General features: G+C 38.9%; 2 protein-coding genes and 1 pseudogene across 2 annotated transcripts; 2 read left to right on the top strand and 1 right to left on the bottom strand.

Moving 5' to 3' along the window:
* The first annotated feature begins 8,178 nt into the window (after positions 1 to 8,178).
* LOC110544029 (vomeronasal type-2 receptor 116) lies at positions 8,179 to 39,005 on the top strand. Its single transcript, XM_060366271.1, has 6 exons — positions 8,179 to 8,363; positions 28,628 to 28,907; positions 29,273 to 30,073; positions 31,748 to 31,975; positions 32,233 to 32,356; positions 38,086 to 39,005. Exons 1-6 carry the CDS (start codon positions 8,179 to 8,181, stop codon positions 39,003 to 39,005), a joined length of 2,538 nt encoding a protein of 845 aa, XP_060222254.1.
* A 9,089-nt stretch (positions 39,006 to 48,094) lies between these two features.
* LOC132646989 (large ribosomal subunit protein eL29-like) lies at positions 48,095 to 48,530 on the top strand (annotated as a pseudogene).
* A 9,732-nt stretch (positions 48,531 to 58,262) lies between these two features.
* LOC110544523 (olfactory receptor 5V1-like) lies at positions 58,263 to 59,210 on the bottom strand. Its single transcript, XM_021630468.2, has one exon. The coding sequence runs from the start codon at positions 59,208 to 59,210 to the stop codon at positions 58,263 to 58,265; it is 948 nt and encodes a 315-aa protein (XP_021486143.2).
* Positions 59,211 to 68,907: the final 9,697 nt, after the last annotated feature.

Genomic DNA, 68,907 nt, shown 5'->3' with positions numbered 1-68,907 from the left:
ACATTTACAGAACCTTACACCCAAACACAAAAGAATTTATATTCTTCTCAGCACCTCATGGAACCTTCTCCAAAATAGAACATATAGTTGGTCACAAAGTGAGCCTCAACATATACAAGAAAATTGAAATAAACCCTTGTATCCTGTCTGATCACCATGGAATAAAGCTGGATCTCAACAACAACAGAAATAGCAAAAAGCCTATGCACACATGAAAACTGAACAACTTGCTATTAAGTTACAGCTGGGTTAGGAAAGAAATAAAGAAAGAAATTAAAGTCTTCCTAGAACTCAATGAAAACAAAGACACAACATACCAAAACTTGTGGGACACAATGAAAGCAGTGCTAAGAGGAAAGTTCATAGTACTAAGTGCCTTAAAGAAGAAATTCGAGACAGCTCATTCAAGCAACTTAATGGCCCACTTAAAAACCCTAGAAAAAGAAGAAGCAGACACACCAAAAAGGAGTAGACGGCTGGAAATAATCAAACTCAGGGCTGAAATCAATCAATTAGAAACAAATAAAACAATTCAAAGAATCAATGAAACCAAGAGCTGGTTCTTTGAGAAAATCAACAAGATTGACAAACCCTTAGCCAAGCTAACTATAAAAGGCAGAGAGACACCACCCAAATCAACAAAATCAGAAATGAAAAGGGGAACATAAGTACAGACACTGAGGGAATCCAAACAATCATTAGGACTTACTTCAAAAGTCGATATGCCACAAAATTTGAAAATCTAAATGAAATGGACAATTTTCTTGATCGATTTGACTTACCAAAGCTGAACCAGGACCAGGTAAATCAATTAAATAGTCCTATATCCCCCAAGGAAATAGAAGCGGTCATCAAAAGTCTCCCATCCAAAAAAAGCCCAGGACCAGATGGTTTCAGCGCAGAATTCTACCAGACTTTCAAAGAAGAGCTAACACCAATTCTCTTCAAACTATTCCACAGAATAGAAACAAAAGAAACATTACCAAACTCATTCTATGAAGCCACAGTCACCTTGGTACCTAAACTTCACAAAGACCCAACCAAAAAAAATAATTTCAGGCCAATCTCCCCTATGAACATTGATGCAAAAATACTCAACAAAATACTCACAAACCGAATACAAGAACACATCAAAGATATCATCCACTATGACCAAGTAGGCTTCATCCCAGGTATGCAGGGGTGGTTCAATATACGAAATCCATCAATGTGATCCACCATATTAACAAACTGAAAGAAAAAAGAAAACACATGATAATTTCCCTAGATGCTGAAAAAGTATTTAACAAAATCCAGCATCCATTCATGTTTAAAGTATTAGAGAGATCAGGGATACAAGGCACATATCAAAACATAGTAAAGGCTAGGTACAGCAAGCCTATAGTCAACATCAAACTAAATGGAGAGAAACTTAAAGCAATCCCACTGAAATCAGAGACAAGACAAGGCTGCCCACTCTCTCCATATCTCTTCAACATAGTGCTGGAAGTCCTTCCTAGAGCAATAAGACAGTTGAAGGAGATCAAGGGGATACAGATGGGAAAGGAAGAAGTCAAATTATCACTATTTGCAGATGATATGATAGTGTGAGTGACCCCAAAAACTCCACCAGGGAAATCCTACAGCTGATAAACACCTTCGGCAAAGTGGCCGGATACAAAATTAATTCAAAAAAAATCAGTAGCCCTCCTGTATACAAAAGACAAAATGGCTGAGAGAGAAATTAGGGAAACAAGACCCTTCACAATAGCCACAAATGACATAAAGTACCTTGGTGTAACCCTAACCAAGCAAGTCAAAGACTTGTATGAAAAAAAAATTTCAAGTCTCTGAAGAAAGAATTAGAAAAAGATATCAGAAGATGGAAAGATCTCCCCTGCTCATGGCTTGACAGGATTAACAGAGTAAAAATGGCCATTTTACCAAAAGCAATATACAGATTCAACAAAATTCCCATCAAATTACCAACACAATTCTTTACAGACCTGGAAAGAAAAATTCTCAACTTCATATGGAATAACAAGAAACCCAGAATTGCTAAAACAATCCTCTACAATAAAAGATCTTCTGGAGGTATCTCCATCCCTTATCTTAAGTTGTGCTATAGAGCAACAGCTTTAAAAACTGCATGGTACTGGCATAGAAACAGAATGGTGGATCAATGGAACCGAACAGAGGACCCAGAAATAAACCCACACACTTATGGACACCTGATCTTTGACAAAGAGGCCAAAACCATACAATGGGAAAAAAGATAGCATCTTCAACAAATGGTGCTGGTCCAACTGGATGTGTACATGTAGAAAAATGAAAATAGATCCATACTTATCACCCTGCACAAAACTGAAGTCCAAGTGGATCAAAGACCTCAACATAAAACCAGATACATTAAATAGGGTAAAAAAAAAGTGGGGAAACCCTCGAACTCATTGGTACAGGAGACAACTTCCTGAACAGTACACCAACAGCACAGGCTCTAAGAGCAACAATCAATAAATGGGACATCACGAAGCTGAAAAGCTTCTGTAAAGCAAAGGACACTGTCATTGAAACAAAATGACTGCCTACAGATTGGGAAAGAATCTTCACCAACCCTTTATCTGATAGAGGACTCATATCCAGTATATATAAAGAACTAAAGAAGCTGAAAAGCAGCAAACCAAGTAATCCACTTAAAAAAATGGGGAACAGAGCTAAACAGCGAATTCTCTGTAGAGGAATATAGAATGGCAGAAAAGCACTTAAAGAAATACTCACTGGCATTAGGTATTAGAGAAATGCAAACCAAAACTACCCTGAGATTTTACCTTACACCCATCAGAATGGCCAAGATGAAAAACTCAAGTGACAACACATGCTGGAGAGGTTGTGGAGAAAGAGGAACCCTCCTCCACTGCTGGTGGGAATGTAAACTGGTACAACCACTCTGGAAAGCAATCTGGCACTTTCTCAGGCAACTAGGAATAGTGCTTCCTCAAGATCCAGCCATACCACACCTAGGCATATATCCAAAAGAGGCTCAAGGACACAATAAGGACATTTGCTCAACCATGTTGGTAACAACTTTATTTGTAATAGCCAGAAGCTGGAAACAGCCCAAATGCCCCTCATTTGAAGAATAGATGCAGAAATTGTGGTACATCTATACAATGGAGTATTACTCAGCAATGAAAAATAATAAAATCATGAAATTTGCAGCTAAATGGTGGGACATGGAAAGGATCATCCTGAGTGAGTTGTCCTAGAACCAAAAAGACACACACGATATATACTCACTCATATAGACATACAACATAGGATAAAACCACTAAAATCCGTACATCTAAAGAAACTAAGCAAGAGAGACTAAAAAGCTCAATCCCCATCCCGAAAGGCAAAGAGGATGGACATCAGAAGAAGAAAACAGGAAACAACCTAGGAACCTGCCAAAGAGGGCCTCTGAAAGGCTCTGTCCTGCAGACTATCAAAGCAGATGCTGAGACTTATGGCCAACTGTTGGGCAGAGTGAATGGAATCTTATGTAAGAAGTGGGAAATAGTAAGAGCTGGAGAGGACAGGGTCTCCACAAAGAAAGCAACAGAACAAGAAAATTTGAACACAGGGAACTTCCCAGAGACTCATACTCCAACCAAGGACTATTCATGGAGATAACCTAGAACCCCTGCACAGATGTAGCCCATGGCAGTTCAGTGTCCAAGTGGGTTACATAGTAATGGGAAAAGGGACTGCCTCTGACATAATCTGATTGGCCTGCTCTTTGATCACCTCCCCCTGAGAGGGGAGCAGCCTTACCAGGCCACAGAAGATGACAATGCAGCCACTTCTGATGAGAACTGATAGACTAAGATCAGAAAGAAGGAGAAGAGAATCTCCCTTATCAGTGGATTTAGGGAGTGGCATGCATGAAGAAGAGGGAGGAAGGGTGAGATCAGGAGGGGATGAGAGAGGGCTTATGGGGGGATACGAAGTGAATAAACTGTAATTAATAAAAGTTAAATAAAAATTAAAAAGAATCCTCACTCTTAGAGGAGGGAAGGAGGGTGGAATTGGGACAGAATGAGGAATGGGGCTACAGCTGTGATACAAAGTGAATAAACTGCAATTAATATAAAAATAAATTTTAATTAAAGAAAAGAATCCTCACTCTTTAATAAACAGCCCTAAACACATGCAGTTTGGCATCACTAACTGAGCATACTGAGTTACCAACACCCAAAGCCAAGAAGTTAAAAAAAAAAAAGTGTACTGAGATATGGGTAAAGTTGTATGGGAAAACAAGGAACAGATATGATTATGTCACACTGTTTAACATATGAAATAATCAAAATAATTTAAAATGGAGTCTATGCTATTATTCATCTGTCATCTATATACTGAAGCTAACTATTCCCAGGGACCATGGGCTTTTTGTAAAGATTGTTGAAGTATTGTAGGATAAACAAGAAAGAGGACGCAGGGTAAGATGATCAATCCTCACTTAGAAAGACAAATGGGATGGACATTGGAAGGAGGAGGAAACAAGTTATAGGACAGGAGCCTACTATGGAGGGTCTCTGAAAGACTCTACCTAGCAGTGGATCAAAGCATATGCTTAGACTCATAACCAAACCTTCGGTAGAGTACAGGGAATCATATGATAAAAGGGAGAGTTAGTATGACCGGGAGAGGACAGGAGCTCCACAAGGACAAAATATATCAGGGCAGCCAGTCCTGAAGATACCTGATAAGCTAGGGACGGATGAAAGGGGAAGAGGACCTCCCCTAGCTGTGGACTTGGAAAGGGGCAGGAGGCGATGAAGGAGGGAGAGTAGCATTGGGAGGGAATGAAGGAGGGGGCTATGGCTGGGATACAAAGTAAATAAGCTGTGATTAATATTTAAAAAATAAAAATTACAAAAAGAGAACAGTGTAACAGTACAGCAGCCATCTTTATTGGCCTTGGAATTCCCATGTCGTCAGCTTTTACATTCTTAGGTAATACTTAGCTGGAGTCTTAAATTATGTACTTTTGCATGCCCCTAATTCATAGTAATGCATTTACATATGTGTACTATGGTATTCATTTGCTGGAAACAAATACTTGGCTAGAAGTGGTCTTATAAGACAAGTGTCCACCATAAATGCTAGAAGTAGTATTTTGATATTGGTTGATAATGCACAGGTTTGTTATCTTGGTCAGTTTAAGGCAAGAGCTGGAGAGGACAGGAACTCCACAAGGAGAGCAACAGAACAAGAAAATTTGAACAAAGGGAACTTCCCAGAGACTCATACTCCAAGGACTATTCATGGAGATAACCTAGAACCCCTGCACAGATGTAGCACCCCTGCACAGATGTAGCCCATGGCAGTTCAGTGTCCAAGTGGGTTACATAGCAATGGGAAGAGGGACTGCCTCTGACATAATCTGATTGGCCTGCTCTTTGATCACCTCCCCCTGAGGGAGGAGCAGCCTTACCAGGCCACAGAAGATGACAATGCAGCCACTTCTGATGAGGACTGATAGTCTAAGATCAAAAAGAAGGAGAGGAGGACCTCCCCTATCAGTGGACTTGGGGAGGGGCATGCATGCAGAAAGGGGAGGAAGGGTGGGATTGGGAGGGGAGGAGGGAGGGCTTATGGGAGGATACAAAATGAATAAAGTGTAATTAATAATAATAATAATAAAAGGAAAAAAGACAATGGCTTAATCCCTTGGAAAATTCTGTTAAAAGGTTTGTGTGAAGTATCCCTCTTCATTCTCCATGTAATGTTTTCTGTGCTATTCAGTATATGCAGACCAAAGTCCTTTGTTAGAGACTGTCAGATACAAATACAAACAGAGGGACATATTCATAAACCAACTTTGAGACAAACACAGGTATGCCTATGTAATAGACAAGAATAACAACAGACACAGAGAATGAAGCAGAGAATTAAAATTTTGCTTAAATTACACCACTGGAAATTATTTGATTCGTTTCTTTAATGTGACATCAACACATCATTGATGATTCTGTGTTTTTCATTAATGTGCTCAAACCTATGCAGAAGACCTCTGTGTGTCATTGTAAATTCTGGGATATACTACATTTCCACAAAATGATTGCTTTGAATTAATGTAGTTTTTCTAGTAAGTCTCATTTCAATGGTAGAAGCAGGCAGATTTAAAACAAATCTGCACACTTTCCTCTTGGCAAAAACATATTTAGGAATGTAATTATAACACATAGTTCCTTACCAGACAAGTGGAATACTCAGAAGACATTCATAAATTAATTGTAGCGTCACATATCAGCTAGTACACTATTCAAACATATGTGTAAACGTGGAGGAAACTGATGCTACAGATATAGAAACGCCTGATCATATAATCTGTCAATGGAACAAAAGCCTAAGTCCTGTTTTACAACTAGCACACAGTTTAGTTTCTGCTTTGATATTGACATACTGGTAAGTATTTCTAAGTGGGGATAATCATTGGTTCTTCATGTAACATTTGCAACTCTAGGGGATTCTGCACAGTGGCAGCCACTCAGATGTGTGTGAGTCACACAGGTAAATGCTCTCTGGTTCTCCAGACACTGAATATTTGAGGAGGCTAGTCCCTGTCATGGACACTTCTAGACATGATTCCTGTATGTCCGTAATGAACAACGTCTATGATGAACTGACTCTACAACTTCAGCTTCAAAACTCAATTTGCAAGTATCCCTTTTGTGTACTTGAACAAACTTTGGGTATATACCTAGCAGTAGTATAGCTGGGTCTTGAGGAAGCACTATTCCTAATTGTCTTAGAAAGGGGATACTTGATCAACCATGTTTATAGCAGCTTTATTTGTAATATCCAGAACCTGGAAACAACCCAGATGTCCATCAACGGAGGAATGGGTACAGAAATTGTGGTATTTTTACACAATGGAATACTACTCACCAATCAAAAAGGAGGAAATCATGAAATTTACAGGCAAATGGTGGGAGCTAGAAAAGATCATTCTGAGTGAAATATCCCAGAAGGAGAAAGACAAACATGGGATATACTTACTTATAAAGACCTATAAGATATGATAAACATGATGAAATCTATACACCTAAAAAAGATAATCAATTGAGCGGACATGGGGTAAGATGATCAATCCTTGTTTAGAAAGACAGATGGGATGTGCATTGAACCTATGACAGGAGTCTACCGAGCACATCTGAAGGACTCTAACTAGCAGTGTTTTCAAAGCAAAGACTCATGACCAAACCTTTGGCAGAGTACAGGGAACCATATGAAAGGAGGGGAGTTAGTCTGATGGGGAAAGGATAGGAGCTCCACAAGGACCAAATATATCTGGGCACAGGGTCTTTTCTGAGACTGACATTCAACCAAGGACCATGTATGGATATAACCTAGAACCTCTGCTCAGATGTAGCCTGTGGTAGCTCAGTAACCAATTGGTTTCCCAAAGTGAGGGGAACAGGGACTATTTCTAACAGGAACTCAATGACTGGCTCTTTGGCCTCCCCACCCCCGAAGGGAGGATCAGTCCTGTTAGGCCACAGAGGAGGGCTTTGCAGCCAGTCCTGAAGATACCTGATAAAACAGGATCAGATGAATGGGGGGGAGGTCCCCCCCTATCAGTGGACTTGGAAGGGGGCACGGTGGAGATGAGGGATGGAGGGAGGGATTGGGAGGGAATGAGGGATCTGGACACGGCTGGGATACAGAGTTAATAAAATGTAACTGATAAAAAAATAAAAAAGAAAAAACAAACAAAAAAAACCTCAATTTGCAATGTCTGATGCAATCCACTTCAATTCTTCTCAAACGGTGATCATAAAAACAGTTTGGTGAACTAAGCACATTAGCAAATTATCTTAAGAGGATTCATGCCTGGGGCCTTCATGTCCACTCACATGGATGGAATCATCAAAGGTGGAGAGGTGAGGGACTATCATTAAACAAAATTATCAACCCTGTTTGTCACCTGGGCAAAGATAGTCAGATGGAGAGCCCCAGGCCAGAAGGTGCTCACGAATCCTCCAGAGGAGAAGAACAGGCAGGATAGAAAAGTACTGAGGGTCATAAATGCTTTTTCATAGTAACTATAATAATAAAGAGACACACAAGTGTACTGCAGGTGTCCTTAGGTTTCTGCTTAAGGATTCATATTGCCCTTTGTTCAAGCTCAAGGTATAGGTGATGTGATAAAAAATGTTATCTTTGGTGTTTTTCTCTCTGATCCTGGAGTTTTTCTTGCTTTTAAGCATGACACATCCCAAGTGCTTTTGGAGAAATGAAAAGAAGGATGGAGTTGTGGAGGATGATTGTTTTTTTTACATTTATACAAGACAGGGTCCACTGGTGCATGATCATTTCAGTGAAAATATAGATGTTCAGTAAGTACCTCTTTCATTCATTTATGTTTATCATAGTTAATAATGTGTACTCGGGCCATAGACCAGTTAACCATAATTCTTTGTGCCTACTTTCCGTATTTCCAACCCCCAAGGTGAAACAAAATTTTGTTTTGTATTTTGGTGCTGATTATTTCTCTGTTTCTAAATTAGGGATTTTCTGTTGTTGATGAGTAAGCATCCCTTTAGAATAACAGTTGCCAGGCTGAATGACATAATCTTTCTACCTCCTAGAGTGATGCATCTAATAGTGACACTTCTTTCTTGATATGGTCATATAACATCCCCCAGAAACACAGTGCAAAGCTGGCCTTGAGTTCATTTCTTAAGCGCTGCAGTAAAATGTTTTTTCTTTTTTTTTAATTTTATTTTATTCTTATCAGTTGCATTTTATTAACTCTGTATCCCAGCTGTGTCCCGCTCCCTCATTCCTTCCCAGTCCCTCCCTCGCTCCCTCATCTCCACCGTGCCGCTTTCTAAGTCCACTGATGGGGGGGACCTCCCCCCCATTCATCTGATCCTGTTTTATCAGGTATCTTCAGGACTGGCTGCAAAGCCCTCCTCTGTGGCCTAACAGGACTGCTCCTCCCTTCGGGGGTGGGGAGGCCAAAGAGCCAGTCATTGAGTTCCTGTTAGGAATAGTCCTTGTTCCCCTCGCTTTGGGAAACCAATTGGTTACTGAGCTACCACAGGCTAAATCTGAGTGGAGGTTCTAGGTTATATCCATACATGGTCCTTGGTTGAATGTCAGTCTCAGAAAAGACCCTGTGCCCAGATATATTTGGTCCTTGTGGAGCTCCTATCCTTTCCCCATCAGAGTAACTCCCCTTCTTTCTTATGATTCCCTGTACCTTGCCAAAGCTTTGGTCATGAGTAAAGTGGTTTTTTCAATGGCTAGTAATGTTCCTTCCATTAGTACAAACAGCCCAATTCCTGTGCAGAAATGATCTTGATATTTCTGATCTGATCTTCTTCATGGGGACATTTCTTATAGAGATATTTATCTTTTCTTTGAATAATCTATATTTCTTCATTTCTATCTGCATTACTATGACTTGTAGGTACAACCAAGAATAGAAAAAAAATTGTCACTATGACAATTTTATTCTTTCCTTTGAATTCTGTTTCATTTGATCATCTGCAAGGCCACAGGTTTGTTGTATTTAAAATGTCATATCTTTATTATAGTTCTATGTTAGAAATATATTTAGAATCTCTTTAGGTTGTTTGAGTAGAATATTTCTTCACCTGTTAGAACAGGAGATGCCACTTCAAGTATTAACTTGCTATTTCCTTTGTCATGTTCTAGAATGGAAGTTACTTAGTGTAGTACCTGCCAACGTCTGTGAGAGGAATATTAAGGTTACAAATTTGGTCAAGTTTAGTACTATTGAAGATGGTTTATCAACTTTATACTCTCCAATTATGATTTTGCCCACTATTTTAAAATTTATTACATTGATCATACATTAGCATCACTATTTCCTCTTTCTCTAGTGATAGAAAATATTTGATTATTATGAGAAAATATACATGGCATACTTGTTGATTTTTATGGTAGCCTATCATTTTATTCAGTAACATGATGCGTAGAATCTGGAATTTGTGTTGGGAAAATCATGGCAAATATCTCCTAGTGTGGCTAAGGAAATTGTTACAATTAAAGCAAAAGTTTGGTAATACTCTTTAATGTGGGACAATGTTGTATCTGTGAGGTCCAACGCAGTGGGGTTTTACAGTTTGGGACAAAGGTTTATTCAGTTACCAATAGCATATGAATGAATTAAATCCAAAGTAGAGGAGAATGTTTGGGACTGTGGATCAGGTGAGAGAATTTTCTAAGAAATGGAAGAAGGGGGAAGTTTAGTGAAGCTGGATTAATACAGTGTGTGATAATCACTGGCCTAGATATCAAATATATTTTTATGGGAGATGAATGGTGAGAAACATTCCGAGAGTGAGCACATAATAAAGCTATATTTGCAATAAAATGGTACAGGGGAAAGATGATCCTGAGGTCCAATAGACAAGACAGATTTGAGAAAGATCTGAGGGAAAGGTCAGTGGTGTTTGAAAGAGAAAATAAAAAGTGTGACTCAACTGTGCTTATGCACCCTTTAAGCCTCTGGCCCTCAGAATTTTGGAGGGAAATTTTGTCTTGTTGGACTTCAAATGAGAGCATTTGGGCTTCCTCTTATCACTCACACTCCAATCTCATCATCTGATGAGCCAATGTCCCTAAGTAATATGATCTCCCTTAATTTTCTTGCTGGAAATGCTATGTCTGTAAAACAAATAATTGAAATCAAAGGTCCTTTTACTAACCATGCATACATACTTACATGGTATAAGATGAAAGAGGTCTAAAAAATACTTTAAATTTTTCTAAGTTATGAGATATTTTAAAAAGCATGACAAAGACATAAAATTTCCTATCTAAATTTCTGACTTTGTCTTTTTACATATAAGAAATCTAAGTTCACTATTTGTTAATAAGAGAAATGGCTCATGTAGACATATATGCCTCAGGTATCCAAATATTTTTATGTGTCGTTGTTCTTCAGTCCTACTTCCTTTGCCATTCCAGGAAGCAAACTAGTACGTACATGATAGTCTTGGTAATGAATTTGTCTTCATATGCTATGGAGAAGCTTTGAGAATTTATTCTGTGATAAAAATATTTAAACTTAAATAAAACATGGTTTGGCTATAGAGCGGCGTTGACTATAGAAAACAACTACTCAATAACTCATTGAAATCATAGTTTTAATAAAATTCATGGTCTTAACTAATATTTAATGACTATTTACCATACATGAATCATATCTAGGAGTGTTAGCTATACTATCTTAGTTCTGAAAGACCTAGAAAAGAAGATACTACTAAGGCCTCCTTTTCTCTAAGTGGTTTTTTTTTTTTTTTTAATCTTCATTTTTTCATTTCTTCCTTGGCCCACTGGTCATTGACCAGAGAGTTGTTCAGTTTTTATGAGTTTTGTAGTTTCTTTGTTGCTGCTGTAGTGGTACAGCTATCATTCATGGTGGAATGACAAGATACAGAAAATTATTTTAATTTTCTTGTATCCATTGAAATTTCTTTTTTAATTAAATTTTTATTTCTTTAAATAGAATTTCTTTGTGGCCAAATATATGGTCAGTTTTGGAGAAGGTTCTAAGAGGTGCTGAGAAGAAAGAATATATTTTGGGTTTGGGTGAAATGTTCTATAAATATCTGTTAGATCCATATGATTCATACCATCTGTTAGTTTCATTATTTCTTTGTTTAGTTTCTGTCTAGATGACCAGTCCATTAGTGGGAGTTGGGTATTAAACTCTCCCACTACTAACATGTGTGGTTTGGTGTGTGATTTAAGCTTGGGTACTGTTACTTTTACAAATGTGGCTACCCAACATTTGAGGCATAGATGTTCAAAATTGAGATGTCATTTTGGTGGATTTTTTATTTCATGAGTATGAAGTGTTGTTCTCCATCTCTTTGGATTAATTTTCTTTGAAGGTCTATTTTATTAGATATTCAAATGGCTACTGCAGCTTGCTTCTTGGTTCTGTATGCATGGAAAACCTTTTTTTAAGCCTTATATTCTGAGGTAATGTCTATTGTTGATGTCAAGGCATGTTTCTTGTATGCAGCGGAATCATGGATCATGTTTTCACTTTCATTCTATTAGCCTCTGTCTTCTTATTGGGGAATTGAGTACATTGATGTTAAGAGATATGAGATATAAATGACAAATGGCTGATAATTCTTCTATTTTGATGTTGGTGGTGGTGGTGGTAGTGTGTGTGTGTGTGTGTGTGTGTGTATGTGTGTGTGTGTGTGTGTTGTGTCTTCTTTTTGTTTTCCTGGTATGAAATTATTTATTTCCTGTTTGGGGGTATAGTTAACCTCATCGTGTTAGAGTTTTCCTTTTATTATCATCTAAGGGTTGAATTTGTGGAAAGATGTTCTTTAAAAATGGTTTTGTCATGAAATACCTTGTGTTCTCCGCCTATGGTGATTGAAATCCTTGCTGGGTATAGTAGTCTGGGCTGGCATCTTTGGTCTCTCAGAGACTAAAACACATCTGCCCAAGTCCTTCTGGCTTTTTAAAGTCTCTGTTGACAAGTCTCATGTAATTCTAATAGGTCTGCCCTTATACATTTTTGGCCTTTACTCCCTTGTGGCTTTTAATGTTCTTTCCTTATTTTGTAGTTAGTGTTTTGATTATTATGTGATGGAAGGATTTTCTTTTTTTTGTCTAATCTATTTGCTGTACTGTACACTTCTTGTATGTTTACAAGGAATCCCTGACTTTAGGTTAGAGATATTTTCTTCTGTGATTTTGTTGTAAATATTTTCAGGGCATTGGAGCTAATGATTTCCTCCTTCATTTATTCCTATTATTCTTAGGTTTGGTCTTTTTATAGTGTCCAAATTTTCTTGAATTGTTTGTGTCAGAAACTTTTTGTAATTAACTTTTTCTTTTTCAGTATATCAATTTCTCCTATCCTCTGTCTGAGTTTCTCAATTTCATTTCTTCTATTTTGTTGATAATGCTCATATTTGTAGTTTTCAGGCCAATCATCCTTATGAACATTGCTGCAAAAATACCCAACAAAATACTTGCAAACCGAATACAAGAACACATCAAAGATATCATCCACTATGACCAAGTAGGCTTTATCCCAGGCATGCAGGGGTGGTTCAACATATGGAAATTCATCAATGTGATCCACCATATTAACAAACTGAAACAAAAAAACATTTTTAAAAACTATGAGTACAAAAACATAAATAAAAATAAAAAATATTTCATGATATATTTTTAATTGCTGAGTAGTATTCCATTGTGTAAATGTACAATTTCTATATCCATTCCTCAACTAAGGGACATCTGTGTTGTTTCCAGGTTCTGGCTATTATGAATAAAGCTGCTATGAACATGGTTGAGCAAATGTCCTTTTTGTATACTTGAGCATTTTTGGATATATGCGTAGGAGTGGTATAGCTGGATCTTGAGGTAGCACTATTCCTAATTGTCTGAGAAATTTCCAGATTGATTTCCAAAGTGGTTATACAAGTTTACATTCCCACCAGCATTGGAAGAGGGTTCCCCTTTCTGATGGATATAAGGTGAATTCCCAGGGTCCTTTTGATTTGCACATCCCTGATGACTAAGGATGTTGAGCACTTCTTTAAGTGTTTCTCTGCCATTCAATGTTCCTTTATTGAGAATTCTGTTTAGCTCTGTACCCCTTTTTTTTCTTTTCAATAATTTTTATTTTTTATATTAATCACAGGTTATTTACTTTGTACCCCAGCCATAGCACCCTCCTTCATTTCCTCCAAACCCCACCCTACTTCCTTCATCTCCTCCCTACTCTTTCCAAGTCCACTGGTAGGGGAGGTCCTCCTCCCCGTCCATCTGACCCTAGCTTATCAGGTATCTTCAGGACTGGCTGCAATGTCCTCCTCTGTGGTCTAGCAAGGCTGCTCTTCCCTCAGGGAGAAGAAGGTCAGAGAGCCAGCCATTGAGTTCATGTGAGAAATAGTCCCTGTTCCCCTTACGAGGGTACCCACTTGAATACTGAGCTACCATGGGCTACATCTGAGCAGGAGTTCTAGGTTATATCCATACATGGTCCTCGGTTGTTGAAACAGTCTCATAGAGCACCCCAGTGCGCTGATATATTTGTCCTTGTGGAGCTCCTGTCCTCTCCAAGTCGTACTAACTCCCCCTTCTTTCATATGATGCCCTGCACTCTGGCCAAAATTTGGTTATGAGTCTCAGCATCTGCTTCAATCCACTGCTAGGTAGAGTCTTTCAGAGGCCCTCTATGGTAGGTTTCTCTCCTGTTAACTTGTTTTCTCCTATATCCAATGTCCACTCCATTTGTCTTTCTAAGTGAGGATTGATCATCTTACCTGGGTCCTCTTTCTTGTTTAGCTTCTATAGGTGTACAGATTTTAGTATGTTTACCCTATCTTATAGGTATAGTACCCACTTATAAGTGAGTATATACTGTGTGTGTCTTACTGCTTCTGGGATACCTCACTCAGGATAATCTTTTCTAGATCCCACCATTTCCTTGCAAATTTCATGATTTCCTTGTTTTAAATTGCTGAGTAGTATTCCATTGTGTAGATGTACCACAATTTCTGTAGTCATTCCTCCGTTGATGGATATCTGGATTGTTTCCAGGTTCTGGATATTACGAATAAAGCTGCTATGAACATGGTTGAGCAAATGTCCTTGTTGTGTATTTGAGCATATTTTGGATATATGCCCAGGAGTGGTATAGCTGAATCTTGAGGAAGTGCTACTCCTAATTGTCTGAGAAAGCACCTGACTGATTTCCAAACTGGTTGTATAAGTTTACATTCCTACCAGTGTGGAGGAGGGTTCCCCTTTCTCCACAACCTCTCCAGCATGTATTGTCACTTGAGTTATTCATCTTAGCCATTCTGATAGGTGTAAGGTAAAATCTCAGTGTTGTTTTGATTTGCATTTCCCTGATGAGTAAGGACGTTGAACATTTCTTTAAGTGTTTCTCTGCCATTTGATACTCCTTTATTGAGAATTCTCTGTTTAGCTCTGTACCCCATTTTTTAATTGGATTACTTGAATTCTTGCTGTTTAATGTCTTGGGTTCTTTATATATACTGGATATTAGCCCTCTTCTAGATATAGGGTTGGTGAAGATTCTTTCCCAATCTGTAGGCAGTCATTTTGTCTTGACAACAATATCCTTTGCTTTACAGAAGCTTTTCAGTTTCATGAGGTCCCATTTATTGATTGTTGCTCTTAGAGCCTGTGTTGTTGGTGTTCTGTTCAGGAAGTTGTCTCCTGTGCCAATGAGTTCAAGGCTCTTTCCCACTTATAGAAATGATCATCCTGAGTGAGGTATCCCAGAAGCAGAAAGACACACATGGTGTATACTCACTTATAAGTGAACATTAGAAATATAATATATGACAATCATACTAAAGTCTGTACACCTAAGAAGGCTAATCAAGAAGGAGGACCCTGGTAAGATGCTCCATCTTCATTCAGAAAGCAAATTAGATGGACATCAGAAGACGAAGGAAACAGGAAACAGAGGGCCTCTGAAAGACTACCCAGCAGGGTATCAAAATATATGCTGAGATTCATATAGCCAAACTTTTTTATACTTTTATTATTATATTAATTACATATTATTTACCTTGTATCCAGCTGTACCCCTCTCTCTCATTTCTTCTTAATACCACCCTCCCTCCCTCATCTCCTCCCATGCCCCTCTCTAAGTCCACTGATAGGGGATGGCGCTCCCATCCTCTCCAGGTCTTACTAACTCCCCCTTCTTTTATATGATTCCCTGAACTCTGCCTAAAATTTGGTTATGAGTCTCAGCATCTGCTTTGATACACTGCTAGGCAGAGTCTTTCAGAGGCTCTCTGTGGTAGGCTTCTGTCATGTTTCTTGTTTTCACCTACTTCCAATGACCATCCCATTTATCTTTCTAAGTGAAGATTGAACATCTTACTCCAGAACCTCTTCTTGTTTTGCTAGCCAAACAAAACAAGAGTGCAGGGAATCTTATGAAAGAAGGGGAAGATAGAAAGACCCGGAGGGAACAGGAGCTCCACAAGGAGTGCAACAGAACCAAAAAATCTGGCACAGGGGTCTTTTCTGAGACTGATACTCCAATCAAGGACCATGCATGGAGATAACCTAGAACCCCTACACAGATGTAGCCCATGGCAGCTCAGTGTCCAAAAGGATTCCCCAGTAATAGGAACAGGGACCATCTCTGACATGAAATCATTGGCTGGCTCTTTGCTCATCTCTACCTGATGGGAGGAGCAGCCTTACCAGTTCACAGAGGAAGACAAAGAAGCCAGTCCTGATGAGACCTGATAGACAAGGGTCAGATGGAAGGGAAAGAGGCCCTCCTCTACCATTGGACTGGGGGAAGGGCATAGGAGAAGAAGAGGGAAGAAAGGTGGGATTGGAAGAGGATGGTGATGGACACAAAGTGAATAAACTGTAGTTAATAAAAATAAAATAAAAAATTAAAAAAATAAAATAGAAACAGTAGGAGCCCTCCAAAGCTCCTTCTATGAAGCCAGTATCATGCTAATAATAAAATATAATATAAAAAGAAAACTTCAAGCCAATATTCCAGATGAACATAGTGTCAAAATTGCTCAAAAAAAATCTTTAAAAACATATTACAAACATATACCAAACAAATGATCTACCATGACCAGTTGGCTTTAGCTCTGAAATGTGAGGGTGGTTCAACATGCACAAGTCACTAAACAAAACCCACATAAATTGACTTGCAGACAAAATCATATGATCATTGCAATCAATGCAGAAAAGGCCTTTGACAAAATCCAACATGACTTCATGATAAAAGTCCTAAAGAATGCAGGGCAAGAGGAATATAGCAAAATAAAAGCTACATATGAGAGGCCCACAGCCATCTTCATCCTAAATAAAGAAAACCTTAAACAATCCCACTTAAATTCAGAAACAAGATAGGGATATCCAGTTCCCTACTCCTTTACAATACTGTGCTCAAAGTAATAGCTGGTGCAATAAAGCAAAAAGAGGGAATTAAAGGGATAACGTAAGGAAAGAAAGAGTCAAACTATCCCTGTGTGGAGTAGCATTATATGCTATACATTAGAGATCCCAAAAATTTTGCCAGAAAACTTCTAAAAATAGTAACAATTTCAGCAATGTGTCAGGGCACAGAATCAAATTGAATAATTCAGTAACTTTTCTGTACACCAACAAATATACAAATAAGGATATCATGGGCACTTCCCTTTACAGTAGCCTCAAATAAAATAAATATCTAAGAATAAACCGAACTGAGGAAGTGAAGAGATTCTACAAAGAAAATTTTAAACGTCTCAAGAAAGAGATGAGAAAGAAAAAATGAAAAGGCATCCCAGGATTGATATAATTAATCTTATAATAAATGACCATCTTACCAAAAGCTATTTATATATTCAATGCCATCCCAAACAAAATCTTCATCTCATTCTTCACAAAAATAGAAAAAAAATCCTAAAATTCATATGGAACTACAAAAAAATCAGAAAAATATAAAAGTCTTGAACAAATGCTAGAGGAATTACCATTCTAGATCTCATGATATATTACAGATCCTCAGTCATAAAAACAATATGATACTGGACAAAATAGATATTTAGAGAAAACAAAATCAAAGTCTAAAATATAAAGTACACAAAATTTTAGCCACTTAATTTTGACAAAGCTACCAAAAAAATAAATAGGATAAAAAGCATCTTCAACAAATAATATAGGGCAAATTAGATATTCACATGAAAAGATTATAACAATATTTATCACTTTGTACAAAAACTAACTCCAAATGGATTAAAGACCTAAATGTGAAACCTGATACTATTAGAAAAAAAAAAAAAACATTGGTAGTACCATATAGGATACAGCTATGGAAATAGATATCCCTGTTCCCCTTACTAGGGTACCCACTTGTATACTGAGCTGTCCTGGGCTACATCTGAGCAGGAATTCTAGGTTATATCCATACATGATCCTTGGTTGAAGTATCAGTCTCAGAAAAGACCCCTGTGCCCAGATATTTTGGTTCTGATGCTCTTCTTGTGGAGCTCCTGTCCCCTCCAGTCTTAATAACTCCCCTTCTTTCATATGATGCCCTGCACTCTGCCCAAAATTTGGATATGAGTCTCAGCATCTGCTTTGATACACTGCTAGGTAGAGTCTTTTAGAGGCCCTCCGTGGTAGGCTTCTGTCCTGTTTCCTGCTTTTTCCTAATTCCAATGTCTATCCCATTTGTCTTTCTAAGTAAGGATTGATCATCTTACCCAGGATTCTCCTTCTTGATTAGTTTCCTTTGGTGTACAGATTTTAGTATGTTTACCCTATCTTATAGGTCTAGCATCCACTTATAAGTGACTATATACCCTGTGTGTCTCTCTGCTTCTGGGATACCTCACTCAGGATAATCTTTTCTAGATCCCATCATTTGCCTGCAAACTTCATGATTTCCTTGTTTTTAATTGCTGAGTAGTATTCCATTGTGTAAAAGTACCACAATTTCTGTATCCATTCCTCCACTGAGGGACACCTGAGTTGTTTCCAGGTTCTGGCTATTATGAATAAAGCTGCTACGAACATAGTTGAACAAATATCCTTGTTGTGTACTTGAGCATATTTTGGATATATGCCTAGGAGTGGTATAGCTGGATCTTGAGGAAGCACTATTCCTAATTGTCTGAGAAAGATTGATTTCCAAAGTGTTGTACAAGTTTGCATTCCCACCAGCAATGAAGGAGGGTTCCCTTTTCTCCACATCCTCTCCAGCATATAACTGTCACTTGAGTTTTTGATCTCAGCCATTCTGATAGGTGTAAAGTGAAATCTCAGGGTCTATTTGATTTGCATCTCCCTGATGGCTAAGAAAGTTGAGTATTTCTTTAAGTGTTTCTCTGCCATTCTATATTCCTCTACAGAAAAATCTGTTTAGCTCCATACCCCATTTTTTAATTAGATTACTAGATTTGTTGCTTTTTAACTTCTTGAGTTCTTTATATATACTGGATATTAGCCCTCTGTCAGTTATAGGGTTGGTGCAGATCCTTTTCCAGGCTGTAGGCTGTCATTTTGAGACAATTTCCTGAACTGAACACCAACAGCACAAGCTCTAAGATCAACAATCAATAAATAGGACCTCTTGAAAATGAAAAGCTTCTGTAAAGCAAAATTAAGTGTATTCTTTACCATTCATCAAAAAACTTCTCTTTGAAATGGATGAAGCCATTGCATAGGACCACAACCAATCAACATGCAGAGTAGTAGAGCCCAGTCCTAGTAGACACATCTACAAAACAATCACTGTACCCAAACCCCTGGGAACAGTGCAGAAGAGGCGGCAGAAACATATAAAGAGACAGAAGACCAGAGAGTTTACTGTGATACTATGTCTCCTAGTAGTGTCAGAAGCTACACACATAAGGTCTGACCAACATGTTTGTGTTAAATAAGCTAAACAAGGATGACAGCAATAGATATGCCAAAGTATAATGAGGAAAGCTCACCAGGCCTCAGTCCTACACACAGAACTACAGATCACTGATGAATGCTGAGAATGAGAAAAAGTCTTCTATAATGAAGAACACACCCATTGGTTATCCAATTCCTAATTGTTAGCCCTGAAAATATGCATTCAAATTATATAATTTGTACATGTACAAATTATGTAGAATGAGCAGGTTATGTTTAGGAGAATATACTTATATTCTTATAAATAAATGTCTGTTATCTTGAAAGAACAACATTCAACTTCATATGTAAAACAAAAACTCCAGGATGGTTAAAACAATCTTGTACAATAAAAGAACTCTGAAAGCATCACCATCCCTGATTTCAAGCTCTTTTACAGAGCTATAGTAATGAAAAGTATCTGGTATTGGCATAAAAGCAAAAAGGTTGATAAGTGGAATCAAATCAAAGTCCCAAACATAAGTGAACACACGTATGAACACCTGATTTTTTTTTTATGAACAAGCCAGAAATATACAATGGGTGGAAGCATCTTCAATAAATTGTGCTGGTCTACATGCTGGATGTCAGCATGTAGAAGAATGCAAATAGATCCATATCTATCACCTGCACAGAACCCAAGTCCAATTGGATCAGAGACAATACCAGAAATCCAGATATACCAAACCTAATTAAAGAGAAAGTGGGGAATAACCTTGAACACATTGGCACAGGAGACAACTTCCTAAACAGAATATCAATAGCACAGGTGCTACGGTTAACAATTAATAAATAAGACCTCTTGAAACTGAAAAGCTTCTGTAAAGCAAAGAACACTGTCAATAGGACAAAATGACAACTGAGAAAATGGAAACAGATTTTCACCAACTCCACATCTGACAGAGGGCTAACTGTCAAAATACATAAAGAACTAAAGAACCTAAACCAAATAATCCAATTTAAAAAATGGGACTGTGTTAAAAGTTGTGCAGAAATTGTGGTAGTGGCCAGTCAATGACTGTTCCAGATTGAGACCCATACCTGGAGAGAAAGCCAACCGTAACACTGACTGATGGGACAGAACCCAAAGGCTGGAGAGCCCAGAGACTTAGCATAGAAGCAAACAAGATTGCAAAGAAAGTATGTAACAATTAATGAGTAAAAGAGGCTATGGATTTTATAGAAAGCAAGATGTGGGATAATGATGGTTTTTGATGGAGAAAAAAGAAGGGAAATATGATTTAGTTATATTGCAATCTCAAAAATAAGAGTGAAAATTTATTAATTTAATGTGTTCATGAAAATTAAGTGTATTTTTTAATTCAATTGCTATTTATTCATACAAAATGCTAATACTATAAAATGTGTATTTAAAATACATGTTCTGCCTAGATTTTAGGATCACTAGAAAATATTTATTACATGTCCCTAGTGCAACAAAATCTGCTTGAGGAGAAAATACCAACAGCTTATGACCTCTAAAAAGAAGTGTAGCACCAGTACAAGTATTCTTTAATCTCCAAGGGTATTCAGCTCCTTGATATAACCAGTATACTAGAATTCAAGAAAGAACCATCTCACAAAACTTAGAAATTGCAAGTACTTTTACTCCATTTCACTATACTGGCTTAACAAGTGGGATTGGATTGAACTGAGATAAATTGTAAAATAAGAACAACTTTTCTTTATAGTCCCCATATGACTTCATTTACTCCCCTAAAGTTTCTTTTTTTTTTTCAATGCAGTTTATTCAGGAACCTTGAACAAGCATTTGACCCTGGGGAAAGCCAGCCCACAGCTTAAATAGCCTCTGGGTAGCCAACCCCAGCGTGCCATGTGGGCAATGCAGATAGGTCCACATAAATGGAAGCAAGCCAGATCCTCAGCCTTAGCCAAATGTGGAGTTGTTCGTGACAGAGAGCACTCACCACCATTGGGAAGGTGGAAGGCGGAAACCAGCTCCATCTTTAAGGCGCAACATTACGCAGCTCTCTGCAGTTCCCCCTTTTTGTTTTAGATGCATCAGGCAAGAGTAGAGGTCTGATCTGATATTAGAAATAAATTGGGACTTTGTACCTATGTTCATTTAGGTGTCATACACCCAAAGAGCATCAGACCCAACCGATACCTTTTTCTCAGAGGCGGGACCTGGGGCATCAACCTGCATGCAATCAGACATGCTCTTCTCTGGGTCCAAAGTGGCTGACCCTGAGTGCAGTGCTTAGCCTCGCATCCTGAGCGTATCATTTTAGCTTTTGATGGTAGCCAACCATGCTTGGGGAGAATGTCCTGCTTCAATGGCTGTAAAGGCTTGAATGGTCATGGCTGCATTACGCTGTTGTGAGACTCTAATCTTGCATATATACCACAGGCAAACCAAGGAGACCAACACCAGAAGGCCTGCTAATGCTCCCATGTCCGCCCATTCCTTCAGATGATTCATGGCTGCAGCAATCCATGATGATAATCCTGTGGCTAGTCCTGCGTCCACTCTGGTAGTATTTACTGTGACAATGGCCACTCTCAGCTGCTCCATCGTAGTATCGAATTCTCCAGTCCAATTACCTAAAATATAGCTAGACAATTGTTTAGACAGATTTGCAGCACAGGAAAAATTCTCATGTTGTATGCTAGTGACACAAAGTCCAGCATACTTTCATTGACAGCCAAGTTGAGTGATTTGCCATAGGGTATCAATTTGCTCCTGCACGAGGTCAATCCTCTGATTGAACACCATCAAGCCTCCTTTTAGTTGACCATTAATTCCTTTTTGTACATCTAAGGCATGAGCTACATTGGCTAAAAGATTATTCAGGGTCTGAGCAGTCTGCACAGTATGACTCATCAAAAAATAAGATGAACAGATTAATTCCAAGATAATTTTATTTGGAAAACAATTCTATGATTTTCAGATATTAAAAACTCATGTAAGTGTAATAGAAATGGTTTATTTAGCAAACTCAACAATGGAGAATAAAACAGATCCATCTCATAATGCTAAGGAACTATAAAACAAGGCAGAATCTAGGTCTTTATGAATGGAAGAGAATTTTTAAGAACTAAATTAATAAAACACTCTAGAAATAAGTTATTTAAGCATGGAAAACAAAGAATTAAAAAGTACATAAATTGTTCATCTAATATAATAGCAGATATATAGCAACAATATAGTACATATTTTAATATGTAGTTGTTAAACACTACAAAATACAGACTATATAAAATATAAGCACTCATAAGTAAAAATACTGAAATTATTCAAATTATTGTTTTTTAAAAATTGTCAAACTTGACAAGCATATGTACCCTTGCCTTTAATCCTAACACTAGGGGTAGAAAAGCAGATGGATTTCTCTAATTTTTGAGACTAGCTTGGTCTCCAGATACACACAAAAGAAATTGGCTAGCCAGAACTACTATTGAGAGACCATGGAAAAAGAGGAAATATCAATATATCCTGTTAAAATATATTAAATATAAAGGGTAAAAAGAAAAAACAAATCTTTTTTTTTTTTTTCAATGCAGTTTATTCAGGAACCTTGAACAATCCTCGGACCTCGGATTGTTTTAGCAATTCTGGGTTTCTTGTTATTCCAGATGAAGTTGAGAATTTTTCTTTCCAGGTCTGTAAAGAATTGTGTTGGTAATTTCATGGGCATTGCATTGAATCTGTAGATTGCTTTTGGTAAGATGGCCATTTTTACTATGTTAATCCTACCAAGCCATGAGCATGGGAGATCTTTCCATCTTCTCATATCTTCTTCTAATTCTTTCTTCAGAGATTTGAAATTTTTTTCATACAAGTCTTTGACTTCCTTGGTTAGGGTTACTCCGAGGTACCTTATGTCATTTGTGGCTATTGTGAAGGGTGTTGTTTCACTAATTTCTTTCTCAGCCCTTTTGTCTTTTGTATACAGGAGGGCTACTGATTTTTTTGAGTTAATTTTGTATCTGGCCACTTTGCTGAAGGTGTTTATCAGCTGTAGGAGTTCCCTGGTAGAGTTTTTGGGGTCACTCACATATACTATCATATCATCTGCAAACAGCGACAATTTGACTTCTTCCTTTCCAATTTGTATCCCCTTGATCTCCTTCAACTGTCTTATTGCTCTAGCAAGGACTTCCAGCACTATGTTGAAGAGATATGGAGAGAGTGGGCAGCCTTGTCTTGTCCCTGATTTCAGTGGGATTGCTTTAAGTTTCTCTCCATTCAGTTTGATGTTGGCTATAGGCTTGCTGTATATCGCCTTTACTATGTTTAGATATGTGCCTTGTATCCCTGATCTCTCCAATACTTTGAACATGAATGGATGTTGGATTTTGTCAAAGGCTTTTTCAGCATCTAGGGAGATTATCATGTGGTTTTTTTTCTTTCAGTTTGTTAATATGGTGGATCACATTGATGGATTTCCGTATATTGAACCACCCCTGCATACCTGGGATGAAGCCTACTTGGTCATAGTGGATAATATCTTTGATGTGTTCTTGGATTCGGTTTGCAAGTATTTTATTAAGTATTTTTGCATCAATGTTCATAAGGGAGATTGGCCGGAAATTCTCTTTCTTTGTTGAGTCTTTGTGAGGTTTAGGTACCAAGGTGACTGTGGCTTCATAGAATGAATTTGGTAATATTCCTTCTGTTTCTATTTTGTGGAATAGTTTGAAGAGAATTGGTGTTAGCTCTTCTTTGAAGGTCTGGTAGAATTCTGCGCTGAAGCCATCTGGTCCTGGGCTTTTTTTGGATGGGAGACTTTTGATGACCGCTTCTATTTCTTTGGGGGATATAGGTCTATTTAGTTGATTTACCTGGTCCTGGTTCAGCTTTGGTAAGTCAAATCGATCAAGAAAATTGTCCATTTCATTTAGATTTTCAAATTTTGTGGCATATCGACTTTTGAAGTAAGTCCTAATGATTGTTTGGATTTCCTCAGTGTCTGTAGTTATATCCCCCTTTTCATTTCTGATTTTGTTGATTTGGGTGGTGTCTCTCTGCCTTTTAGTTAGCCTGGCTAAGGGTTTGTCAATCTTGTTGATTTTCTCAAAGAACCAGCTCTTGGTTTCATTGATTCTTTGAATTGTTTTATTTGTTTCCAATTGATTGATTTCAGCCCTGAGTTTGATTATTTCCAGCCGTCTACTCCTTCTTGGTGTGTCTGCTTCTTCTTTTTCTAGGGTTTTTAAGTGAGCCATTAGGGTGCTTGAATGAGCTGTCTCGAATTTCTTCTTGAAGGCACTTAGTGCTATGAACTTTCCTCTTAGCACTGCTTTCATTGTGTCCCACAAGTTCGGGTATGTTGTGTCTTCATTTTCATTGATTTCTAGAAAGACTTTAATTTCTTTCTTTATTTCTTCCCTGACCCAGCTGTCATTTAGTAACAAGTTGTTCAGTTTCCATGTGTGTGTAGGCTTTTTGTTATTTCTGTTATTGTTGAGGTCCAGCTTTATTCCATGGTGATCAGACAAGATACATGGGATTATTTCAATCTTCTTGTATCTGTTGAGGCTCGCTTTGTGACCCACTATGTGGTCTATTTTGGAGAAGGTTCCATGAGGTGCTGAGAAGAAGGTAAATTCTTTTGTGTTTGGGTGTAAAGTTCTGTAAATGTCTGTTAGGTCCATTTGATTCATGACCTCTGTCAGAGACATTGTTTCTTTGTTTAATTTCTGTTTGGTTGACCTGTCCTTTGTTGAGAGTGGGGTGTTGAAGTCTCCCACTATTAATGTGTGTGGATCTATATGTGCTTTAAATTTTATCAATGTTTCTTTCACAAATGTGGGTGCCCTTGTATTTGGGGCATAGATGTTCAGGATTGTGATGTCTTCCTGGTGGAATTTTCCCTTGATGAGTATGAAGTGTCCTTCCCCATCTCTTTTGATTAATTTTGGTTGAAAGTCTATTTTATCAGATATTAGAATGGCTACTCCTGTTTGCTTCTTGGGTCCGTTTGCTTGGAAAGTCGTCTTCCAACCCTTTACCCTCAGGTAATGTCTATCTTTGTGTCTTAGGTGTGTTTCTTGTATGCAACAGATTGCTGGGTTTTGTTTATGTATCCATTCTGTTAATCTGTGTCTTTTTATTGGAGAGTTGAGTCCATTGATGTTGAGAGAGATTAATGACCAGTGGCTGTTAGATCTCTTGATTTTGATGTTGGCTGTGGTCATCAGGTTGTGTGCTTGGTTGCTTTTTGTTTTACTGAAGTGAGGTTATTTATTTCCTGTGTTTTCTTGAATGTAGCTAGCTTTCTTGGGTTGTATTTTCCCTTCCAGTGTCTTCTGTAATGCTGGATTTGTTTGTAGGTAGTGTTGAAATTTGTTTTTGTCATTGAATATCTTGTTTTCTCCATCTATGAGGACTGAGAGTTTTGCTGGGTATAGTAGCCTGGGCTGACATCTGTGTTCTCTTAGGGTCTGCATGATATCTGTCCAGGCCCTTCTGGCTTTCATAGTCTCTGTTGAAAAGTCAGGTGTGATTCTAATGGGTTTGCCATTATATGTTACTTGGCCTTTTTCCCTTGCAGCTTTTAGTATTTTTTCTTTGTTCTGTATACTTACTGTTTTGATTATTATGTGGCGGGAGGATTTTCTTTTCTGGTCAAATTTGCTGGGTGTTCTGTAGGCCTCATGTATTCTAATTGGCCTCTCCTTTAGCTTGGGGAAATTTTCTTCAATGATTTTGTTGAAAATATTTTCTGGGCCTTGGAGAAGGGAGTCTTCTTTTTCCTCTATACCTATTATTCTTAGGTTTTGTCTTTTCATATTGTCTTGCATTTCTTGGACGGTCTGTGTCAGGAATTTTTCAGATTTAACATTTTCTTTGACAGATACATCGATTTCTTCCATTGTATCTTCTACACCTGAGATTCTTTCTTCCATCTCTCATAGTCTGTTGGTTATGCTTACCTCTGTAGTTCCTGTTTTCTTCCCTAGATTCTTCCTTTCCATTATTTCTTCCATTTGTGTTTTCTTTAATTTTTCCAATTCTATCTTCAGGTCTTGAGTTGTTTTGTTTACTTCCTTCACCTGTCTGATTGTACTTTCCTGTTTTTCTTTTAGTTCCTTCAACTCTGTTTCTTTCATTTCATTCAGTGTTTTAAGCATTTCCTTTCTAAAGGCCATAAACTGTTTGGCTGCAGCTTCCTCTATTTCTTTACGGATGGCAATATTCTGTTTGAGTTTATCTTCCTCTATGTCTTTACGAATCTTATTTGTTTCCTCTGTTATCATCTTCATGAGCATACTTGTTAGGTCATCTTCTTGGATTTCAGTTATGGTGGGATGTCCAGGGCTACTTGCCCCTGGGTAACTGGGTTCTGGAGTTGCCATATTGCTCTGTCTTTTGTTGCTTGAGCTTTTACGCTGGCCTCTACCCATTGTGTTATCTTAGGAGTTTGGGGTTATTTTCTGGTGGTTCCTGGGGATCCTGTGGTGGAGAGAATCCCCTTTGCAGAAAGCTGGTTTTTCCTGAAGGATGTCTTCTCAGCTTTTTGGGTATAGTCCCCTGATGGCTGGTGTTTTTTCAGGAGTTGCTCACCTCAGGGATATAGACCTGAGTGGTAACTGTGGTCTTTGTTAGTCGAGAGGGTTCTCCTCTCACCCAGGGAAGTCCTGAGGGCAGCTGCCCTGTTTCTGGGTTTCTTGTTGCAAATTTAATGATCAGCTGCTGTGACCCAGTTGGACATCAGGCGCGCCTCAACTGTTTGTGCTTGTGTCTAGAGCACAGCTGAGTGCTGGCGCCTCGGCCCCACTAGACTGCTAGACTTTTTCTAGGGAAGGATTGGGTGATTTAGATCAGTACAGTTTTTTTCCTTCCCCGTGGATTCTCTGGAGACACGGACTCCTAGTGTCTTTTTTTGCCCTGGTGCACACTGCTCAATGTCCGCCAGCTGGCTGGCCACAGAAATTTGCCTGTGACTGGAGCACAGCTGTGTGATGGCGGCTCAGTCTCTGCCAGCTGTCTGGTGCGCAGAAACTGCCTGTGTCTGCCTTTGCGGCTTTTGGGAGCCTGAGTGCCTCCCTCAGATGGGCAATTTTCCGGGGACCTTTTCAGGTTGGGGGTGAGCTGAGTGCTCTGAGATCAGACCCGCCGTTTCTATCTCCAGCGGCGAATCAGGCGCGCAGGCAGGCAGGGCTCTGTGCCGGAACCTGGGTCCCCGGCTCTGGCTCCGGGCTGGCTCCTGGGGTGCCCGTGGAACCCGCCCGAGTCTTTTCCAGGGGATGTCTGGGTGACCTAAGGCCGGTCCCAATCGTTTCCTGTACCCTGGGGTTATCTCTCGACTGAAAATTCCAGTCTCTGATAGTGTGGTGCCCAAGGTTCAGTCTGGGACCGTGACCAGAGACACTGGCTTGTGGCTCTGGGCTGGGGCTGGGGCTGGTGGCCGGCAGCCAAGCCTCTGGCAGAACCAGGATCTCTTCCGCGGTTTAGCTGGGTGAGTTAAAAGCTGATTAAATCCCCCACCGTGGGGTATCCTCTCACCTGGGAAACACAATGACTGTGTTTTATGGCCGAGAGTTCTGATTGCTGGTCACTGTGCTGATCCTGCTGTGCTGCTGCTCAGAATGAGAGTCCTCCCGGCGCCGCCATCTTGCCCCTCCCGCCAGTTATTATAATAACTGTTATAAGTTATTGCTATAATAAGCAGTTATGTTATCCTCAGCCTTCTATCACTCAAAACTGCACAGCCTCAAAAATTAAAAGGAGAGGGAAGAATAAGAAATGTTATTTACATTGTCTATGAATCCCAAACCTCCTAAGAACAGTTTAATCCGGTAAGATTTGACTAACCATTTCTTGTTTACTACGTTATGGTCTTAGATATTGATGGCTTATTAATTTTTTACATACCATAAGTATTTAAATTCCAAGATAAAGCAATGAGCAGACTTAGTGCTGGCTAATGCCTACTTTCTGGTACATGGACAGCACACAGGCTCTGAATCATGTCCACAGACAGAGGTGAACTACATGAATTTTCAAAAATAAAAAAGTCCCATTTGAGTGAAATCTATCCCCCCAAAAATACTTTCAAATATTTTTATATTCTTCCACAGCTTTCATATTCTCACATACCATAGAAATGGGACCTGTGTTGACACTGAAATGGATCAGGAGAAGGCATTCAGTACATAATCAATACAGTGAATATGATCTAAATCTATCATGTTTGGAACCTAAATTCTAGTGATCATTATGTTCTGTTTTCAGATTGACAACCAAGAACATCCACTTGATTTTGTCTCTATATTTTGCAATAAAACAAATAAACAGGGACATTCATGTTTTACCCAATACTTCTCTGATAGTTACGGTCGCGTGTGCTAAAAAGAAAGATCTGAAAATAACTAGCATATTCTCAAACAGAGATGTAATTCTTCCTAACTACAACTGTAGACGAGAAAGAAGATTGTTAAGTGTACTTACAGGACCAAGGTGGTTTTCATCTGTTATACTTGGGCCACTCATGTACATCTTTGCAGTACCACAGGTGAGGTTGGGTTGGGTTTATAATGAAACCCTGTCTCCTTTCCTGCCAACATTCTGGGTACCAAAACAGATTGAAAGCCATAAACTTGTTTTATATCTATTCTAATACAGAGTTTGAAGCATAAATATTCATTTTCTAGCATGTACATGACACCTTTATTGTAAATAGATATGAAAGAGTAGAGATGTGAAGCGGTTTAATGTAAGATACAGTCTTATCAGTGGTTTTTGAGAAAAATCACAAAAAAGGTAGAATTGTAATTATAATTCATACTTTCCAGTGATCCTAGATTTAACTTATCATGCTTAGAAATAGAGATTTATGCATTTATCTTTTTCATATTGTTTAAATTCTTTGTTCTTTAGCTTCACTATGGGCCATTTCATCCTCTCCTGAGTGACCAGGAACACTGTCCTTATCTGTACCAGATGTCTCCAAAGGACACTTTTCTGACTGTGGCCATGACGGCCTTGGTGGTTTATTTTAGCTGGAATTGGGTAGGACTAGTTGTTTCAGATGATGACCCAGGCATTCAATTTCTCTCTGAATTGAGAGGAGAGATGCACAGACACAGAGTCTGTTTAGCCTTTGTGAATATGATCACAGAAAATATACAGTTATACCAGAAAAGAACTGCAAAGTATAATAACCAGATCATGATGTCATCAGCAAAAGTTATTATCATTTATGGGGACACAGACACTCTAACGATACACTTTAGACTATGGCAACATTTAGGCATTCAGAGACTCTGGATCACCACCTCACAGTGGGACATGACTACAAATAGAGGAGACTCCCCATTCAACTCCTTCCACGGGATTTTCATTTTTTCACATCGTCATTCTGAGATTTCTGGTTTTAAAAAATTCATCCAGACAGAGCACCCTTCCAACTACAATAAAGATACTTCCCTTGCCAGGTTATGGTGGATGTATTTTAACTGTTCATTGTCAGCTCATTGTAAGACACTGAAAAATTGTTCAACCAAACTCCTACTAGAATGGTTATCTAGGCACCAGTTTGAAGTGTCCATGAGAGAGACAAGTTACAACTTATACAATGCTGTTTATGCTGTGGCTGGTGCACTTCATGAAGTACTTGTTCAACAAATAGAACATTGGCCAAGGAATACTGGGAAAGGACTTGAAATTTACTCCTGGCAGGTAATAGTATATCCACTGAATAATATAAGTGTCAAAAATAGGACTTAAGTTTACCATAGATTCTAAATACAAGTGTTCTGCAATACTTTTTCCCAAAAGGGTTTATTTAGGTACCCTTTTGCTAAATATGACATAAACCTAATTACTGGTATAAGTTAACTTCAACAGACAACAACATACTGTAAGCATTATAATCGTTGTTATTGGTTATTCTCCACAATATGACGTAAGACCCAGTTGCTGAAGACACCACATACATAGTGATGACACAGACTATGGAGATATTGAGCTGGTGCTCAACTGGAAGTCCCACTCCTACTAACTAGTATCCATAGTGCTGGAAGGTGCTGTTCTGACTGCTGGAAGAAAACAGAAATCATCAATTTCTCCAAGTTGTAAGCCCTAAAATCTATACTAATGGCATGCTTACATGATGGTGGCACAAATATTAGGTGGTTAACTAACCTAAGTACAACTTGCTCATTAGATTTAAGATCCATTCCATGAAAGAGTACCCATATCTAACACTGTTAATGAAGCCAAAATCTCAGAATGGATAGGCCATGGGCCCAAGGAAAAACTGTTCTGCTAAATGAGCATGCAATAAGACAACTCTTAATGACATAGATCAGGGCACCATTTAACCCTTATCAAAGAAGTTTCTTCCCGAAGTAGATGGCAACTAATACAGGGACCCATAACTGGACAATGTGCAGAGATTCTCTGAAGAACTTGTCCCCAAAGGTGATAAATGTCTTTATCACAGCATTCCCCTCAGGGATCAGGTATCTATTTCAAAGAGTAGATAGAAAAATTATAAGAACCGTGTTTGATGGTTTTTTCTTTTTTATTATCATTTTTTAATATTATTTATTGTATCCCGGTTGTAGTCCCTCATCTCCTCCTGGTTCTACCCTCCCTCCCTCTTCCCTGGTCCCTGGTTGGTGCATCAGTCTTTGCAGGACTCCCTGGGCCTAGATTTGTTGGCTTTGTTGGTCTTCTTGTGGAGCTCCTGTCCCCTTGGGTCTTCTATCCTCCCACTCTTCCATAAGATTCCCAGTGCTCTGTCCAAAGTTTGGCTGTGAGTCTTGGCATCTGCTTTGATCCCCTGCTGGGTGGAGACTTTCAGAGGACATCTATGATGGGTTCCAGTCCTGTTCCCTCCCTTCAGCTGTTTCTGGTGTCTTTTCTATTTGTCCTTCTGAATGAGAATTAAGCATCCACTCGAGGGTCTTCCTTGTTATGTAGTTCCTTTAGGTCTATGGATTTATTGTGGATGTCCTATATTATATGGCTAATATCCTATTAAAAGTGAGTATATATATATATATATATGTCTTTCTGCTTCTGGTATACCTCCTTCAGGATGATCTTTTCTGGTTCCCACCATTTGCCTACAAATTTCATGATTTCCTCGTTTTAAATAGCTGAGTAGTATTTCATTGTGTAAACGCACCACGACATGTTGTAGGCCATTAACTCCACTAAGAAACTGATGTTCCAATGCATAATGATATTTAATTCTAGATATCTTCTTATCTTCTGCTATGTTGAGGACGTCTAATAATATCACATTTTTAGGACAGATAAATGAGATTAGAAGCATTCAGATTTTCAGATTATATGCCCTAATGTGCAGGCATAGTTTAAACTAAAATAATACATGTATTTCAGATGGCCCCTTTTCTAAAGAATAACGAACTTACAAATCCTTCTGGATATCAGTTCAACAAGAATCATAAAGGAAAACTGAATACAGAATATGACATTCTCTACGGTATGAATTTTCTACCAGGTCTTGGACTTAAGGTGAAAATAGGAAAATTTTCCAAACATTTCCTGCATGGTCAGCAATTATATATGACTGAAGACATGATAGAGTGGGCCCTGGACGTTAGACAGGTAAGTTGGACTCACCTATAATTCTTTATTATAAATGAATAAGTAATGTTTATAAACATCAACTACTTATATACAATTTGTATAACAAAACATGTATCAAAGTATGTCTATAATACTATTTTAAAACACAATAATGTGTCACTCTTTAATTTGTTGTACCTGTACGTAAATAAAATTTTTCAGTGAGCGTGTAAATCACAGTCCTTATTGTGGAGTAGGTCAATTTTTTTTACTAGTATATATCTGACTTTTATTAGATACCACATTCAGTATGCAGTATGCCCTGCGGTGTAGGATTCCAAAAATCCCTTCAGAAAGGAAAGGCTGTCTGCTGTTTTGATTGTACCCCATGTCCAGATAATGAAATTTCCAACATGACAGGTAATTATGCCTTACGAATTGGTAGTGGATCTTCTCTGTGCACAGGTGAGTTGGCAGCCAACATGTAGATGTGTGTAATAAAGAAGCTGTCATGATGCTGCAATACATGATTTTACAGAGATGCTAGGGTTTTCATAAGTACATAGGGTTAACTGACACATTGAAGGAATTATTGTAGGAGGGAGTAGAAATAGATAAACAATAAAACTAAATTGTAATGTCAAGATCAGTGTGAAAATAGTTAAATATAATTTTAACATGAGCAAAGTGGAAAGGGATGTAGGATTTAGACCAAAAAATCGTATTAGAATGCTCAGCATTAAATTGGGGAATGATGGTGCATATCTTTAAGACCAACACTTACACTCTAGGAGGAAGACAGACAAGCCACTATGAGTTAAAGAGCAGCCTGTTTTCTATAATGAGTTCAAGGACAGTCAGAGCTACACACAAAAACCCTGTCTTGAAAAGGGGAGGAGGAGATGAGGGAGGGAGAGTGGGATTAGGAGTGAATGAGAAAGGGGGTTACAGCTGGGATACAAAGTTAATAAACTGTAACTAATATTAAAAAATAAAAATTTAATTAAAAAAAAGAAAAAACAAACAACAGGAAATTTTATGAAAGAAAAAGGAGATAAAAAGACATGGAGGGATGTGGAAAGAATAGGAGCTACACAAGGACCAATTATATCTAGGCACAGGGGTCTTTTCTGAGACTGATACTCCACCAAGGACCATGTATGGATATAACCTAGAACCTCTGCTCAGATGTAGCCCCTGGTAGCTCAGTAACCTATTGGTTTCCCATAGTATGGATATAACCTAGAACCTCTGCTCAGATGTAGCCCCTGGTAGCTCAGTAACCTATTGGTTTCCCATAGTAAGGGGAACAGGGACTATTTCTGACAGGAACACAATGGCAGGCTCTTTGACCTCCCCACTCCCCAAGGGAAGAGCAGTCCTGATAGGCCAAAGAGGAGAACTTTGCAGCCAGTCCTAAAGATATCTGATAAAATAGGGTCAGATGAAAGAGGAGGAGGTCCTCCCCAATCAGTGGACTTGGAAAGGGGCAGGAAGGAGATGAGGGAGGGAGAGAGGGCTTGAGAGGGAATGAGGGAGCGGGATACAGCTGGGATACAGAGTTAATAAAATGTAACTAATAATAAAAATTTAAAAAAAGAAAAAACTGGGTGTTGGGCTAAATGTTGTTTATGATTCTTAGCCCTATAATCATTGTGGCAGTATTATTTAACCCACTATCACAATCAAATAAAACACAGACACCTATTAAAAAAAAACAAGACTTGGAGGGGACAGGGGCTTCAGAAGGAGATCAACAAAACCAAAAAAAAAAAAGAAAATCTGTGCTCAGGAAGGCCTTCAGAGACAGCTAACTCCAAGAAAGGACCATGCAAGAGAGGACCTAGATGCCCTGTTTAAAGGAAGCCCATAGGCAGGTCAACCTCAAACTGGGATTCCTAGTAAGGAAAGCAGAGACTGTCTCTGACATGAACTCATTGGCTGGCTCTCTGATCACCTTCCCCTGGGGGGATGCAGCCTTGTCAGGCCACAGAGGAAGAAATGCAGCCAGTCCTGATGAGACCTGATAGGCTAGGGTCAGATAGTAGGAGAGGAGGTCCTCCCCTATCAATGGACTATAGAAGGGGCATAGTGGAAAAAGAGAGAGGCAGGGTGGGACTGGGAGATGAGGGAGAGGACTACAGCCGGAATACAAAGTGAATAAACTGTAATAAATAATAAATAATGTTTTTAGACAGCAGATAGTAACTTTAATCTCCTTATCAGTGTCACAACGTTTCTACTTACAATATTTATATTTTTTTAATTTTTTATTAATTACACTTTATTCATTTTGTATCCCCCCACAGGCCCGTCCCTCCTCCCCTCCCGATCCCACCCTCCCTCCTCTTTCTGCATGCATGCCCCTCCCCAAGTCCACTGATAGGGGAGGTTCTCCTCTCCTTTCTGATCCTAGTCTATCAGCTCACATCAAAAGTGGCTGCATTGTCCTCTACTGTGGCCTGGTAAGGCTGCTCCCCCCCTCCCCGGGGGAAGTGATCAAAGAGCAGGCCAATCAGATTATGTCAGAGACAGTCCCTCTTCCCATTACTATGTAACCCACTTGGACTCTGAACTGCCATGGGCTACATCTGTGCAGGGGTTCTAGGTTATCTCCATGAATAGTCCTTGGTTGGAGTATGAGTCTCTGGGAAGTTCCCTGTGTTCAAATTTCTTGTTCTGTTGCTCTCTTTGTGGAGACCCTGTCCTCTCCAGCTCTTACTATTTCCCACTTCTTACATAAAATTCCATTTACTCTGCCCAACAGTTGCCCATCAGGCTCAGCATCTGAAAAAAAGAAAAAATAAACAACAAAAGTATTCCACATTTTGGGCTACAGAACATAGTAATAGGAGGGAAAAAAAAGGTTGAAATGGAACCTGCTACAGAGGGCTCTGAAAGCCAGAAGAAGAAAACAGGAAACAACCCAGGAACCTGCCACAGAGGGCTCTGAAAGCCAAAAGAAGAAAACAGGAAACAACCCAGGAACCTGCCACCGAGGGCTCTGAAAGCCAGAAGAAGAAAACAGGAAACAACCCAGGAACCTGCCACAGAGGGCTCTGAAAGCCAGAAGAAGAAAACAGGAAACAACCCAGGAACCTGCCACAGAGGGCCTCTGAAAGCCTCTGCCCTGCAGACTATCAAAGCAGATGCTGAGCCTGATGGCCAACTGTCGGGCAGAGTGAATGGAATTTTATGCAAGAAGTGGGAAATAGCAAGAGCTGGAGAAGACAGGAACTCCACAAGGAGAGCAACAGAACAAGAAAATTTGAACACAGGGAACTTCCCGGAGACTCATACTCCAACCAAGGACTATTCTTGGAGATAACCTAGAACCCCTGCACAGATGTAGCCCATGGCAGTTCAGTGTCCAATGGGTTACATAACAATGGGAAGAGGGACTGCCTCTGACATAACCTGATTGGCCTGCTCTTTGATCATCCCCCCCCCGAGGGGGGAGCAGCCTTACCAGGCCACAGAAGATGACAATGCAGCCACTTCTGATGAGAACTGATAGTCTAAGATCAGAAAGAAGGAGAGGACGACCTCCCTTATCAGTGGACTTGGGGAGGGGCATGCATGCAGAAAGGGGAGGAAGGGTGGGATCGGGAGGGGAGGAGGGAGGGGCTTATGGGGGGATACAAAATGAATAAAGTGTAATTAATAATAATAATAATAAAAGGTTGAAATGAATAAAGTATTTAAATATTGCAGTAAAAATTATGGTTATTCAAATGACAACATGGCATAAGTATGAAATAAAAATTAATGTGTTAAATGCATTAACTTTATCAGTTGAACACAGAATAATACTATTGCAATTCTTTTCATTTAACTTGCTAGTTAAATGTATTTAGAAAACTGAAAAAGCATACCATTTTTATTTAGTAATGATGAAAATGGTTACAAAATTTAAAAATAAAAATAAAAATAAACCACTGGTTTTCAACCTTCCTAACACAGAGACACTTTAATACAGTTACTCATGTTGTGATGACACTAACCATAAAATTATTTTTATTACTATTTTATAATTGTGATTTTGCTACTATTATGAGTCACAATGTAAATAAGTGTCTGCTTTCCAAGCGTCTTAGGTGACCCTTGTGAAAGAGTCATTCAGCCCCCATAGGGGTTCTGACACACAGGTTGAGAACCACTAGAGTAAATGCTGTTACCCACATGCTTAGATATCACTTTAGAAAAATAAGATGAAGCTTAAAATGACTAAATAAAAAAGTAGGCTCTTGATGGAAAGCCTTGTATTAGAAAGATTGGATGCAATTAGATGTGATTTTCCGATTCAATTGAAATTTTAAAATTGAATTACTGTAGTGTAAATACCAAGATAAGTTTGGATGAAGGTTCTTGCATCCATCTAGTTTTAGGCGTCATTGCTTATCATTAGGAGATGGAAAACAGGGGCTGTCTCTGACATGAACTCAGGGGCTGGCTCTTTGGTCACCTCCGCCTGAGGGGGGAGCAGCCTTGCCAGGTCACAGAGGAGGACGATGCAGCCACTCCTGATGAGACCTGATAAACCAGGGTCAGATGGAAGTGGAAGAGGACCCCCCATCAGTGGACTTGGAGAAGGGAATGGGAGGAGGATTGGGAGGGAATGAGGGAGGGGACTACGGCTGAGATACAAAGTTAATAAACTGTAATTAATATAAAAATAAAAATTTAATAAAAAAAGAAAAAAGAGATGGGAAATTCTTTTTTCATCTTTTTTGTAGTTTTTTATTTTTATTTTTGTTAACTAGTTTATTCACTTTGTATCCCCCCGTAGCTCCCTCCCTCCTCCTCTTCCAGTCACACCTTCCCTCCCCCTTCTCCACCCCTGCCCCTCCCCAAGTCCACTGATAGGAGAGGTCTTTCTCTCCTTTCTTCTGATCCTGGTCTATCAGATCACATCAGGAGTGGCTGCATTGTCTTCCTCTGCGGCCTGGTAAAGCTGCTCCCCCTTCAGGGAAAAGTGATCAAAGAGCAGGCCAATCAGTTCATGTCAGAGACTGTCCCTGTTCCCATTACAATGGAACCCACTTGGACACTGAACTGCCATGGGCTACATCTGTGCAGGGGTTCTAGGTTATCTCCATGAATGATCCTTGATTGGAATATCAGTCTCAGAAAAGAGCCCTGTGCCCAGATAGGATAAACATACAAAAATCTCTACACCTAAAGAAACTATTCAAGAAGGAGGACTCTGGCTAAGATGCTCAATCCCGATTCCAAAAGGCAAAGAGGATGGACATCAGAAGAGGGAGAAAACAGGGAACAGGACAGGAACCTACCACAGAGGGCCTCTGAAAGGCTCTACCCTGCAGGGTACCAAAGCAGATGCTGAGACTTATAGCCAAACTTTGGGCAGAGTGCAGGGAATCTTATGAAAGAAGGGGGAGATAGTAAGACCTGGAGAGGACAGGAGCTCCACAAGGAGAGCAACAGAACCGGAAAACATTCTTTCAATGGTGTTTTCTCGGTGAGTACTTGTCCTTTGAGTATATTAACACCCAAACCTAATAAAAAACAGTGAAAATATGAAGTACTCTAGCCTGCTAACTCACATTGAAACATAAACCAAAAAAAAAAAAAAAAATTAAGATGTAGTGACACTAGGTGCTAATTACTTCATAGTTTCTGCATTTCTAAAGAGTAGTAGTTATGGCCTTTAAAACAAATTTGGAGGAATGTGTATGTTCGAGAAACTATTCAAGAACATTGACATTTGGAACTTACTTTGATGTTACATGGGCAGTTTATAACATACATAGCAGCAGCTAGTTCTATGTTCCTGTATTGCTACAGAACATTGAATAGTAAATATATGCTTTTATGAATTATTTAAAGTTGTTTTTATTTTACAATCATGAATATTCTATCTGAGCATATATTTGTTATCATGCAAAATACTAAAAAGCTATAAATATGTATTATGAATAATAATAATTTTGTTTAGCATGCATAAATTCGATAAATATTGGGTTTTAAAGAGACAGAAATAATTCGTATAAATGAACATATTTGAATTTCTATCTACAGTAATAAATAATGCCAACTTGGCTAAACCTTTCCAATGCATTAATTTAATATTTTTTGTGAATAATGGAGAAAAATTAAGACTGATGACACCTCCTTCTCTATACCAGGCATGGATCAATGTGTGAAGTGTCCAAATGATCAGTATGCCAACACAGAACAAACTGACTGTCTAAAAAAAGTCATGGATTTTTTGGCTTATGAAGACCCCTTGGGAATGACTTTGGCCTGTTTGGCCCTGTGCTTCTCTGCTCTTACTGCTGTTGTGCTCAGTGTCTTTTTGAAGCACAAAGGCACTCCCATTGTCAAGGCCAATAATCAAGTCCTCAGCTATGTTCTGCTTATCTCCCTCATATTTTGTTTTCTATGTTCCTTGTTCTTCATTGGCCATCCCCAGATGGCTACCTGCATCCTACAGCAGACCACATTTGCAGTGGTGTTCACTGTAGCTGTTTCCACTATTTTGGCCAAAACAGTTACTGTAATAATGGCCTTCAAGATCATTGATCCAAGAAAAAAGATGAGATGGGTATTAGTATCAGGGGCACCTAACTATATCATTCCTGTCTGCACTATAATCCAACTGATTTTTTGTGGAACCTGGCTAGCAACATCTCCTCCATTTGTTGACACTGATTCATATTTTGAGCATGGCCACATCATTATTGTCTGCAACAAGGGTTCAGTTATTGCCTTCTACTGTGTCCTTGGTTACTTGGGTTTACTGGCCCTGGGGAGTTTCACCGTAGCCTTCCTGGCCAGGAATCTGCCTGATAAATTCAATGAAGCCAAGTTCCTGACATTCAGCATGCTGGTGTTCTGTAGTGTGTGGATCACTTTTCTCCCTGTCTACCACAGCACCAAGGGAAAGGCAACAGTGGTTGTGGAGATTTTTTCTATCTTGGCTTCCAGTGCAGGGTTGCTTGTTTGTATTTTTGCTCCAAAGTGCATAATAATTTTGTTCAGACCAGAGATAAGTTCTGTACGAAAGTTCAGTGACACACGTTCTAAAACTGAAAATTCTCCTTAAAATTCTGACCAGTACAAGAGGAAATCTCAAAGCAGTTTTTATTTGCATTTCTCTGATGATTAGGGATGTTGAACATTTCTTTTTTTTTTCCTTTTTTTTAAATTTTTCATCAATTACACTTTATTCATTCTGCATCCCCCCATAAGCCCCTCTCTCCTCCCCTCCCAATCCCACCCTCCCTCCTCCCTCTGCATGCATGCCACTCCCCAATTCCACTAATAGGGGAGGTTCTCCTCTCCTTTCTGATCTTAGTCTGTCAGTTCACATCAAAAGTGGCTGCATTGTCCTCTACTATGGCCTGGTAAGGCTGCTCCCCCCCAGAGGGAGGTGATCAAAGAGCAGGCCAATCAGATTATGTCAGAGGCAGTCCCTCTTCACATTACTATGTAACTCAGTTGGACTCTGAACTGCCCTGGGCTACATCTGTGCAGGGGTTCTGGGTTATCTCCATGAATAGTCCTTGGTTAGAGTATGAGTCTCTGGGAAGTTCCCAATTCTTTATGTGCTTCTAAGCCATTTTTATTTCCTTTTTTGAAAATTCTCTGTTTATATCTGTACTTTATTTTTCCCTTTTTTATTATTATCATTTATTACAACTTATTCACTTTGTATCCAGGCTGTAGTCCCCTCCCTCATCTCCTCCCAAACTCACTCTCTTGCTCTCTTCTCTCCCTATGCCCCTCGCTTAGTCCACTGATAGGGGAGGTCCTTCTCCTCTTCTATTTGACCCTAGCCTATCAGGTCTCATCAGGGCTAGTTGCATTGTCTTCCTCTGTGGACTGGCAAGGCTGCATCCCCCAAGGGGAAGTGATCAGAGAGCCTGCAACTGAGTTCATGTTAGAGACAGCCTCTGCTCCCCTTACTAGGGAACCCACTTGGAGACTGAGTCTATGAGCTACATCTGAGTCAGGGTTTTAGGTCCTCTCCATGCATTGTCCTTGGTTGGGGTATCATTTTCTTCAGGGCCCCCAGTTCCCGGTTTTCATGGCTCTGTTGGTCTCTTTTTGGAGCTCCTGCCCCCTCCAGGTCTTTCTATCTCCCCTGCCTTTCATAAGATTCCCTGCATTCTACCCAAAGTTTGGCTGTGAGTCTCAGCCTCTGCTTTGATACCATTTGAGGCCATTTGTGGTATGCTCCTGTCCTATTCCCTGTCTTCTCCTGCTTCCAATGTCTATCGCATTTGTCCTTCTGAATGAGGGTTGAACATCTTCCCTAGGGTCTTCCTTGTTGTATAGCTTCTTTACGAGTATAAATTTTAATATGTATAGCCTACACTATGTAGCTAATATCTACTTATAAGTGAGTATATACCATGTGTGTCTTTCTGTTTCTGGGTTACCTCACTCAAGATGATCTTTTCTAGCCCCCCCTCCCCCTTACCTGCAAATTTCATGATTTCCTTGTTTTTAATAGCTAAATAGTATTCCATTGTGTAAATGTACCACAAATTCTGTATCTATTCCTCCACTGAGGAACATCTAAGTTGTTTCCAGATTCTGGCTATTACGAATGGAGCTGCTATTAAATATGAGAAATTGGGTCATTTTTGATGTCCAGATTTTCTTTATGTAATTTTTATAGAAACCCTCTATTAGATGTGTAATTGGTAAAGAACTTTCTTTATTCTGTGGCCTGACAAAGTGCATGAATGATTAAGCAAATGCCTTATAGCCAGATTTTATGGAAGCATTTTCTTAACTGAGGTTTCCTCCTTTCAGATGACTCTAGCTTGTGTTAAGTTGACATAATATTAGGCTGTACACCATCCTTTGGCATATATCCAAAGGATTCTACATCCTACTACGGAGACATTTGTTCAACCATGTTTATTGCTGCCCTGTGCATAAAATATTCAGAAATTGGAAACATCCTAGGTGTTGATCAACCAATGAATGAATAGTAAAAATGTAGTATATTTATCTAGTAGTATATTTATATTTAGCTGTTAAAACATGAAATTTGCACATAAATGTATGGAACAAGAAAAACTCATCCTTGAAGAGATAATCCAGACCCAACAAGAAAAATATTATGTCTTTTTATATATGGGTGCTAGCTTTTAAGCATTTGGTTGGCATGCTACCAACTGTATAATCACAAAGATTATGTATCAGTTAAGGGCTAGGTGGAGAACTCATAAAAAGGAGAAAATAATATATAGTTTGAAAGACAAGGGGAGACTGGATGAGATGATTAAATCGGGAATGGGGTGTGTAAGAAGGATAAGAGATAGAATATGAGGAGAGGCAACTAACTCTAAGGGCTACTTGAAGGATCATATGGAAACCTGCTACTGCAGAAACTTCTTTAAATACATACATAGATGAAAGATATGTAAACAGAGCCATTATATAACATGGGAAGACAATTATCCAACTAGAAATCCTTCATCACTAAGCAAAACCTCCAGTGCCAATGAGTTGGCCAAAATGGCCTCATGGAAACAAAATATATTTTTTTTCAAGACTCTTGGTTGCTTTCCACAAACAGATAGTAAGTTGATACTGCTGAAGACAACACTGACAAATCTCATTGAGAACTCTATGAAGATCTTGCCTAACTAGAGTCTTTATCCTACTGACTAGTGTTTATGGTACTGGAATTCTGTGTGCTACCAAAGGAGAAAGGTACCATCAACCCTGCTACAATCCCTGCAATCTGCAGTGACCTGCTTTCATGATATATCAATGAAATATTGGCCCAAACATTTTGGAAAAACCAACCACTATCATATTGGATTTAAGGCCCATTCCATGAGGTAGAATCCATGCCTGACACTGCTACTGTAGCCATGAACTTTTGACTTGGTATGCTAAGGGCCTAGAGGAAAATAAATACTATTTTCCTGCTAAGGGAGCATAATAAAACTAAAACTGTCTCCTATAGAAGTATTGACATTCTGCTACACCCATAAGTCAATGCCTCATTCAGCCATCATCGGAGTAGCCTCTTCTTTTAGGAACTAACACAACTGAACAATATGAAGAGAGAGATTTTGAAAAATTCTCTAAGTGGGATTTATCCATCAAACTCTTTCCTTAAGGATTTGGGGATCTATGAAAAAGAGGCAACAGAAATATTTTAAGAGCCAGAGGAGTTTGATGGCTCCAAAGATGCAGTGTATTCCATATACAGCAGGGTTGATGTACATATAAATTCATAGAGAGTGAGGTAGCATGCACAGGACCTAAATATATATTCAAGCCAGACTGTATCCTATGACTAAAAGGAACAAGTAGATATGAGTTCCTACACCTACACAAGAAACTATCTGCAACTGACACTCACTTGCAAAGGAAAAATTAGTGTTCTCCAATGGAATCTCACTGGCTATACCAATCACACTTAGGAGTAGTCCTCATACCCAGCAGTAGATGGACAACACAAAACAAACTCAATGATATTTTTGTAGTTTTTGTTTCACATTACTTTGTTTAGAATTTTTTTTCTATTGGGTCTTTTGCCTGTATAATATGGTTTCCAATCTTGTCTGACCTTGTGTTTTTATGGTGTGTGTATTTCCTGTATATTTTTTACTGTGATTTGTTTGGAGGGGTTGTTGGTTTGCATCTTTTTTTGGCTAGAGAGAAAGAAAAGGCATAGAGTTGGGGGAGTTTGGGTAGGTGAGAAGGATTTGGGAAGAACTGAGAAGGGAAATGAATATAATCAAAATAAATTGCTTCCTTCTCCAGGATTCATACTGTTGAGTTCCTCTATCATCCCTATCCACACCTTCTCCCCATTCTACAAATTTAGTCAGAGTCCCAAATCAAGTACCCATGTTAAGTTTAGCCACCCCTGCCTGTGCCACAACAAGCCTTTAGTCATCCAGCAGGAACTATGTTATCTAAACTATGCACAGGACCTTTCTGGACCACATCAAACTGTTCCAGTCAACCAGATCTCCAAAATCCTTGTCCAGAGTCTATCCCATTGAGCCTCCTTGAACCTCCCAATCTACTACTCTTCTGAAACTCACCAGATCTAGCCCAGGTCTTACATCCAGTTGTCTGACTTTTTCTTGTCATTCCCTCCTGGTCTGTAAACAATTTCTGGGCTCTGCCCTCCTGCCACACCCACAGGACCTTCTGTACCATAAATGTCCCACACCTTTCTCCAAAATCTACCACGGAAAGCATTCCTGGCCTTCCCCATCCATATCTCCACAACTGACCAGATATGACCTTGGTCCCACATCTGGTGCATCAGCCTACTCTGGCATTACCTGTCAATGTCACAAGAACTATAGGGTTCTTCCTGAACCTTCGCTACCTACCTCCCAACATACAGGCTCCTCCCACAACATGCTCAACCTTATCACCCAAAGAGATCTACGATCTACCCATATACTCCAGGCTTAGATAAGGAGTCAGCCTGTACACCAGCCCAGTACCCTTTGTGTACCTGACTTCATTACATATAAGTCATATCAAAATTCTAGGTCCACGCTTTCCCGCACATCCTCTCATTTTCCCTAATGTGTTCTGTTCATATTAGACATAGAACTAATAAAGAAAATCCACATTCCCACATCCTATAACAGAGCTACCAATATGAAAGATAAAACCAGTATCTTCCCTCAAAAACCTACCATTCCTATAGAAATTTTTTTCCAGTGAGAATTACCCAGATGAATCCCAGGGCACAAAGTTTAAATGAACAATCATAAACCTTATCAGCCACCTGAAAAATGCAGTTAGTCTAAAGTGCAAGAGAAGGACTTTCTTTTTCTTCCTTTTTATTTATTTTTTATATATTACAATTTAATCACTTTGTATTCCAGCTGTAACCCCCTCCCAATCCCACCCTCACTCTCTCATCTCCTCCTATGCCCCTTCCCCAGTCCACTGATAGGGGAGGTTCTCCTCCCCTTTCATCTGATCCTAGCCTATCAGGTTTCATCAGGACTAGCTGCATTGTCTTCCACTGTGGCCTGGTAAGGCTACCCCCTCATGGTGAGGTGACCAAAGAGCAAGCCACTGAGTTCATGTCAGAGACAGCCCCTGTTCCCATTACTAGAGAACCCACTTGGACACTGAGCTGCCAAGGGCTACATCTCTGCAGGAGTTATATCCATGAATGGTCCTTGGTTGGAGTATCAGTCTCAGAAAAGACCCCTGGGCCCAGATTTTTTGGTTCTGTTGCTTTCCTTGTGGAGCTCCTTTCTCCCCACCCCCAGCTCTTTCTATTTCCTCCTGCTTTCATAAGATTACCTGCACTCTCCCAAAATGTGACTATGAATCTCACCACCTGCTTTGATACTTGCTGGGTAGAGACATTCATAGGCCCTCTGTGGTAGGCTCCTGTCCTGTTCCCTGTTTTCTCCCTCTTCTGATGTCTATCCAGTTTGCCTTCCTGAATGAGGATTGAGCATCTTACCCAGTCCTCCTTTCTCAGTTTCTTTAGGTGTAAAGATTTTAAAGTATTTATTATATATTATATGTCTAAAAGCCACTTATAAATGAGTGTATACCATGTGTGTCTTTCTGCTTCTGGAATACCTCACTCAGGATGATCTTTTCTAGTTTCCACCATTTGCCTACAAATTTCATGATTTCCTTGTTTTTAATTACGGAGTAGTATTCTAGTGTGTAAATATACCACAATTTCTGTATCCATTCCTGAGTTGAGGGACATCTGGGTTGTTTCTAGATTCTGGCTGTAACAAATAAAGCTGCTACAAACATGGTTGAGCAAATGTCCTTGTTGTATAACTTGAGCATTTTTTGGATATATGCCTAGTATATATATATATATATATATTTTATATATATATATATATATAATATATATATACAAATATATATATATTTGTCTAGTATAGCTGGATCTTGAGGTAGCACTATTCCTAATTGCTTAAGAAAGTGCCAGGTTGATTCCCAAAGTGGTTGTACAAGTTTACATTCCCACCAGCAATGGAGGAGGGTTCCCCTTTCTCCACATCCTCTCCAGCATGTGTTGTCACATGCATTTTTTATCTTAGCCATTCTGATGGGTGTAAGTCGAAATCTCAGGGTAGTTTTGATTTGCATTTTCCTGATGACTAAGAACGTTGATCATTTCTTTAAGTGTTTCTTTGACATTCAATATTATTTTATTGAGATTTCTGTTTAGCTCTCTACCCCATTTTTTAATTGGATTACTTGAATTATTGCTTTTAAATTTTTTGAGTTCTTTAAGTAATCCAAAATCCAAATCAAGTAAATATTCTGGATATTAGCCATCTGTCAGATATAGGGTTGGTGAAGAGAAGGACTTTCTTTTTTATTTAATTTTATTAATTACACTTTATTCACTTTGTATCCCCCCATAAGCCCCTCCCTCCTCCTCTCCCAGTCCCACCCTCCCTCGCCCTTCTTTACACATGCCCCTCCCCAAGTCCACTGATAGGGGAGGTCCTCCTCTCCTTCCTTCTGATCTTAGTCTATCAGATCAAATCAGGAGTGGCTGCATTATCATCTTCTATGGCCTAGTAAGGCTGTTCCACCCTCAGGAGGAGGTGATCAAAGAGCAGGCCAATCAGACAAGATGGACTTCAAATAGCTATTATGAATATTGTCAAGGGCATCAGTGATGAAATAAAGACATTTATGAAAACACAAACAAACTGTGGGAGAAAATGAATAGAATAGCTCAAGAACTAAAAGTGGAAACAGGATCAATAAAGAAAATCCAAAATGTGAAAATGAAAAATTTGGGAACTCAAAAAAAAAAAAAAAAACCCAGAGGAAAATCTCACCAATAGAATACAAGAGATTAAGAGAGAATCTCAGGCATTGAAGACAAGATGAAAGAAATGAACACCTCCATTGAAGAAAATGTTAAATCCAAATATATCTAGTCTTAAAACATTCAGGAAATCTATAACACTATAAAAAGACCAAATCTAAAAATAATGGGAAAAGAGGAAGAAACCCAGGTCAAAGGCACAAAAAATAATTTTGAAAAACTCATTAAAGAAGGGCATCTGGGCTGTTTACAGATTTTGGCTATTACAAATAAAGTTGCTACAAACATGGTTGAGCAAATGTCTTTTTGTGTACTTGAGTCTCTTTGGGGTATATGCCTAGGAGTGGTATGGCTGGATCTTGAGGAAGCACTATTCCTAGTTGTCTGAGAAAGCGCCAGATTGATTTCCAGAGTGGTTGTACAAGTTTACATTCCCACCAGCAGTGGAGAAGGGTTCCCCTTTCTCCGCAACCTCTCCAGCATGTGTTGTCACTTGAGTTTTTCATCTTGGCCATTCTGATGGGTGTAAGGTGAAATCTCAGGGTTGTTTTGATTTGCATTTCCCTAATGGCTAATGAGGTTGAGCATTTCTTTAAGTGCTTCTCTGCCATTCGATATTCCTCTACAGAGAATTCTCTGTTTAGCTCTGTTCCCCATTTCTTAAGTGGATTACTTGGTTTGCTGCTTTTCAGCTTCTTTAGGTTTTTATATATACTGGATATTAGTCCTCTGTCAGATAAAGGATTAGTGAAGATTCTTTCCCAATCTGTAGGCAGTCGTTTTGTTTGGATGACAGTGTCCTTTGCTTTACAGAAGCTTTTCAGTTTCATGAGGTCCCATTTATTGATTGTTGCTCTTAGAGCCTGTGCTGTTGGTGTTCTGTTCAAGAAGTTTTCTCCTGTACCAATGAGTTCTAGGGTATTCCCCACTTTTTTTTCTAGCCAATTTAATGTGTCTGGTTTTATGTTGAGGTCTTTGATCCACTTGGACTTCAGTTTTATGCAGGGTGATAAGTATGGATCTATTTTCATTTTTCTACATGTAGACATCCAGTTGGACCAGCACCATTTCAGCCCAGATACCCCTCAACTGAAGAATGGATGCAGAAACTGTGGTACATCTATACAATGGAGTATTACTCAGCAATGAAAAATAAGGAAATCATGAAATTTGCAGGTAAATGGTGGGACCTGGAAAGGATCATCCTGAGTGAGTTGTTCCAGAAGCAAAAAGACACACACAGTATATACTCACTCATATAAACATACAACATAGAATAAACCCACTAAAATCTGTACATCTAAACATACTAAGCAAAAGAGAGGACCCTAACTAAAATGTTCAATCCCCATCCTGAAAGGCAAAGAGGATGGACATCAGAAGAAGAAGAAAACAGGAAACAACCTAGGAACCTGCCACAGAGGACCTCTGAAAGCCTCTGCCATGCAGACTGTGAAAGCAGATACTGAGCCTGATGGGCAACTGACAGGCAGAGTGAATGGAATTTTATGTAAGAAGTGGGAAATTGTAAGAGCTGGAGAGGACAGGAACTCCACAAGGAGAGCAACAGAACAAGAAAATTTGAACACAGGGAACTTCCCAGAGACTCATACTCCAACCAAGGACTATTCATGGAAATAACCTAGAACCCTGACAATGCAGCCACTTCTGATGAGAACTGATAGACTAAGATCAGAAAGAAGGAGGAGAACCTCCCCTATCAGTGGACTTGGGGAGGGGCATGCATGCAGAAAGGGGGGAGAGTGGGACCTAGAGGGGAGGAGGGAGGGGCTTATGGGGGGATACATAATTAATAAAGTGTAATTAATAAAAGTTAAATTAAAAAAATCATTAATGAAAATTTCCCCAACCTAAAGTAGGTATCAAGGTACAAGAAGTAAACAGAAGAATAAATAGGTTGGACCGGAAAATAAATTTCCAACAACACATAGTAATCAAAACACTAAACATACCGAACCAGAGAAAATACTAAAAGCTGAAAGGGGAAAAAAACATGTAACATAAAAGTATACCTATTAAATTAACACTTGACGTCTCAGTGGAGACTTTAAAAGCCAGAAGAGCCTGGACAGATGTTTTGCTAATTTGAAGAAGACTCAGATTTTAGACCAGACTACAATATCCAGCAGAAGTGTTAATCAAATTAAAAAAATGTTTAAAGACATTTCAGGATGACACCAAATTTAAGCATTATCTACAATCCAGTCTTACGTAAAGCACTGGGAGGAAAACTTCATCGTGAGAGGTTAGCTTCACTAGAGAAAGCATAAAGAATAAACAATATCTAACCAGCATTTCCTGTCCCAGACTGTGCGGGGAGCTGCGGTTACGGTGCAGACATGGCCAAGTCCAAGAACCACACCACACACAACCAGTCCCGCAAACCGCACAGAAATGGCATCAAGAAACCCTGGTCACAAAAATATGAATCTCTTAAAGGAATGGACCCCAAATTCTTCAGGAACATGTGCTTTGCGAAGAAGCACAAGAAAGGCCAGAAGCAGATGCAGGCAAACAACGCAAAGGCAATGAGTGTGCTAGCAGAGGCCTGCGGCCTTAAGTAAGCCCAGGAGGCCGAAAGGCCCCAGCCGCAAACTCAGTGTCTGGCCTTCATCGCTCACCCCAAGCTTGGGAAAGAGATTCGAAGCTACATGGCCAAGGTTTAGGCTCTGCCCACCAAAGCCCAAGGTTCAAATCAAGGCAGAAGTGGCAGCCCCAGCCAAAGCCAAAGCTTCTGCCCCAATCAGACTCCCGGAAGTGCCCAGGCCCCTGTGAAAGCCCCATTGGAAAGGTTTCTGCTAATGTGAAGACAGACACACCCACCCACACACTATTTACAGATGACCAGAGGTCTATGCTGTTTGTTACAGATAAACCTGAGGCAAGATCTGTTTAAAAATAATGATAATAAAAATAATATATAACCAGCAAATCAAGAGGCAGAAAAAAAACACACCCACAAAAACAAAATTATGAGAATTATCAAACAATTTTCATGAATAACTGTAAATGATCTCCATCACCAATCTAGAGGTGGTGGGTCTTGGGAGAATGGAGCTGATGAATGAGACTAAAGTTTCATGCAACGGCCAACTTTATTCAGGGCATCTGATAATTTATACTCTGAGGGTTAGAAAAAAAAATCATATAAGTAAAGTTCTTTTAAGTTCAAGCTATGTATAATCACAAAGACAAACGGCACGTAGCAAAAACATGTTTTTACATAAAGGCACATGAATGATTACAGCAAACAATAATAAGTAATCTGAAGTAAACTCACTTCTATCCACTATACCTGAAAGGAGAATGAAAACACATTCCAAGATCAATTCTATGTTTTGACCAAACTTAAATCACAAGACTCTTGTCTTATTTATTTGGAGTGTTATCACAAGCACTCGGAAGTCTCTGCACATGACTCCATTCCTGGTCTGCGTTGTGACAATCTCAATTCCCAATAAGAAGACACAGATTAACAGACTGGATTAAAAAATAGGGTCAATCCTCCTGCCACATTCAAAAAACACACTTTAACATCAAAATAGATACCACCTCTGGAGAAAAGGATAGAAAAATATTCTAAGCAAACAGACTCAGAAAGCAAGCAAAATCAGCCATTTTAATATCTGACAAAATAGGCTTCAAACCAAAGCTACTCTGAAGAGACAGGTGAAAACACTACATAATCAACACAGGAAAACTCACCAAGAGTATGCCAAGAGTATATTGAAAAACTACACATCTAGGCATCAAACACAAGAGCACCAAAGTTCTTAAAAGAAACACTGCTATAGTGAAATAATAATAATAACAATAACAATAATAATAATTAATTGACCATCACAAAATAGTGGGTGACTTCAACACCTCACTTTCACCAATAGGCAAGTCATTTAGACAAAAGCTAAACAGAAAAATGCTAGCGCTGTCATTATAAACCAAAAGTACATAACAGATGTTTAAAGAACATTTCACCACAACAAAAAGAATACACCTTCTTCTCAACACCTTATAAAAATTTCTCCAAAAGTGAACTCATACTCTGGCACAAAGCAAGTCTCAAAAGATTCAAGAAAGCTGAAATAATATGCTTCATCTTATCAGACTACTGGGCATTAAAGCTGGGTAGCAACAACAACAGAAGGTTTACTGGATGTGTTCAAGAGAAAACTTGAGAAACAAGTTAAATCTTATTATTATTGAATGAAAATGAAAACAAAATACACCGAAACTTATGGGAAACAATGAATGTGGTTCTACAAGGCAATTTCATAGCATTAAATGCATACATAAAAAATTAGAAAGCTCTCATATTAATAATGTAACAGCATAGCTGAAATCTCTAGAAAAAAAAAGAATTAACACACAAGGGAATAGATGGCAAAAAGTTATCAAACTCAAGGATGAAATCAGTAAAATAATGGTAATAATAATAATCAATGAAACAAGATTGGTTATTTGAAAAATTAATAGGATTAACAAACCCTTAACCAAATTAACCAAAATACAAAGAGAGAATATCTAAATTAGTAAAATTAGAAATTAAAATGGGGATATAACAAGCCACTGAGGAAACCCAGAGAATTCTAAAGACATGCTTTAAAAACCTGGACAAAACTGGAAACTCTAAATGAAACATAAAGACTCAACACAGAAAGAGAACTACAGGCCTAATGTTCCCTGTAAACATACATGACAAAATTCTTGATAAAGTACTTGCAAACTGAATCCAAGAACACATCCAAAAGATCATCCACCATGATAAAGTAGACTTCATCCAAAAGATGCAGGGAAAGTTCAACATATATAAATCAACATACAAACCACATAATCACTGTATTACCTGTAGAAAATGACTTTGAAAAAAATCTAACACCCCTTTATAATAATAATCTGGAGATACTAGGCGAAAGGTACATACCTTAACATACCTAAATGCAAGAGATTTACCACAAGCCACAACCGACATCAACCTAAATGGAGAAAAACTTCAGGTGCATGCACATCCACTGAAATAAAAAACAAGATAAGTTGTCCATTTAATCCATACATATTCAGTATAGTACTTGAAGTCTTCAGCTAGAGCAGCAAGACAATTGAAGGAGACTGAGAGGATTCAAATTGGAAAAGCAATCAAAGTATTGTTATTTGCAGATTATACATATATATATATATATATATATATATATATATAAAACCTTAAAAATTCCACTGAAAATCCTACAGCTGATCAAACATTTTCATTAAAATAGATGGATACCAAAATAATATGCAAAAGTCATTAGCCTTCCTGTATGAAAATGACAAATGGGCTGAAAAATAAACCAGGGAAAGAATATATTCCACAACAGCCTCAAAATAAAGAATATCTTCAGGTAACATTAACCAAGCAAGTAAAAAAAATTATGGGGGCTGGAGAAATGGCTCAGAGGTTAAGAGCACTGGCTGTTCTTCCAGAGGTCCTGAGTTCAATTCCCAGCAACCACATGGTGGCTCATAACCATTTATACAGGGGTCTGATGCCCTTTTCTGGCATACAGGTGTACATACTGCTCTAATCTACATTAAATAAATAAATAGATAGATAGATAAATAAATAAATAAATAAGAAATCTTTTAAAAATTTATGATAAAAAACTTTAAGATGATGAAAAATTAAAGAAGAAACTAGAAGAAGGTTGAAAGATCTTCCATGATCGTGGATGAGTAGGATTAGTATAGTAAAAATAGTCACCCTACCAAAAGCAATGAATGGATCAATGCAAGCCCCATCAAAATTTCAACACAATTCTTGACAGATGTTGAAAAGAAAAATTTTTGCTACATTTGTAAACCCACACACACATAGAGAGCCAAAACACCCTTGGAAAATAAAAGAACTGCTGGACGTATTGCCATTCTTGGCTTTAAACTGTACTATAAAAAATATTTTATTGAAAAAATCATGGTGTTGGCACAAAAATATATTGATCAATGGAATCAAATTTAGACACAGACATAATTCCATACACCTATGGACATGAAGCCAGAAATATACATTAGAAAATAAGACAGCATCTTCAACAAATAGTGCTGATCAAATTGGTGAGTTGCATATAGAAGAATTCAAATAGATCCATACTTATTACCAATACTCCTCAAACTAGTCCACAAAATAGAAACTGAAGGAACATTGTCAAACTTATTGTATAAAGCCACAGTCATCCTGATACCTAAACCACACAAGACTCAACAAAGAGAGAATTTTGGCCCAATTTCACTCATGAACATTGATGCAAAAATACTCCATAAAATACTTGAAAAACCAAATCCAAGAACACTTCAAATGCATCATCCACCATGATCAAGTAGGCTTCAACCCAGGGAAGAGGGGATGATTCAATATATGAAAATTGATCAACATAATTCTCTGTTTAAACAAACTCAAAGGAAAAAAATCACATGATCAGAAAAAAGATGCAGAAAAAGTCTCTGACAAATCCAACATCCCTTCATGATGAAAATCTTGAAGAGATCAGGCATACCAGGACCATATCTAAACATAATAAAGGCTCTATACAGCAAGCTGATTGCCAATATCAAAGTAAATGGAGAAAAACTCAAAGGAATTCCACTAAACTCAGGGACAAGACTCTCTCCATATCTCTTATATACAGTACTAGAAGAACTACTTAGAGCAATGACAACTAAAGGAGATCAAGAGCATATATATCCGGAAGGAAGAAGTAAAAGTATCACTATTTGCAGATGATGTGATAGTGAATGTAAGCAACCCAAAAAATTCCAACAGAGAAGTATCACAGCTGATAAACAGCTTCAGCAAAGTGGCTGGATACAAAATTAATTTAAAAAATTCAGTAGCCCTCCTGTACACAAACAACAAAGAGGGTAAGAAAGACATTAAACTACACACTTCACAATAGCCACGAATGATATAAAACATCTTGATGTAACTCTAAACAATCAAGTGAAAAACCTGTATGCCAAGAACTTCAAGTCCTAGAAGAAAGAAATTAAAGAAGATATATGAAGATGGAAAGATATCCACTTTTCATGGTTTGGTAGGATTAGCATGGTAAAAATGGTTATCCTACCAAAGGCAATCTTATAGATAGGAAACAAACAAACAAACAAAAAAATAGAGGCCATCCTGGAAAGACAGGAATCCATATTCAAGCAGATAATGCAAATGTTGCAAGACATGAAAACAGAATTAGATTCAATAAAGAAAATACAAACAGAGGAAACCCTGAAGCTGAAGAACTTAGAGAAAATATCAGGAACCACAAAGGTAATCATCACCTAATCATCACCAACAGAATACAAGAGATAGAAAAGATAATTTCAGGAACTGAAGTTACACTTGCAGATATTGATACTTATCTCAAAGAAAAAGTGAAATTGTAAAATTTTCCAACACAAAACATCCAAGAAATCAAGGACATCATGAAAAGACAAAATCTAAGAATAATAGGAATAGATGAAAAAGAAGATGCAAGGCTCCAAGACCCAGATATTTTTTCAAGAAAATCATAGAAGAAAATTTTTCCAACTTAGAGAAAAAGATGTCCATAAACATACAAGAGACCCAGAGAACACCAAATAGTCTATACTAGAAAAGAAACGCCTCGTGTCACATAATAGTCAAAACAGTATTTCTACAGAACAAAGAAAAATATTAAAAGCAGCAAAGGAAAAAGGCCAAGTAACATATAAAGGTAGACCTATCAGAATCACACCAGACTTCTCAACAGAAACTATGAAAGCCAGAAGGGCCTGGGCAGATGTTATGCAGACACTAAGAGACCACAGGTGCCAACCCAGACTACTATACCAAGCAAAGATTTCAATCAACATAGCTGGAGAAAACAAACTATTCCATAACAAAACTTAACTTAAACAATATCTACACAGCAATCCAGACCAACAGAAGATACTAGAAGGAAACTCCAATCCAACGAAAAAGACTACACCCAAGGAAACGTAGGATATAGATAACTTCACAAGAAAATTAAAGAAGAGGGAGTCCAAGATGGCGGCACCGGGAGGACACTCCTTCTGACCAGCAGCACAGCAGGGTCTGCACAGTGACCAGCAGTCAAAACTCTGGGCCCTAAAACACCAGCGGTTGTTTTTCCCAGGTGAGAGGAAAACCCACAGTGTGGGACTCAATCGGCTTTCGGTCACCCAGCTAATCTGCAGAAGAGTTTCTGCATCCTGCCAGGTGCTCAGTCACCAGCCCAGAGCCACATAGCTGTGTGCTCTGATCACTGTCCCAGACTAAACTGTGGGCCCCACAACACAGAGACTTGGATTTCCAGTCGAGGGAAAACCCCATGATGCAGGAAGCGATCAGGACAGACCTTAGGCCACCCAGACAATCCCTGGAAAAAGACAGGGGGTCTGGCGGGCACCCAGCAGCCAGCCTAGAGTGGGGTGCACAGCCGCCAGCCCAGAATCATGCTTGCATGCCCTACTCACTGTCCCTGACAAAACTGTGTGCTCCAGGGCACACAGTCATAGCGTGAGGGGCATCAACAAAACGGTTCAAGACCTGAAGATTGAATTAGAAAAATTAAAGAAAATACAAATGGAGGAAATCATGGTTTGGTAAATGGAATCAAGAAAATTGTTCATTTTGTTTAGATTTTCAAATTTTGTGGCATATAGGCTTCTACTTGATTTATTTCCTGTGTTTTCCTGAAAGTAGTTAGTTTTCTTGGGTTGTATTTTTATTTCTAGTATCTTCTGTAGCACTGGATGTGTAGGTACTTTTGAAATTTGTTTTTTTCTTTTTTCATTGAATATTTTGTTTTTTCCATCTATGAGGACTGAGAGTTTTGTGGGTATAGTAGCCTGGGCTGATATCTGTGTTCTCTTAGGGTCTACTTGATATCCCTCCAAGCCCTTCTGGCTTTTATAGTCTCTGTTGAGAAGTCAGGAGTGATTCTGATGGGTTTTCCATTATATGTTACTTGGTCTTTTTCCCTTGCAGCTTTTAGTAATTTTTCCTTGTTCTGGATACTAACTGTTTTGATTATTATGTGGCAGGAGGATATTCTTTTATGGTCTAATTCATTAGGTGTAGTCCTCTTGTATGCTAATAGGCATCCAAGTTGGGGAAATTTTCTCCTATGATTTTGTTGAAATATTTTCTGGACCTTGGAGATGGGAATCCTCCTTTTCCTCTATTCCCAGTATTCTTAGGTTTTGTCTTTGCATGTTTTCTTGAATTTCTTGGATGGTTTGTGTCAGTAATTTTTTAATTTCTTATTTTCTTTGATGGATACATTAATTTCTTCCACTGTATCATCCACACCTGAGATTCTTTCTTCCACCTCTTATAGTCTTTGGTTATGCTTACCTCTGTAGTTCCTGTTTTCTTTCCCAAGATCTTCTTCTCCATGATTTCCTCCATTTGTATTTTCTTTAATTTTTCTAATTCAATCTTCAGGTCTTGAACCATTTTGTTGATGCCCCTCACGCTATGACTCTCTTCAGACAGAAAAGGGATCTTGGAACTACAGCCACCATTGTTACTGCCATCTCATTGGCGGCTGTTAGAGCTACCACTGCGGCATTAGCCATGAGTCATACTGTGCAGACTGCTCAGACCCTGAATAATCTTTTAGCCAATGTAGCTCATGCCTTAGATGTACAAAAAGGAATTAATGCTCAACTAAAAGGAGGCTTGATGGTGTTCAATCAGAGGATTGACCTCGTGCAGGAGCAAATTGATACCCTGTGGCAAATCGCTCAACTTGGCTGTCAATGAAAGTATGCTGGACTTTGAGTCACTAGCATACAACATGAGAATTTTTCCTGTGCTGCAAATCTGTCTAAACAATTGTCTAGCTATATTTTAGGTAATTGGACTGGAGAATTCGATACTACGATGGAGCAGCTGAGAGTGGCCATTGTCACAGTAAATTCTACCAGAGTGGACACAGGACTAGCCACAGGATTATCATCATGGATTGCTGCAGCCATGAATCATCTGAAGGAATGGGTGGGCATGGGAGCGTTAGCAGGCCTTCTGGTGTTGGTCTCCTTGGTTTGCCTGTGGTGTATATGCAAGATTAGAGTCTCACAACAGCATAATGCAGCCATGACCATTCAGGCCTTTACAGCCATTGAAGCAGGACAGTCTCCCCAAGCATGGTTGGCTACCATAAAAAGCTAAAATGGTACACTCAGGATGCGAGGCTAAGCACTGCACTCAGGGTCAGCCGCTTTGGACCCAGAGAAGAGCATGTCTGATTGCATGCAGGTTGATGCCCCAGGTCCCGCCTCAGAGAAAAAGGTATCAGACGGGTCTGATGCTCTTTGGGTGGATGACACCTAAATGAACATCGGTACAAAGTCCCAATTTATTTCTAATATCAGAGATCAGACCTCTACTCTTGCCTGATGTGTCTAAAACAAAAAGGGGGAACTGTAGAGAGCTGCGTAATGCCGCGCCTTAAAGATGGAGCTGGTTTCTGCCTTCCACCTTCCCTATGGTGAGTGCTCTCTGTCACAAACAACTCCACATTTGGCTAAGGCCAAGGATCTGGCTTGCTTCCATGTATGTGGACCTAACTGCATTGCCCACGTGGCACGCTGGGGTTGGCTACCCAGAGGCTATTTAAGCTATGGGCTGGCTTTCCCCGGGGTCAGATGATTGTTCAAGGTTCCTTAATAAACTGCATTGAAAAAAAAAAAAAAGAAAGAAATTCTCAATGCCCTTAGTCATTTGGGAAATGCAACTCAAAACAACACTGAGATTTCAACTTATACACCCGTCAGAATGGCTAAGATCAAAAACTCAAGTGACAACACATGCTGGAGAGGATACGGAGAGAGGGGAACCCTCCTCCATTGCTGGTGGGAGTGTAAACTGGTACAACCACTTTGGAAGTCAATCTGGTACTTTCTCAGACAACTAAGATTAGTGCTTCCTCGAGACCCAGCTATACCACTCCTAGGCATATACCCAAAATTTGCTCAAGTACACAACAAGGACATTTGCTCCACCATGTTTGTAGCAGCTTTATTTGTAAGAGCCAGAAGCCCCTCAGTTGAGGAATGGATACAGAAATTGTGGTACATTTGCACAATGGAATACTACTCAGCAATTAAAAACAACGAATTCATGAAATTTGCAGGCAAATGATGGGAACTAGAAAAGATCATCCTGAGTTAGGTATCCCAGAAAAAGAAAGACACACATGGCATAAACTCACTTATAAGTGGATATTAGCCATATAATATAGGATAAACATACTAAAATCAGTAGTCCTAAAGAAGCTAAACAACAAAGAAGACCCTAAGGAAAAGCCTGAAACTTTATTCAGAAGGGCAAACAAGTTAGACATCAGAAGTAGAAGACAGGAAACAGCACAGGAGCCTTCCATGTGGGGGCTCTGAAAAACTCTACCCATCAGGGTAACAAAGGAGATGTTGAAATTCATAGCCAAACTTTGGGCAGAGTGCAGGGAACCTTATGGAAGAAGGAGGAGAGAGAAGGACCATCCATGGAGTCGACCTAGACTCCCTACTCGATTGGAGGCCATAGGCTGCTCAGTTTCCAGGTTGGTTCCCTAGTAAAAGAATCAGGGGACTTCTCTAACATGAATTCAGTGGCCAGTTCTTTGATTGCCTCTCTCTGGGTTTTGTAGCCTTGACAGGTCACAAAAGAAGATGATGCAGCCAGCCCTGATGAAACCTGTTGAGCTAGGGTCAGATAGAAGGGGAGGAGGTCCTCCCTGTTTTTGGACTAGTGGAGAGACATGGGGGAAGAAAGGGTTGGGTAGGTGGGACTGGTAGGAGATGAGGTGGGCTACAGCCAGGGTACAAAGTAAATGGATTGTAATAAATAAATGTTTATTTAAATATAGCACTATGTTGCTTCCCTCAAATATTTATTATAATTGTCAATTAAAATAAAAGTAGAATTTTTTTCAAATAAAGACCTGTAACTACATGGATAGAGAAAAACTAGAAACACAAAAAGGAACAGATAACAGACACATATAAATACAATTGTAGGCTTATAGAAGTTGATATAAAGCCACAATAGATGCAAAGTTACTTCAGATGACCTACTAAATCTATTCAGTCTCAAAAAAAATTTAATTTTAGATTGAAAATTTTTATTTCTAGGGCGAACAGGTATCTTAGAGTTAAGAGCATTTGCTGTCCTTGGAAAGGATGCAGGTTCAATTTCTAGCATCCACAGGACGGCTCACAGCCATCTGTAACTCCAAGCCCAGGAGATCCAATATTCCTTCACATCTCCATAGGCGTTAGGCACACAACTGTTATACATACGTATCTTCAGGGAAAACAATTACAAAAATAACACCACAATAAATAAATCTTCAAAAAACAATTTTGATTTCCATTATATGTGTAACAATTATATTTCAAGTTACATGTGTATGTGATCAATTCATGTCTGTACACGTGTTCTATATTACGTGCTTCCACATATTCATTCTAGGAAGAGTTTGAGCAAATCTTACATCATGCTTTCTGTGAACAAATCCTAAGACATAAAACTTTTCTGAGTGCTCCTTTGACTTCTGTGTTTCTCAGGCTGTAGATAATGGGGTTTAACATGGGAGTAATGACCCCATACAGCATAGAGATGAGTCTGTCTCTGGCAGGAGACTGTTGACTGGAGGAGGGGCGCATGTAGGTAAATATAGTTGTGCCATAGAACAGGAAGACGACAAGAAGATGGGAAGCACATGTGGAGAAAGCTTTGCACTTCCCTTCCACTGACTGGATCTTTAGGATGGTGGAGACGATATATATGTAGGAGATCAAAGTGATCAGAAAAGCACCAACCCCAAAAATACTCCCCATCAACAAAATAAGCAGTTCTGCCATAAAGGTGGATGAACAGGACAGGGCCACCACAGGTGGGATATCACAGTAGTACTGGTTAACTCGGTTGGACTTACAGAAAGATAAACTGAAGGTTGCCATTGTATGCATGAGTGAGTTGAGAAACCCAGCTGCCCAGGTCCCAAACAACAGCTGCACACAGCGAACCTTGGTCATGATGAGGGAATAACGCAAAGGGAAGCATATGGCCACATACCGGTCATAAGCCATCACAGCCAGCAAGAAAACTTCAGTCCCAGCTAGGGCCACCAGGAAATAGAGCTGCAAAGCACACCCAACAAAGGATATGCTGTGATCCTCACTCAAGAGATTGTTGAGCATCTTGGGAACAGTAGCTGATGGGCAGAATATGTCTAGCAGGGACAGATTTGCCAACAGGTAATACATGGGGGTTTGCAGCTTTCTCTCAGTCACAATGGCCAACAGGATGGCCCCGTTGCCCAGCAAAGTGATCTGATAGATGATGACAAAGACCACAAAGAGAGGGTAACGCACCTCAGGGAGGTCAGAGAGCCCTATAAGGATGAACTGAGTCACCATTGTAAGATTGTAGACATCCATCTCTTGTTTCTGAAGAAGTATTCCAAATGAAAACAAAAGCAAATAATGCACATTAGAGTGAGAGAACAGGAAGATCTGGGAAAGTGGAAATATCAGACTAATAGTGAATTATGATTGATTGCTCCAGTTCAATTATGGATTTTTATCTATTAGCACTTCTGTCCAAAAGGTTTGTGTATTTATACTATTTCTTTAAATATTCATCTTCTACTCCTTATCTTTAGAAAGCCCCCCTGGCACACTAAATAGAATTTGACAGTCTACCTTTTATAGTCATTAGCAATTTGTTAATTAAGTGATTTTATTCATGAAAGCTGATGATTTTTCCCATCTCATAGACATTTGCTTCATTTAGACTTATAATATCTATGATTTTATGATTTTATATATTCTTCCAAACTAAATTAATATAACATAGAATAGATATATCATGTACCCATTATTACATTTATTTTATATAATTATAATACATATAGATTCCTTGATTCATAAAAATAATAAATATTAGGAATTAGCAGATGTATAAGAAATAAAGTCAATAATAGGATAAAATGTCTATATGAATGGCATTTTACTTCCTAAAATCAAGTATCTCTATTTGGAAGGAATAAATACAGAAATGTTCTTATGACTATAAAAGCATGTTTTTGATACAAATGCTGGCATGTAACTTAAATGGATATATAATAGCAACCGTAAGCAGATTATTTGGAAGATTTTAACTAAAACCTTCAAATTAATATTTTTGTCACTTTGAAAACAAGTTGTTTTTTTTTTTTTTTTTTTTTTGCTGACACATGTCAGGAAAATCCATGTGTAAAAGCTGGTTAAAATAAAACAAAAAGAAATATTCTACTACCATATCCAATTTTATGTAAAAAATAATAATTATTTTATTTGATCAATTAAAAATGCATGAAAAATAATGCAAGCTATACAAACTGATTTTTATTTTAAAATGGAAGGAAGGTTTTCCTATCACTTTTCCTATGAAATATATAAAGAATATTAGGATTCCTGAGAGTGTCTTGTAAAGTGGCTATTGTGGTATGTGGCTTTAATTCCTATATGAAGTGGCTAAAACAAGGGAATCTTGAATTTGAGGGACGCTGGACTACAAAGGAAGACCCTACTTCAAAACATGCATATGTACATACATATATACATACATACATACATACATAAGCAAGCAAGCAAGCCCTGGAGGAATGATATTTTTCTCTACTGAAGCAGCAGCTTTTATGGAAAATTTTTTTTTCTTTTAGAACATATTTTTATTTAACATGTACAAAGGAGACTGGATACATGAGACTGGAGAAATGACTCATTGGTTAAGAACATTTGCTGCTTTTCCAGAAAACCTGAGTTTGGTTCCCAATTTAAGAACTCCTGTAAACCAGGCATGATGTATCAAACCTGTAATCCCAGCATTCAGGGAGGTAGAAGCAGGCAGAATTCGAGTCAGAGTTCAAGAGTTCTGTGAGTTCAAAGCCAGCCTACGAGTCCAGGACAGCCAGGACAGAGAGAAACCTTGTCTCAAAAAAAAAAAAAAAAGCACAAAACCCCACATAAATACACATACAAAAAAAATCATCTTAAAATGTATCATGAAAATGAGCTATTCTGGAAAAGTTGTTAAACTTGAGCATTTTTTTTTGAGAAAATTATTATTAGATCTCTAGTTAGACAAAGAAATGATTAATTGAATAATGATTGACTGTAGTTTTTTTGAAACCAGGCTCGCTTTAGATCTCTCTCAGTCTAGGCTGATCTGGAACTGAGTATGTAAACCTACATTTTTCTTTTTTTTTTTTTTTTCAATGCAGTTTATTCAGGAACATTGAACAATCCTCGGACCCCGGGGAAAGCCAGCCCACAGCTTAAATAGCCTCTGGGTAGCCAACCCAGGCGTGCCACGGGGGCAATGCAGATAGGTCCACATACATGGAAGCAAGCCAGATCCTCAGCCTTAGCCAAATGTGGAGTTGAGAAAATAAACTTTAATGAACTCTTTGAATCATAAAATGTAATAGAATTTTGCTATAAAAATAAAATATATGCATATCATTATTTTAGTTGAGGGCTAGTTAATGAGTGTATAACAATGATTAAAACAAAACTGTCATTTCAGTTCTTAAGTTCTCAAGTGCTCACAGCCCTGTGGAAATGTTAAGCTTCTGCCTACAGATATATATAATTAATCTGTGAAGACAGTACAGAAGGTGTAAGTATATGAATATGACACCTCTGTCACAAGAACAATATCTTTAGAGAGTAAGTTCTAGTTAATACAATGAATTCTTTTTATTTTCACTCACACAAAATTGACTCTTTAAAATGTCTGTAGTACATTCATCAATAACATTCTGAGTAATAGACGTGCCCTGTTTTTTTTCCAAATTATATGACTAACATGTACCCATAACTGAAAGCACATTGTTCTTACATTATACATTTATATTTTTAATGTATTCAATAAAACACATGGCCCTTTTACATACAAGTATAAGCCAGACATAGCAGCTCACACCTTTAATCCCAGCACTCAGAGAGGCAAAGGTAGATTTCTGTGAGTTCAAGGCCAGCCTGGTCTTTAAAAAGTCCAGAACAGCCAAGACTACATGGAGAAACCTGTCTTGAAAAACAAACAAACATACAAACTGCATACAGTACAGAACTTGTGTGGAGAAGTGCTTGTAATTATCTCAACAATCTCCCCTTCCTAACTCAAACATAAATATTAAGCATTTGTGAATAAATTAGAAAATGAAGAGTAACACATCACCCAGCATTTAGAAGAATTCCTGTCACACTGCCAATGTGCAGATGAATAGCTGTTTAAACTAGAGATTCTGGGGAGCATTTATGAAACGCAGCCCATGTGTTTCATTTGGTTTTTGGTATAAAGTATAAGTGGAAATTAACATGCATACCTATCATCAACCACCTATTAGAAATTACCCGGAATTGACACTTTCTTACCATCATTCTCTCTTACCGTTTCTAATTTGGTAAATGCCAAATATATGAAGGTATTTTTTTCTTCAGAAAATATTATAATTTCTGCTCTGTACTGAAAAAAAAACTTGGTTGCTAATTAAGCAAAAAATAAATAAAACTTAAAACAACATAACTAAAACTGTTTTTGATTATTGTAACAATATTAGTAAAATACCACAGGTAACTTTTACTTTAAAATAGGTCACGTTAGCAGTTAAAAATAAAATTCAGTAAGTTAAATAAAATGACCTGGCCAACAAAAGCAAAGTCACCATTTGAAGTAAGACTCACATTAGGAGTTAGTACAGATTTATATTACTCCTGCTTTATCCATGGGGAGTCATGATAATAAGAACTTAAGAGAGACTATGCACATTACTACCAACCTAATAATAGGATCATACAGCTAATTAACTTAATGTAATCTTTAAAACAATTCTATGGCACAACAGTGATATTTTAGTTTCTTTAAATGGGCCAGCAAATGTGTTCAACCCCTGATATGCAGCCAAAGATAACTATAAAATATAAATTCATAAACTTTCTCAAACAACTATTTTAGTTAAAAAAAATACTTATTCAGTTGTTTTCATGTAAACTAAATAAATGACAACTCTATGTGCCAATGTAAAAACTTAATGTTTACAGGCTTTGTAAACAAAGTAAAGCAAAATGTTTTATAGTAATCATGACACCATACAGCAGTAAAAATAAAATAAATGTATACCAATCATTGTTCCCAAATATAATTTTTGAAAGATGGGGTCTGAATCTGAAGTAATACAAGTCCTAACAGGCTATTTAATGACCATCAGTGACATAAATGTTACAAGAATAAAGAAAAACCCTCTGCTTGAATTTAGGGTCAATTTCAGAAGATAGAATCTGTGCATGGCAAGTTCTTGTGGCTAGAAATGTCATAGTTACTAGGGTCATACTATTACTCAGCTAAATAAACATAGTATTAAAACAACTCCTAATTTCTTATTGCTACACACATAAATGAATATGTCTCTCAACCCTTTTGAATGATGTTTCTTTAGCAGCAGATGGCTAACTCAGAGACTCACAACTGGCCAACATGCTGAGAATAGAAGATTTGAGAGTGATTTCAACCCCTCTTTCCAAAGCTCAGAGATCCTGGCAGAAGAGAGAATGGAAGGATTGTAAGAGCCAGAAGCAGTGAATGACTAATGTAACAGTGGTTTTAGGACATAACTATACAGTTTCACATGCAAACTCACAGTGATTGTAACAGTATGAACATCTTGGGCACAAAATCAAGCCAGACATAATCCCAGCATGAAAAAAAGGGCAGTTAGGAAATTCCACCCCTAGCTGGGAAAGTCAGCAATTCTTGACATTTGGATTGCTACCTCTTTAGGAATTGAACAACTCCTTCACAGAGGTCACCTAAAGCCATTGGAAAACACAGATATTTACATTATGATTCATAACAGTAACACAAACTATAGTTATATATAAAGTAGCAATGAAAATAATTTCATAGTTGGGGATCACCACAACATGAGGAACTGTATTGATGGGCTGCAGCATTAGGAAGGTTTCCAGGAAGACCGAGAACCACTTAGCTACTGGCAAATGATGTCTGCTAAGAAAGGGAAAGTCAGTTTTCTTCAAGGATGCGACCCACGAGTGGCTACCCATGCTCTATTAGGTCATCTTACATCACACACATACAGGCAAGATGGAATAGAATCAGCTGGTAAAATAAAACACACACACATACACTCGCAACCACACGCAAAAAGTTGGGAAACGGTAGTGGTAGTTGATGATGAATAAACTGGGGCATACAGAGTAGAATGTGGACTTGATCAAAATACCCTGTATGCATGTAAAAATTTCTCAAACAATAATAAAAATATTATTAAATTAAAAAATTAATATGGAAAGAAATGGCAGCTCTATTACTTTGTGCTTATGGCTACATAACTCACAAGTCACATGAGGAGATCAAACTATGTTCAACAAATAAATGGTAAATTTCAATATAAATATACTATCTGAGAAAGCGCCAGATTGATTTCCAAAGTGGTTGTACAAGTTTACATTCCCACCAGCAGTGGAGAAGGGTTCCTCTTTCTCCACAACCTCTCCAGCATGTATTATCACTTGAGTTTTTCACCTTGGCCATTCTGATGGGTGTAAGGTGAAATCTCAGGGTTGTTTTGATTTGCATTTCCCTAATGGCTAATGAGGTTGAGCATTTCTTTAAGTGTTTCTGCCATTCGATATTCCTCTACAGAAAGTTCTCTGTTTAGCTCTGTTCCCCATTTTGTAATTGGATTACTTGGTGTGCATCTTTTCAGGTTCTTTAGTTCTTTATATATATTGGATATTAGTCCTCTGTTAGATAAAGGGTTGGTGAAGATTCTTTTCCAATCTGTAGGCGGTCGTTTTGTTTTGATGACAGTGTCCTTTGCTTTACAGAAGCTTTTCAGTTTCATGAGGTCCCATTTATTGATTGTTGCTCTTAGAGCCTGTGCTGTTGGTGTTCTGTTCAGGAAGTTGTCTCCTGTGCCAATGAGTTCTAGGCTGTTCCCCATTTTTTTTCTAACCGATTTAGAGTATCTGGTTTTATGTTGAGGTCTTTGATCCACTTGGACTTTCGTTTTGTGCAGGGCGATATGTATGGATCTATTTTTATTTTTCTACATGTAGACATCCAGTTAGACAGCACCATTTGTTGAAGATGCTGTCTTTTCTCCATTGTATTGTTTTGGCATCTTTGTCAAACATCAGCTGTCCATAGTGTGTGGGTTTGTTTCTGGGTCTTCTGTTTGGTTCCATTGATCCACCATTCTGTTTCTATGCCAGTACCATGCAGTTTTTATAACTGTTGCTCTATAGTACAGCTTAAGATCAGGGATGGTGATACCTCCAGAAGATCTTTTATTGTAGAGGAATGTTTTAGCAATTCTGGGTGCTTTCTCAGACAACTAGGAATAGTGCTTCCTCAAGATCCAGCCATACCACTCCTAGGCATATATCCAAAAGAGGCTCAAGTACACAATAAGGACATTTGCTTAACCATGTTTGTAGCAGCTTTATTTGTAAGAGCCAGAAGCTGGAAACAGCCCAGATGACTCTCGCCTGAAGAATAGATGCAGAAATTGTGGTACATCTACACAATGGAGTATTACTCAGCAATGAAAAATAAGAAAATCATGAAATTTGCAGGTAAATGGCAGGACCTGGAAAGGATCATCCTGAGTGAGTTGTCCCAGAAGCAGAAATACATACACGTATCATACTCACTCATATAGACATATAACATAGGATAAACCTACTAAAATCTGTGCACCTAAAGAAACTAATCAAGAGAGAGGACCCTGACTAAAACACTCAGTCCCCATCCTGAAAGGCAAAGAGGATGGACATCAGAAGGAGAAAACAGAAACAACCTAGGAACCTGTCACAGAGGGCCTCTGAAAGGCTCTGCCCTGCAGACTATCAAAGCAGACACTGAGACTTATGGCTAACTATTGGACAGAGGGCATAGAATCTTATGTAAGAAGTGGGAAATTGTAAGAGCTGGAGAGGACAGGAACCCCACAAGGAGAGCAACAGAACCAGAAAATTTGAACACAGGGAACTTCCCAGAGACTCATACTCTAACTGAGGACTATTCATGGAAATAACCTAGAACCCCTGCACAGATGTAGTACATGACAGTTCAGTTTTCAAGTGGGTTACATAGTAATGGGAAGAGGGATTGCCTCTGACATAATCTGATTGGCCTGCTCTTTGATTACCTCCCCCTGAGGGGGGAGCAGCCTTACCAGGCCACAGAAGATGACAATGCAGGCACTCCTGATGTGATCTGTTAGGCTAAGATCAGAAGGAAGAAGAGGAGGACCTCCCCTATCAGTGGACTTGGGGAAGGGCATGAGTGAAGAAAGGGGAGGGAGGGTGGGATCACGAGGGGAGGAGGGAGGAGCTTATGGGGGATACAAGTGAACAAAGTGTAATTAATAAAAAAGGAATATATATATAATATATTATATATATATATATACATACTATCAAATGTATTCTGCCTTAAATATATAAATGTCATCTGTGGCTATATGAATGGATGTAGATAATTAAGCTCGGTAAAATAATCCAACCATAGGAAGATAAATAATCCATGCTGTCACTTATATATGGAATTTGAAGGAATAAAACTCAAAGAAACAGATAAAAGAAATGTCTGTTAAGAGAAGGTAGGAGACAGACGGGAATTTATTGTCGAAGGCTCTAAAAGGCTAACAGGAAACACCTACGAAAGACTAGTTAGTACCCTGGAAGTATCTCACTATGTCTTGTCTATGACCAAAATCCTTTTCTCTACACTCTGTACTAAAAATAGCTTGTGATAAATGCTTGGGGGAGGGACACTTTCCTGTTTCTGTGAGAGTTTAGAAAACTCTATTAACTAAGCTTAATATAGCCATTCAACATACATGTCATTCTGAGTTGCTATGTCAGTAAGCCAGCAAGAGGACAAAAGAGTTATACAATGCTCTGTATTTTGTTTTTATTTTGTTATTATTCTTTCATACAATACATCCCAAATACAGTTTCCCCTCATTTCCCTCCTCCTAGCTTCCCACACATCACCTCTTCCCCCTGTTTCACTTTTCCTTCCATTTCCCTTCACAAAAGAGCAGGCCTCCTAAGGATGATCAACTGAACAAGGCATAAAAAGTTACAATAAGACTAGGCACAGTGTCTACCCAATTTGCTTTCTGAATGAGGATTGAGCAACTTCCCTAGGGTCCTCCTTTTTGCTTATCTTCTTTAGGTGTACAGATTTTAGTATTTCATCCTCTATTATATGACTAATATCCACTTATAAGTTCGGATATACCATGTGTGTCTTTCTTCCTCTGTGTTACCTCACTCAAGATGATCTTTTCTAGTAGAAAAAAAAAAAAAAAACAGAACAGGAGCCTTCCACAGAGGACCTCTGAAAGACTCTACCCAGCAGGGTATCAAAGCAGATGCTGAGACTCATTGCCAAACTTCGGGAAGAGTGCAAGAAAAGTATGAAAGAAGGGAGAGATAGAAAGACCTGCAGGGGACAGAGCTCCATAAGAAGATCAACAGAACCAAAAAAAAAATCTGGGCCCAGGGGTCTTTGCAAAGATTGATACTCCAACCAAGGACCATGCATGCAGATAACCTAAACCCCCTTCTCAGATGTAGACCATGGCAGCTCAGCCTCCAAGTGGGTGCCCTAGTAAGGGTAACAGGGGATGTCTCTGACATGAACTCAGTGGCTGCCTCTTTGATCACCTCTTCCTGGGTGGGGGGTAGGGCAGCCTTGCCAAGCCACATAGGAAGACAATGCAGCCACTCCTGATGAGACCTGATAGGCTAGGGTCAGATAGAAGAGGAGGAGGACCTCCCTATCAGTGGACTTGGAGAGGGGCGGGGAGGAGAAGAGGGAGGGTGGGATCAGGAGGGGATGAGGGAAGGGGCTACAGCTGGGATACAAAGTGAATAAATTGTAGTAATTTTAAAAAATGAATAAATAAAACAAAAAAAAAAAACCAAAAGGCTAGGCACAAAATCTCATATCAAGGCAGGAGCTCCACAAGGAGACCAACAGAGCCAAAAAATGTGGACTCAGGGTGTCCTACAGAGACCAATGATACAACACAGGACCATGCATGGAGAGGACCTAGACCCCCTGCTCAGATGTAGCCCATAGGCAGCTCAGTCTCAATGTGTGTTCCCTAGTAAGCGGAACAGGGGCTGTCTCTGACATGAACTCAGTGGCTGGCTCTTTGATCACCTCCTCCTGGAGGGGCAGCCTTGTAAGGCCACAGAGAAGACAATGTAGCCAGTCCTTATGAGACCTTATAAGGTAGGATAGATAGTAGGGAAGGATGACCTCTTCTATCAGTGGACTAGTGGAGGAGCATATGGGTAGAAGGAGGGAGGGTGGCCCTGGTGGGTTCTCTCTCCCTCCAGTGTTTGGATGTGGGTCTCTGCATCTGCTCCTATCAGCTGCTGAAAGAAGCCTCTCTGATGTTGATAAAATGTTCTGCTTAACTGGACTCAGGGTGTGGCTTTTGGGCTAGAGTCTCATAGACTTGTTTTGTGCATAAAATAAAACTGCATCCTAGGATTCAGCAAGGCTGTCTTGCCTTGTGGCCTGCTTGCAGGCAACACTACAATGAGAAAATATGTGGTGAGGAGATGATAACGGTAGAAAAACAGAGCATACATGAGCTATGGAGAGAGACAGAACTGAAGCCTTTACCACGGTAAATACCAGGCTGATGTGAGTGGCCTGCGCTGACACCTGAGTCCACAGTGATTTCCAGATTGTGCTGGCACTGAGGGTCATGTCTGGGTCTGTGGTCCTACCATAGCCAGGGTCTGACGTGATATCTGTGGCCTGTGTTCCCACTGAAGACCATGAAGATATTTGTGGTGTGTGTTGCCACCTGAAGCTATGTGTTCATGGTACCATGGAGGGTTGGGGCATACCAATACAAGTGGCTTGGACTGCCACCCCAGGTCATGATAATGTCAAGGTCCATGCTGCCACCGAGGGCCACGTATGTGTCTGAGTTGGGTTCTATGTTAATGTCCATACCCCATATTTCCACAAAAGGACACATGCACGTCCATGGTCTGTCCTACAGCCTGAAGCCATGTTGATTTGCATCAGCCT

The sequence above is a fragment of the Meriones unguiculatus genome, chromosome 14 (assembly GCF_030254825.1).
Source record: "Meriones unguiculatus strain TT.TT164.6M chromosome 14, Bangor_MerUng_6.1, whole genome shotgun sequence".
Taxonomy (NCBI): Eukaryota; Metazoa; Chordata; class Mammalia; order Rodentia; family Muridae; genus Meriones; species Meriones unguiculatus.
Note: the sequence above shows the minus strand (reverse complement) of the source record. Positions and strands in the feature narration are given on the sequence as shown.

What these genes read in the sequence shown, in the direction of transcription:
- LOC110544029 (XM_060366271.1), top strand. Translation starts at nt 8,179, where the DNA reads ATGTTATCTTTGGTGTTTTTCTCTCTGATCCTGGAGTTTTTCTTGCTT. An exon ending in ACATCTTTGCAGTACCACAG is followed by an intron (nt 28,908 to 29,272) that starts GTGAGGTTGGGT and finishes TTTGTTCTTTAG; the next exon opens with CTTCACTATGGGCCATTTCA. An exon ending in TTGAAATTTACTCCTGGCAG is followed by an intron (nt 30,074 to 31,747) that starts GTAATAGTATAT and finishes CATGTATTTCAG; the next exon opens with ATGGCCCCTTTTCTAAAGAA.
- LOC110544523 (XM_021630468.2), bottom strand. Translation starts at nt 59,210, where the DNA reads ATGGATGTCTACAATCTTACAATGGTGACTCAGTTCATCCTTATAGGG.